This window comes from Pistacia vera, unplaced genomic scaffold (assembly GCF_008641045.1).
Source record: "Pistacia vera cultivar Batoury unplaced genomic scaffold, PisVer_v2 Contig701, whole genome shotgun sequence".
NCBI classification, from domain to species: Eukaryota; Viridiplantae; Streptophyta; class Magnoliopsida; order Sapindales; family Anacardiaceae; genus Pistacia; species Pistacia vera.
In genome coordinates, this window is record NW_022196559.1 from 410598 (window position 1) to 482686 (window position 72089).

The 72089-nt window shown below is 37.6% G+C and overlaps 1 protein-coding gene, 1 long non-coding RNA gene, 2 other non-coding genes and 1 pseudogene across 4 annotated transcripts; 3 read left to right on the forward strand and 2 right to left on the reverse strand.

The window, feature by feature from the left end:
- Window positions 1-5771: 5771 nt before the first annotated feature.
- Window positions 5772-6603, reverse strand: LOC116114156. The gene has a single exon (XM_031400304.1). The coding sequence runs from the start codon at window positions 6515-6517 to the stop codon at window positions 5921-5923; it is 597 nt and encodes a 198-aa protein (XP_031256164.1). The 5' UTR covers window positions 6518-6603; the 3' UTR covers window positions 5772-5920.
- A 3491-nt stretch (window positions 6604-10094) lies between these two features.
- Window positions 10095-22970, forward strand: LOC116114167 (annotated as a pseudogene).
- An 11756-nt stretch (window positions 22971-34726) lies between these two features.
- LOC116114188 lies at window positions 34727-34833 on the forward strand. Its single transcript, XR_004125517.1, has one exon. It is a non-coding gene; the product is annotated as a small nucleolar RNA R71 (small nucleolar RNA).
- Window positions 34834-50904: 16071 nt separating this feature from the next.
- LOC116114189 lies at window positions 50905-51011 on the forward strand. The gene has a single exon (XR_004125518.1). It is a non-coding gene; the product is annotated as a small nucleolar RNA R71 (small nucleolar RNA).
- Window positions 51012-67811: 16800 nt separating this feature from the next.
- On the reverse strand, window positions 67812-70262 carry LOC116114186. The gene is made up of 3 exons (XR_004125515.1): window positions 69579-70262; window positions 68993-69085; window positions 67812-68039 (listed from the first exon to the last, which is right to left on the reverse strand). It is a non-coding gene; the product is annotated as an uncharacterized LOC116114186 (long non-coding RNA).
- Between the last annotated feature and the right edge of the window lie 1827 nt (window positions 70263-72089).

Sequence of the window (72089 nt, forward strand, 5' to 3'; positions counted from 1 at the left end):
CCCTACATAAAAACAATAATGTAAATCATGCATTCACTTGAGAAATTTTTTGTCTATAGAGATGAGAAAGCTGAGACTTGAGAGTAAAATGAGTTGAGAATGCTAAGAGTAAAAAATGAGAACATTGAATTTTTGGAGTAAAATGAGAGATAACCGGATAAGTGAATTGATATAAATTGTCATTTGGATTTGGGAGAGAGAGGAGATTGTGATTGACATTTGAGACTTAAGAGATTGCAGCAAACAAGGTGTCTCAATGGAAAAATTGAGCCAACAATGTGTTTCAAGCTTACAAAGATAGGCGGTAGAAGGTACGATTGATGGGAATTGGGAAATTATAAAGTAAATGACATATACTCACCCAAGGTTTATTGAAATCACAGTTGGTACCCCTGGTTTCCTAAATTGCAGATTCACACCCTAAATGGCTAAATTCCAAACCACCCCATTCCAATTTCCAAACCACTAGTCGACCCTTCTTCTTTCCCAACACCAGCCGACCAAACCACCACCGGTCCACCGTAGCCAAAACCGAAGCACACTAAAAACAGTCAATCAACTCTAGAAATCATCCCAAATGAACAACTCCAATCAACCAATTACCAAAGAGATCACCATTACCATAAAACACAAAACCAAAAATCATTAGCCAACTCAATTGAAAAAATATTTTAAGAGAGGTGGACGGTGACCGGTGGGCTAATAGGGTTAGGTAAGTGAGGGGTTTTGAAGAGAGGGCTGAGGGGAGGAAGATGGCGGTGTCGAAAAAGGTCAATGACGGCAGATACATGTTGGAAATGGTTGTCACACACGGTAGAGAATGGAGATGGGTTGCAAAAATTAGCAAAAATCGGCCAAATTGGGGTTATCAAGGCTGGGAAAACGTTTGGGAAATGATAAAGTGATGATTCTGGTCGATTTTGGTGAGAAAATCGACCGTAATCATCACTTTAATGTTGGCAGTGGCACTATAGCGGTGTATAGAGGTGGAGATACAATGTTTTCGTTATTTTAGGGATTGAATCGGTGTCTTGAAATTTAGACATATAAATTACTATTTTAGCCTTTGTCAATTTAGGGATGTGAATGAAAAATATGAAACATGATTTTTTGTAAATTTATGTAAAAAAATTATAATGAATTTGGACATTTTTGGTATTTTTTTGAGCCCTTTGGACCGATTTGGATAAAAAATTATAGACTTTTTTTAGGCCTAATGGTATTTCTGTAAACCTGTTAAAAAAAAAAATTAAAATAATTTTGGACCCTTTTTTGGGTCTTTTTTGGAGGAGCCTTAGGCAGGTGCCTCACCAGCTAACCCATTGGGCCGACCCTGCCCACTAGCCCCATTTGACTGTTGTTGCATTGTAGGTCAAATTCCACATCCTTCCATGCGAGAAGAGGCCAGTGTCGTGGATTCTAGGCTAGGAAATGACTGTTTACCTAGACAACTAAAATCGAGCATCAACAATAGGTTCATTTAATAGGATTATTGATTTAAAATTATAATGATGCAATTTAATCTGGATAATAATGAATTGCTGAAAGACTTACTCATTTAAAGAATGTTATTTTTTTTAAACAATGTTTTTTCCCTTATTTAACTATTTGATTCATATTCCAATAAGTAGCATGTAAAGGTCACAAACCTCTTTTGGCTTGATAATCTTATCAAATTAGTCGTAAAAAATGCCAGAGATGTAAACGAAGAATTCTTCAAACTTAACAATATAGAAATAGTTATTAAATCTTTCATTATAGACTATTTAGAATATTTAAATAGTCCAGAATGAAACGTCCATTTTTAAGCATAATTATCAGTAATAGTGTTATAAATATTAAAAATATAAATTTTTATATCTGAAGCAATCTTAAGGTGATAAATATAACCTACAACATTCTTCAAACTACTAAATAAATTTAAATTGACATTTAATTTATTAAATAAATAATTTAATATATTTATAAAAAAATTTAGATTCACCATCGCCGCCGGTCAACAGTAGTCAATCAACGGTCAAAACCAAACGTGCCTCCGTCAATCTCATTGAGATCAAAAGGCAACGATCTATCAAAGTTTGGCGATTCTGACACTTTGTTTGGTCGCAAAAGGCAACAAAAGTTTCGATTGCCTTTTGCGGCCAAATGGAATGTTGAAATTTAGTGGATCGATTGGATTTTGATAGATCTTTGCCATCCAGTCCCGATAGGCCTGGTAGTGGTGACAAACACACCACTTCTTACGATGTTGAGTGGTAGTTGACCAGATCATTATTTTTTTATTGAATTAATAAAAAGTTATTTTGTCGTATTTATCTTTTTATGTGATGCTATCTGCTATTGTTCTTAACTTTTTTGTTAATAAAAATTTTTAAGAAATTTTTAAAGTCAAGTAAAAAGCTCTTTTACTTTAGTTTTTTATTTTATAATATTTTTGTAAGGGAAAACGACATTTTTCCATCTAAGGTTTGACAAAATGACACTTTCTCGTCTACCAAGTTTTAAAATGACATTTTCTCACTATATTTTGTTAGGAAAATCTGTTTTTAAGAAGGGCAAGATAGTCAATTTATGTGAGCCTTGACACCAGACTTTGTTGCACTCTCGCTTCAGCTTATTAAATTCTCTGACTCTCTCTGTTTATAAGAAAAAAAGAGTCATAAAAAACAAAAAAAAAAACAAAAAAAACAAAAAAACCCTATTAGCGTTTTTTCTCTGCAACAACTGAAACGATTCCATCTCGGCAATGGCTAACATTAATCTCCCCCAACGAATAATCAAGGTTACGCTCTCTTTCTCTCTATTTCGATCGGTTTCTCTATTTCTCAGATTGTTTTCGTTTAAAAAACCGATTCAATTTCGTCAATTGAAGTCTGTATGGGAAGGATTCCTTGTTCTTTTATTTTGATGCTCTAATTTCCTCCGATTCTCTCTCTTATTGATTGGATTGATTGTGTAATATAGGGAGTTTAATTAATTGAGATCTTTGCTATCGATTGGACGGTGAAATCAGGATTTTGTTGTTGATTATTTTGTGTTGTGTTTTGAATTTTTTTTTTTTTTGTTGATCCAAACAGGAAACTCAACGTTTCGTTAGTGAACCAGGTGAATACTTGATTACCTCTCCGCTTATTTTATTTATTTATTTTTGTTTTTTATTTTTGAGTTATGTGCATTTAGTTTTGTTTGGTTGGGTTTCGGTAGAGTTGATTTTGTGGTTTTTGGATACAGCTCCCGAGATAAGTGCTTCACCGTCGGAGGATAATATGCGATACTTCAATTTGATGACTTTTGGCCCAACACAATCGCCATAAGAAGGTAAATTGCTGAGTGATATATTGCTTTTAATGTCACAGAATTCTTATGGTTGCTTTGGTTATGTAAAGTTGGAATCCCCATTTGGGTTCTAGAGGTTTGTTCAAGAAGACTGTCTATCATAGATTTTAAACATATCTTTCACGACATTCTCTATTAGATTTTACATACTCCGTGTAGTGCTTTTTGGCTGAAGTTGTGTCATGAAAGTGGGTGGTGAATTTCACTTATTACTTCTAGTCATTTATTTGGCGTGTGATGAAAGCCTCAATCAAGCTGATTTTTATGCAATTCTGGATTGTTTCAGGCAACTCCAAAACTCAGTGAAGATAATGTGAAGCAATGCGTTGACGCCAAATTATATGGAGATTAGCCTCCTAAGGCAGTTGCAGAGGTACTAAAGATGGTAACTTTGGCTGAAATAATACATCAAATTCGAGGTTTCTTGGTGGAAGAGCAAAAGATTGTAAAGAAGGTTTTTAAGATCCAAAAAGCAAAGGAAAAAGAAACATCAAGGAGCTAGAAAGTGGGAGGGTGAAAGCAAAACTTTTTGGATTTTAAGAAATGAATGAGCTTTCTGTGATTTGAATTCCCTGTTTTTATTGGGTTTGAATTGACAAAATTTCTTATATATATGCATTGTAAATTTACAGTTTGGATTCTTACTTTAGCAAATCAGTAATGCTAAGTTGCTACTGCCGTGTTGTTGTTATTTTCTTGCTGCCATGTGGGCTGTTGTGGTGGTGTGTGTTGATCTTGCTGGTGTGGGTGTTTTTTTTAGCCTTTTAATGCTGCTGCTGTGAGTGCTCCAGGTGCTAAGTTGTTGCTGGCGCGTGATTGCTCTTGTTTTTGTTGGCATTTTGTGCTTGAGTTTGTGGTCCTGCTCAAAGATTTCGCCTTTGTAAAGGTTTTTCTCCTTGTTAGGGTTTCCTTTATGTTTGGGACACGTTGATGAGAGGTTATCTCCGGATAGCTTATTCTTTATTCTTATAATATTTTCAATTACCCAAAAAAAAAAAAAAAATCAGTAATGCTAACACTTAGATTTATTTGGGTTTAAATTGACAAAATTTAAACATAACTGTCAGTTTAATTGTAGCAACTATAGGGACAAACTAGTAATTTTAAAGGTTTCAAATTTTAAAAATCTAACGTAATTTCATTGATTTAAAATATTACTTTTAATAAAAAATTGGATGAACAAATTTGATATATAGTTGAGGGTATAGTAATAATTTCATATTTAAAGAGGGGTATATTATTATTGACATGACATAAAATAAAATAAAAACTTGTTAAGTCAAATAATAAAGAGTGTTTTCGTCTTTATAGCTAAACAGTAATGGATTTCATAGCCGAACATTACGGTGGGTAGGAAAATGTCATTTTGCCAAACCTTGAGTGGAAAAATATCGTTCTCCCTTATCTTAACTAAGTTTGGGTAATGGGTTGGGTATAGGGTACCTCAAACCCAACCCAAATGAATAGGTTAAGATTGGGACAACCTAATCTTACTGCAATTTTAATTGGGCTGAGTATGGGGCCTCCCAAATAGGTTGAAACCCGCAGACCCCAACCCATTTACCCACATTATCATCGGTACTTCTTCATCCGGTTCCAAAGCTCAGAGGCAATGCATCCAAAGTTGTCAATGCAAGGTGCTGCTTAAGTACAACGGTGTCTATGTAATAAGTATTCACTAAGCAAGTAGTTTCTCATAACAAGTAGCCCAATTGCAACTCGATCGCTTTGAAATCGACTCTTATGTGTGAATTATTTAATCCCTGTAATTATTTAATGAATGGAGTGATCTTTTTTCCTTGTCTATCTTTTTCAGTTTTATATTATTTTTTGTTTTATTCTGTTAACTTTATCACATTGCAGATTTTAACATCTATACACAGTGTTGAAATCTTTAATTCCCTACAGCGTTAGTATGAAGAATATAAATGGCACAGTTGCATACAAATTGCTGTTGTAAAAGTTGATCAAAACAATCTGCATCGTGGAATATATATTTCAGTTATTCGGTTCAAAACCAATATCTACTTAGGATTATCCAAGACCTAATGTAATATAATAACAAATAAATTTCAAATTCTACATCAAGATGATTTCAAGTGAGTTGAATTGGGTTCTCAATTAATTAAAAGGAGAACAACAACAATTAAATGCTAAAGAGAAGAACAGTTTAGTTCAGAAATATGGCAGTGTGGGTTTATGTTTGCTTTCATTACTTAATTACCTGGGCGGCTTTTTTATTTTTATTTTTTTTTATTGTCATTTTAATGCTAGTCAAGTTTAGGAACAGGATTACCACTCTCAGTTTCAAATAGTTCTCTATTTATTATCTGGCCTTATTACTTTGCTTAGATTAAATTCAATTCGGTTTTATTACATAATTGAGACCAAACAAATCAACCAATCCTTTATACATACATTACATAACAGCCCCTTTGATTGACAACAGTGAAATCCTTTGATTCTTCGTATACAATATTGATAAATAAAGTACAAATAAAACAAAAAACGAGGAAAGTATTATACTTGGTAGTATGACCTCAACCCAATATAAAACAAAACTAATATATGTTTACAGTTCTAATCAGTTGAATTGAGAACCCAGCTTTATTCTCCATTTCTTGGATGAATGCTTTAGTTTAATCTTCTTCTTCTTACCTGAAATCTTCCCATCCTTACCAAGCTTCACTTTACCTTCCAACTTGTGATTCTTATGATGCTTACTCTTAATGCCTATAGTCTTAAACCGAATTCCAGTTAGAAACTCCACTTTTAATTCAGCCGTTGCATTTGATAATGCATTGCGAAGAGCTTTCCATACACGCCCATCAACATCCAAATGATTTGCCCTATATTGAGTGGCATCCTTTCGTAATTTGAAAGAAGAAATTCTATCTGTTGCAGCTGTATCCTGGCCATGGAAGAATGTCAGTGAAATAACGTCAAACCAGATAATAGAGTCTTTGTTTGGATTTTTAATTTCAAGGTTATATGCGAGGGAGCCATTCTGTTTTCCATCAGCGGCTGGTGAAGAGCTATTATCTATGGGTGGAACTGAGATTTCCACAACGGCAACAGTTGGGTTCTGGGGACGTAAACCTAGCCATAAACAGAGGACAAGAAGGCCCAAAAGGCTTACAATTTGGAGAAGCCAAAGATAGAAGTTCTTTGTTTCGCACATTATTATTAATATGTTTGTGGAGAGGTTGGGAAGAGATTTTCAAGGATGATAGAAAAATGGTTTCTTAGGGAGGCAATATTTTCAGTAACAAAAGGTGAAAGGCGTAGCACTTGCTTTTGAATGGTGCCAATCGAAAGGAGCATATAACATTTACAAGTCATCAAAGTTCCAAGGATAAGGAACAGATGCTTTTCTTTCGTTTGGAGTGTTCTTTTTGCTTTTATGGGCCACATAAAGTAGCTACATGGAAACTCCGTTCTCTATACCTCGGAATATTTTGCACTTTAAGACTCTCTATTCAGACAGAGAAACACTTTCAACATTTTGATTCGGTGGGTTTGCTGAAACAAGATTTGAGTACTCATTCTTGAACAGTTCTTGAAAGCTTTCTGGTGCGAAGCGAACAAGCAAATTTGGCTCCTTAATAATTAGCCTAAAAATCAAATTTTTATAAGTGAATTTTAACTTATAACTAAACATAAAACTAGGAGAAATTTTCTATATATCAGAACATATATATATAGAGAGAGAGAGAGAGAGAGAGAGAGAGAGATTCCTTTCTTCGAAATTTTCCTATAGTACTTGTTCTGTATTCAATCTTGGTGAGGATTGTTGTGGCGGAGGGTGTAGTTGAAGATTATAAAGTTCTAGTTATAACATAATCTCNTATATAGAGAGAGAGAGAGAGAGAGAGAGAGAGAGAGAGAGAGAGAGAGAGAGATTCCTGTTAGGGCCAAAAAATGTCCTCGGCCCAAATAGGATAACACGTCTGACAATGAGGAAAAGTCCAGGCCCAATCCTGGTGCGGCCCAAGCTGGAACTCCCCGGATAAGGCCCATTTGATACGAGGTATAGTCGGTCCGAACCATCTGGACACAGGCCTCCTAATCCCAGTACACTTCCTGGACCTATGATCTAATTCAGAGCCCACGGTCACCTATGGATCACATTCTTACTCGAACATTGATAAAGCAGTCCATTACCATCCCAACTCCTCTAAGGTCCATGTCAGAGTCATACTTGGACTCCCTTTCACGCTAGGATAATGGGGCCAAAGGATATATCCCTCGAGGAAACGGATTACTATGAGAACTCTCAATCCTACCAGGATTGGGAGACCAGACAACCACTATCTAAACAGAGGCCAGGCCTCTCACAAAGCGGATGACATTACACCTTTAGACCCCGGAGTTCCCGCTTGAGAACTTCCCATTACAGTTGTAGTCACAGTCCCCGACTAGACTTCTGGTAACCTCTCTATTCCTTAGCCCTCACTAAATCAGCCTCTTTCAGCCTTGCTGACTTGAGCTTCGGAGTACCTACGGCAAACATCATGTAACAATTGCTGTAAACTAGTACAATGCATGCATAATTATAATAGAAAATGGGCCCAAAACTTTTCTTTTTATTATATGTAATAAGTCTTTTATACACAAAGAGCATTATTTACAAAATGCCATTTAAAAAGACAAAAACATGGGAAACAGTGTAGCTATTGCTCCTCGCTTGCCGACGCCCCTCCGACTGCATCATCACCTAGATCCTGCATCCACAAAGGAAAATAACGGGGTGAGCACAAAATAATGCTCAGTAAGTAAACCCTCTATTTGTCTATCCCTGTATTTATTTCTCTTAATTCTTTCCTCACTCTTTCTTTCTTTCTATTGTTTTCTACTAAACGTCATGGCCTCATCTTACCGGAGGTACGGCCGGATGGCGTTCACACAACACCATCTCACTCTTCATGACTGTCGGGTGGAGTTCACACAGCACCAACCCGCTCTTAGTGACTACCAAGTGGGGATCACAAAGCACCTACCCAGTTTCATAACTATCGGGTGGAGATCACAAATCACCTACCCGTTTCTCATGACTTTCGGGTGACGATCACAAAGCATCAACCCGTTTTTAATAACTATCGGGTGATGATCACAAAGCATCAACCCGTTTCTAATAACTACCGGGTGACGATCACAAAGCATCAACCCATTTTTAATGCTCTTCTCATTCACTCTACTCTAACATTTCTCATTCTCTCTACCCTTAGAGTAGTTGCATTCACAAAGTTCTCTACTCATAGAGCAAGTGCATATACAAAGTTTTCTACTATTTCTTAAGTCAATTAATGCATATGGATGGTTCATGCTCATTAATGCTCTTAGGAAATGCCAATATGCAATGTTGCAATAATTAAGGTTCATAACTCATTCTCATGCATCTCTTAGGCATTTCATCAAACAACTCATGTGCATATAAAACTCTTCTCTAACTACAACTCTATTTCTTTCTTTAACCATCCAAAATTGGAAGTAAATTCCCTTCCATGGGCATAATTCCTACCATAGAAGAACACTCCCAAAGTACATACTCAATTTCATCTAACTTCATCGCAACCCATCACACATCCACACTTCCTATAAAGGAAAAGTATCCAACAATTCATCATGAATACTTATCTCAATTTAATTTCTCAACAAGTAGACATATATCTCTACTCAATTTCTCAAATACATACATAAAACATGCATACATCATTTCTACTAAATCTCTACTCAAAAGAATTCTTAATTCTCAACTTGGGATGGGATTTACTTACCTTGTGATGGAGAGATCTCACTAGCACTTCCTTTCTCTTGGTTTGCTTGACTTTTCTCTACCCTTAAACAACTAAACAATTCAACCAAAAGACCTCAATATTCAAATATACACAAAATCTCACAAAACTTCACATCCAAAGCAAGAATCCTTACCTTAGGATGCCTTAGATTGATTTTCTACCCCAAATCACTCCAAAAGCCCTCTAAAACTCCTTGAACAAAAGAAAGAGAATTTGAGAGGAAGTAAGAAAAGAGAATGGCGGTGGAGAAGAATGCAATGACTTAATTCCTTTTAATACAATTTATGCACAAGCATTCCCATTTTGCCCTTACTCTTCCCTGGGAATTTCATCTAAATCCTTTGATTCATTACAAACACACTCCCATATTAACCTATTTTCCATGAAAATTCCTTACACTTTACTCCCCACTTTTCCTACTAATTAGGGGTAGAATGGTCAAATTGCCCTTAGGGAAGAAAATATCTAAAACTTAACAAGCATTTTGGTCGGCACGTTGCCGCGGCGAAGAAGCTTCTATCACCGCGGCGAAGTTGTCCAGCAGCTTCCCCGTGGGTTTCAACACCTCTTCGCTGCGGCGAAGATTCTTCTTCGCCCCGGCGAAGCCTGGAACACTAAACTTCTTCTATTTTCAACCAATTTCAAGGCAAGTGTTCAACATATCACTCAATCAAAGGCCAACCAAACAATAATACTAATAAACCGACTCAAAAAAGAGCAAAAGAAGAAACATTAGCTACGTACCTCAAGTGGGGCGTTACACATCATCCCGATGTTTTCCTTCGCTTCACGTTTGTTTCTCTACGTGTGCAGGTACAGTAGATCGCTAGTGGCCTCAACCTCACGGGATCAGTCTCTTCTTCCGTATAGGTAGATTTTTACGTCTACAGTTTGACGCCCACCGTGGGGCCTCTAGCAATCATTCGGTTCAACAAACCCTGCTACCTAAAGGAACTTTCCATGGCTGATAATTCTGACAATGCTAACCCCGCTCTCGAGGCCAAACTGGAAGCTCTGACCACCCTCATGCAACAGAACTCAGATAAGGTGGCCGCATTGGAAGTTGAGAACACTACCATTCAGACCGAAAACACCTCCATCAGGGCTGAAAACCAGTCTCTGAAAGAGAAGGTAAGTCAGTTTTATGATCTTGAGCTCCTGTCATGTTAGGTACCACCCAATTGGTTTCGCGCCTCAGTTCCGTCTATGCAACCTCTCCAAACTCTAGAGCACAGACACGCGGCCTCAGATAAAAGGTCACGTCAATTATGTTCGTCATTGGTCGACGACTTGGTTCTGATTCATGGAGAAAAGGATCTGCCAACGAAACCCCTCTCGGTCGATCTGCCTCAGGCACAAGATCAAGGCGTCCAAGTGATAGAAAGCTCGCTACAACAAGAACTGCCCATCCTCACCATCCCACCTCACCTTCAGTCAACCATCCCTACATAAACTCCATTCGGCTCGGTTCACCCTCGCAGGTCGAGTGGTCACCCACACCAAAACATCCCGCTCAAGTCCATCCATCCCAACGGATCGAGCGAGTACCAAACAACCCCCCTAACCATTCATGTCGGGCGAAACACCCGATCAGTTACAATAGGAGTCACCCAGCCGAAGGGAATGAACGGTGATCCAAGCTACCAAGTGATACACGAAGGAATGATCCACCAGGCTACACCACGCGGAATGACCCAACAAAATGTGCCAAGTGCGAATCCTATGGCCGACCGGGTCAAGCGGGATGACCAACTGGTATCCCCCTCTCCCATGGAATAGATATTGGCTAAGAGATTGGTCGACGTAGAGGCAGTGATGAGGCCCATACCCGGAATGCTAATCCCCACCAAAAAGAGCAAGCCCTACTACTATGCCAATTCGCCCTTCGTGGATTCGATCGCGCTAGCTGACATGCCTCACAAATTCACCATCCCCGGCATGAAGCCCTATGATGGCACAACCGACCTAGATGATTACATAGCCTCGTACAAGTAGCGAATGTTCACCGTCTTGATGTGCCAAACGCTAAAGGAAGCCTGCATGTGTAAGAGTTTTGGTTCAAGCTTATCTGGTCTAACTCTTTAGTGGTACACCAACCTCCCGAACGGTTCCATCGACCCATTTGCACAGCTCACCCACACCTTCGTGGAGCAATTCGCCAGCAGCAAGAAACTTGGAAAACTATCGGCCGACCTATACAGAGTATACCAGAGAAGGGGGGAGCCACTGAGAGAGTACGTCAACAGATTCAACAAAGAAAAAATTTCCATCCCTTCCTATAACCCCGAGACAGCTGTAGACGCCTTCAGGAAGGGTCTTCTCCCGGATGGTGAATTATACAAAGAATTGACGAAGCTTGGTTGCTTCACGATAGAGGACGTCTTGGCCAGAGCAGTGATTCAAATAAGGTGGTAGAAAGATGAGATGAATTGGGCAATTCACGCCAGGTATGACCCAAGGCGGAATGATAGGAGGCTAGAGCTCAGATCGATTGAACCGCGTCACCAACCCCCTTCACGTAACCTGAACAAAGTCAGAAAACCATATGACCGCCAGTCACTTAGAACCGACTCTAGACTCTTGAAGGCAAAGACATCAGCAACAGTTGGAATGCAGTCCACCTCAAACGCTATTACTTTTAAGTGAACTCATTCGTCTATATGTTTGTTTTCTTTTTGTTTTTATTTAAAAGGGATGAGTGGGCCTATCCACCTACTTCACAGACAGTCGGCCTCATGGCCCAAATTCAATGAAGTATTATTTAGCAAATTACACCTTCGGATTGGCCTTGCCCGATTCACAGATTTACACCTTCGGATTAATCCTGCTCGATTCATAGATTTATACCTTTGAATCAACCCTGCTCGATCCACGGATTTAAACCTTCGGATCGACCCTACCTGATGCACGAATTTACACCTTTGGATCGACCCTGCTCGATCCACGAATTTATACCTTCGGATCGGCCTTGGTTAATCCACATATTTACACCTTCGGATCGACCCTGGCCGATCCACGGATTTACACCTTCGGATCGACCCTGCTCGATCCACGGATTTACACCTTCGGATCGGCCTTGCCCAATCCATGGATTTACACCTTCGGATCGACCTTGCTCGATTCACGGATTTACACCTTCGAATAGACCCTGCTCAATCCACGGTCTACACCTTCTATCGAGCCTACCCGGTTCATGAAGCTACACATTCAGTTGGCCATATCGAGTGAAGGGTTCTTACACCTCAAATCGACAAGTTATCGACCTAACCCAACAGAAAGTCTACACGACTCAGCTATTGGGCCACATCAAAATCATAACACAAGCATACGGTTCAACCTCTAGTGCATCTACGAACAAAGAAGCAATTAACAAATGATTCACCCACAAGGAAATGCATCAAAAACAGAATCACAAGTAGCCTCAAGCGGCTAAGTTCAGAGTACAATGAAAGGCATACATGCTAGGAAAGGGCATTGCAGGCCCCAAAATACATGAGTAAAACAAAAATAAAGCTAAGCGTCATCGGTGCGAGTCGTCTCACCCACCTCTGACTCGGTCACCCTATCGCCTGTTGGAGTTGTCGACTACTTCAGCATTAATGGGTAACGGAGACGCACTCGGGGGTTAATGGGTAGGCGGTTTTGGGCTTTTCTATGTATAACCACTGTAGGATTCCTTTTAAGTTATTAATTCCTTTTTGGGTTGGGCTTAGGAATAGGAATTCTTGTAAAACTAGGTTTAATCTCTTAAACCTAGTATATAAACATACTTTTCTCTTGTTATGTGTGGGAGAGCAATTCATTCATTGTAAACGAGAGAGGTGAGGCATATTTCAATAATATTGACTCAGTTGGACGTAGCCCACATTGGGTGAATCAGGGTAAATCGCGCGTATAATTTCTTTGTTTACTGTTTGTTTTGTTTTACTATTATTATTTTTGTTCCTGTTGCTTCTCTATTTCGTTCATCACCAGTGCCAGCACACGTCCCTGCAGCCTGTTCGCTCACATCCTCAGTAATAGATGGCCTCGGCTGGCTAGCAAAATCGAGTACTGATGCGTGTTTCCTACAACATGCAAATGTAGCAAGTATACTAATCGCACAAGTAATATATTGATGAGTAGAGTATCGTTCCCACGAGGATTGTAAGCAAAGCACTGAGTTTCCTAATGTTTTCTAGTTGAAGCAATCGAATTCTTTGGATTGGTGGGAGTAAATTTTAATTTAAAAACAACAAAATGAAATTTACTAAGGTGAAAACTTAATTAAGAAACCAATATGAAAACACGGAATATGAATTCAAGTAAAACGGGTAGGGTTTTGACTTCATTTGGATTTTCATGGGTTAAGCCTATAATTACACTAAACTCATATTCATACGCAATGGTTGTAAATCGAACTCACTAACATGTAGACATACCCTCTCAGGCTATGCCTTCCTATTCTTCCTTATTAACCTTCCGCACCCAACAAATTGAAGATTAATAATTTCAAACTCATTAAGCACGAGAATCCTATAATGATTTCATTAATTCTTGAATCTATCTCTAGCATCCAATACTATAACGGTGATTACCCAAGAAGCCTAACATGATTCATTTCTCAATCTCACCATGTTCATCATATACAACATTAAAAATTAGAGTAACACACAACCAAAGCATACTCATATGAAAATAACACAATCAAACCCTTAACCCATTTAGAATCCAAACTACCATCAAAACCCTAACCCAAAAGAGATTAGTTCATAATTAATTCAATAACACAAAAACGAAAATAGGAAATAAACATGTTCAACATAATGAAAATTGAGAATAAAGATTAGAAATCTCCCCAAAAGATGAATCCTCTAGTTGGAAATCGAATCTTCTTCCTTTTACAACCCAAATTGCTCAAAGTTCTTAGAAAAATGTAAAAGTGGCTAAACCTAAAAACAGAACAAAGATCCAGAGCAAAAAGACTAAGTTTTTCTTTTATACTTCGTCCAAATAACCGAGCCAAAACACGCACAACACGAAACTGTGCGTTTAATAAAACTGGAATAAGTGACTGTTCGCGGCGAAGAATGATCAGATAAGCCATCCCTGCCTGCGAAGACATTTTCTCGCCGGGGCGAAGCTTCTTCCTGAGTTCTAAAATTACAGAACTGCCACTCTGCTTGCTTCTTCGTTTGATTCTTCGATTCTCGGTGCTCTTCCTTGGAAACAAGCTTCATCATGCTTATCCTGCTCCGGAACTCTCCTTCTTCTGTCATCCGCTAAATTCTGAGTCAAAAATATCCAATTTTGTTCTTATTTGCTCAAAATGACCATTTGAACCTGAAATACGAAAAGTAACGAATTAAGGAATAATTCAGGTCAAAATGCACTAGAAAGTATCTGAAATCCGACAAAAGGTATAATGAAAAGTTTATATTCACGGATATCAACTACCCCCAAACTAGAGTATGCTCGTCCCCGAGCATACTGTAAAAAATGACAAAAACACAACAACAACAGAAACAAAAACACAAAACACACACAACAACTAAAAAAAAAAAACAAAAAACCAACAAGACTCAACTCTACAAAGGATTCTAGAATTGCACATGTTCTCAAAAGTTGTTGAAAAATTATTATCAGGAAATATTCAACACTCCAAGAAGTCATAAGTTATATCGACGGTCTTCCTCAATCGGTTCACCAAGCAGGTGATCCCTACTTCAATCCACCCCAACTTCCCAGATTATTTTATGCAAAAATTGTAAAGTTTATCAAATGGTGGCAGACTCCATAGGCCTAAGTATCGAACTACTCTCCACTAATGTGGACTAGACATCGCTAAGGTCAAAAGGTCTTTGCAAGCTTGTAACGTTAGGCTCGGGTATATGTTCGAATCGGAAAGGATATAGGAATAACAAAGTAAGAGAACTCGGTTGTCCTAAAGCAAAACTAAAATCACATCGAAACCCATACCTTCTCAACCACCAATCGACATGTCCACTAATTCACATCCCTCAAACGCGTACCTTTCTTATTTTAGGATACCATAAATGCGGATGAGACTCATTTAAGGCGTACGTGGCGTTGTTATACCTGAGGTCGCCAAATACTGCTAGGCAGTTTTTAAGGCGGGTTCTGGTTTCCAGCCGGTATACCCTTAAACGAGGCAGAATTAGTTGTTTAAATGAGGTGACTACCTTTTTTGTTTTTATTCTCTTCTCTCAACCCCCAAACTATTGTTTTGGCCTCCTCATCATTTTTCTTCTTTCAACCCTCAAACTATTCTTTTGCTCATTCGTACACTCTTCCCGTTCTTTGTTTTGCACTAGGACCGAATTCTCCTAAGGGTACGATAAAGTGTTTAGAGTAAAAGGATTTGATAAATTTGTTGTTTTCCAAAAAAAAAAATTAGCAATAAAATTCATACGGCTCAAAAGGGTGACTAGGGAAAATTTCATTCATAGGTTGGCTAGAAAGGCTCAAACATTCCGAAAAATTGCCTAAATCATCTCCTCAACATGTCTAATCCTAGAATTTCGCCTCAAGCACTTCTCAACTAGGTTCTAAAGTCCACCAACATTATCAAGACTTTACCTAACCACATAAAATGAATCTAAGCATGCCAGAAAAATGAAAATGGTGGTTGAACCACTCAACAAACCTCAATCAAAATCCAATCAATAAACAAAAACTTGAAGCAATGCTTAACATTTCTCAACAATAAAAATTCAACAGCCTTATTCTCATCATTGATTTATACAATTCATCATCGGCAAAAATGAACAAACAAAGTTAACAAAAAAAACACAAAGAAGTTTTCAAGTTAAGGTGTACGTGGCGTTGTTAAACCCGAGGTCGCAAAATACTGCTAGGCAGTTTTTAAGGTGGTTACTGGTTTCCAGCCAATATACCCTTAAATGAAACAAAGAAAGTAAACAATTAACATAAATTTTTTTTTTTTTTTTTTTTCAGTTTAAGGTGTACGTGGCGTTGTTAAACCCGAGGTCGCCAAATACTGCTAGGCAGTTTTTAAGGCGATTACTGGTTTCCAGCCAATATACCCTTAAACTCGGTTTTAATTCTATTCCTTACCCCCAAACTAAACATGACATTGTCCCCAATGTTCCAGTATGCACAAATCAGGAATAGAGAATAATAAAACAATAAAGGTACGAGAATTCTCCCTGGTTAATCCATGAATTGTCGCTCCACAATGAACACCTGGTGTAGAACTTTTCATCATCTAGAATCTGTCAAAACAATCAAACTGTGGTGTCCTTTATGTTAGTACAATTCACAGCTAATCTTGAAAATATTACAACCTAATCTCGTCCTTTTAACAACTACGAATTGAAACAACAACTAAAAACTAACAAAATAAACAAAGTTCAAAACCAAAATAAACTGAGTTTAATGTTTCAACTGAACACAATTAACAAAAACAAAAATAACACAAAACAGGTGCTCTGGTTCAATCTGCTTCGTCATTTGATTCTTCTTCGGAGCCCTCATCTTCCTCGTTCTCCTTGGAGTCCAACCACTCATCCGAGTTCCAGTCTACCCATTAGTATGCTGAAGTGTCAACATTAAGCTCCTTGAAGCTGTTTGTCAGCAATTCATGCATCCTTTCAGTCCGCTCCATCATCCAATCCTGGCGTCTCTTCATGTATTTCATCAGGCCCATCATTTCCTGCATCATCTCTTTTTGTGTACTTGTGGAGCTGGATGATGTGGCAAGGCTTGTTCTCTGCCTTTTCGCCCCTGCTCTTGGTTGGGTAGCTTCCGTTCGGTCTAGGTGTTTCGTGTAATAATCTGAATCTAAAGTTGGAGCAGCATGAATACGCTGCTCGTCATCTTGAACCGCGACCCCAACTTTTAGACATAAGGCTGTGATGAGATGCGGGAAACAGTAGCTTCCTCGCCCCGGGTTTGCTGCCAACTTAATACTATTAAAAATTATATCCCCTACATCCATACTCTTCCCTGTGGCAATCGAATATAGTAGCAATGCTTTCTCGCGAGTCACAGTACTGTAGTGCGATTCCGGCATGAGTCTCACACAGATGAAGTATTGCCACAGCCTAGCCATCGGTGTCAACTGTGTGCCCTTAAGAGTCTTTTTCTGTTTCTTGGACACTGCCCACTCTGTACCCTGTTTTGCAATCACTGGGGGAATCAATCGTCGTTAATTCGTGATCTCTTGAACTGTACGTAGTCATCAATGAGGATTTCCGGCAAATGAAAGAATTCATTGATTTCTTTTCTCGTAAAAGGCACATCCTCCCTTTTTACAAACACCGTCTCTTCCTTACACTCTGGGAGAATGGCATAGAACTCCCTTACCAGCGGCTCGACAGCCAACTGCTCAGGAGCTTCCAGAAACATCTCCCACTGCCTCCCTCTACTCCAATCAAACGCCTGAGTAGCGGTTAAGCCGCGCTCCGAGATAATCCCTTTGTCCTTTCTCTGAATGGCCGCCTCATACCTCTTCCGGGCCTCATCGTTCACAAAACGGTTATCGACACTCTTTCCCTTACTCTTACTCTATCCCTTGTACGGTTGCTTAACCTTCGGAGCCATTTTTCCAACTCAGTTCTAATCCAATATTTTAACCCCAAAAATTCAGTCCTAATTATAAACAATCACAACTCAACCTGCAAAAACAACCCACACTTCCAAAAATTTTCAATCTCACCCCCAAACTACAAATTTTCAATTCCACACAACACTTCAAAATTTCAACACCCACACTCCTAACAATCAAGTACTGCACAATACACTCTTCTTCACACACAATCACAACTCAACTACCACAAAACACTTCTCAATTCAATCGCACAAATATTTTTAGATCTATGCTTAGAAACTTGAAATTGTTCGAATTAAAGTATTGGGTTATTAAGATCTTACCACAATGAAGGAGTGTGCTGTAACAACTGCTGAAAACTAGTACAATGCATGCATAATAACAATAGAAAATTGGGCCCAAAACTTTCTTTTCATTATAAGTCATATGTCTTTTATACACAAAGAGTATTGTTTACAAAAATTCATTTTAAAAGACAAAACAGGGGAAACAGTGTAGCTATTGCTCCTCGCTTGCCGACGCCCCCCCGACTGCATCATCACCTAGATCCTGCATCCACAAAGGAAAATAACGGGGTGAGCACAAATAATGCTCAGTAAGTAAAACCCTTTATCTGTCTATCCCCGTATGTAATACTCTTAATTCTTCCCTTATATATTCTGTTTCTACTAAACGTCATGGCCTCATCTTACGGAGGTACGACCGGATGGCGTTCACATAGTACCATCTCACTCTCCATGACTATGGGTGGAATTCACACAGTACCAACCCATTCTTAGTGACTACCAAGTAGGGATCACGAAGCACCTACTCGGTTTTCGTAACTATCGGGTGGAGACACCTAGCACCTACCGTTTCTCATGACTTTTGGGTAATGATCACCAAGCATTAACCGTCTCTAGTCACTGTCGGGTGATGGTCACAAAGCATCAACCCACTTCTACTAAATGTCGGATGATGTTCACAAAGCATCAACCCCTTCTCTAAGACTAACCGGGTGGGATCACAAAGCATCCACCGTTTCTAATACTTATCGGGTGATTATACAAAGCATCGACCATCTCAATGGCTATTGGGTGGTGATCACAAAGCATCAACCCGATTCCCATAACTATCGGGTGATGATCACAAAGCATCAACCCATCTCTACTACTCTTCTATTCACTATATTCTAGCATTTTTCATTCTCTCTACCCTTAGAGTAGTTGCATCCACCAAGTTCTCTACTCATAGAGTAATTGCATACACAAGGTTTCCTACTCTTTCTTAGGTCACTTCTCAATGCACAATTAATGCCTATGGATGGTTCATCTCCACTAATGCACTTATGAAATGCCAACATGCAATGTTGCAAGAATTAAGGTTCACTACTCAAACTCAAACCTCTATTAGGCATTTCATCAAACAACTCAAGTGCATAATAAAACTCTACTATAACAATAATTCTAAATCTTTCTCTAACCATCCAAAATGGGGAGAAACCCCTTCACATAACTACAAAGCCTGCCAAAGAAAGACACTTCCAAAAAGGGTTCCACAATACCCCTTCAATCCCATCTCAAACTACATTTCCAATCCACAACTCATTTCTTATGTTTGAAAGGTATAAACAATTACAAGCACTAGAAATCTCTATTTAAGCCTCAATAACATGGCATATAACATGTATATCACATACATACATCATTTCTATTAAAACCCTAATCAAGAAAATTCTTAAATCTTAACTTGGGTTGGGATTTACTTACTTTGTTATGGAGAGACTTCACCAACTCTTCCTTTCACTTGGTTTGCTTGACTTTTTCTCTACTCTTAACCAAAAGAACAAAAACCCTCAATATTCAATATATACTAAAACTCACAAAGTTTCACAATCAAAGTAGGAATCCTTACCTTAGGAAGCCTTAGGTTGATTTTCTACCCTAAATCACTTCAAAAACCCTTTAAAACTCCTTGATCAAAAGAAAGAGAAGTTGAGAGGAAACAAGAGAAGAAAGTGGCGTTGAAGAAGAAGAATTAGGGGTTTTGCTAACTCTTAATTCCGTTTACTGAAATTTATACCCAAGCATTCCCATTTTGCCCTTACTCTTCTTTGGGAATTCTATCTATATCCTTTGATTCATTATAAACACAACCCCATAGCAACATATTCTCCATGAAAAATCCTTACAATTAACTCCCCACTTTTCCTGCTAATTAGGGGTAGAATGGTCAAATTGCCCTTAGGGAAGAAAATATCTAAAACTTAACAACATTTTGGTCGGCCTGTCGCCGCGGCGAGGAAACTTCTGTCGCCTCGACGAAACTGTCCAGCAGCTTCCCCGTGGCTTCAACACCTCTTCGCCGCGGCGAATATTCTTCTTCACCCCGGCGAAGCGTGGCACACTGAACTTCTTCTATTTTCAACCAATTTCAGGGCAAGTATTCAACACAACACTCAATCAAACAATATTACCAAAAACCAACTCAAATAAGAGCAAAGGAAGAAACAACAACTACGTACCTCAAGTGGGGTGTTACATGTGCACCACCAATTGAAGCAGAAACGCCCCAGATTGAAAATCCCCAATTTTTTGATCCAAAAATTTTCATGAGATTTTGCGAAAATTGTTGTTGAAAAGGGTTGTTTTGGTGTTTAGGTATGTTGTGGAGCAAGAAATTTTGTTGGAAAAACAATTTGGAAGCCAAAAATGGAAGTTGAAATTTTTTTTCTCTCAACTCAAAATGCAAGGCGGCGTGAAAATGAGAAGAGTAAAGCGAGTATTTATAGAAACGGCTCGTCTTCTTCGCCGCGGCGAAGTTCATCATTCATAAACCCTAATCAACTTTTCCAGGTCTCACCGCGGCGAAGAAGGATCTTTGCCGCGACGAAATCGTCCAGAGGATACAAGGCTTTCTTCGCCTCGGCGAAGAAAACTGCTTCGCCGCGGCGAAATGCCTTAGCCAAAATTTCACAAATCTAGAATACGTTCTTCGCCGCGGCAAAATCGTCCAGGAGCTAACTCAGAAATTCAGTTTGCTTCGCCGCAGCGAAGAAAACTTCTTCGCCCCGACGAAGTCTGGAGCATTTTCATACCTTTCTTTGGCTCATGACTTCACCTGAAACACCCAAAAACAAAAGCATCAAATTTATACAAACTAAAAATGAAATTAAATAAGTTCAAACTACTAAAATGAAAATCACAAAGTTAAAAACACTTGGGTTGCCTCCTAAGAAGCGTTTGTTTATAGTCGGAAGCTTGACTCTCTCCATCCTTTAGGTCGGGATGTCCAGCTGGATTGGGATGGAATTGCATTTCATCACCCATTCAATGTATGGCTTCAATCTCTGTCCATTGACTGTGAAAGTTCTGTCCATTGACTGTGAAAGTGCCTTTCTCTTCATGTGTAACCTCTACTGCTCCGGATTCGTAAATCCTCATAATAGTAAATGGTCTGGACCATCTAGACTTAAGTTTTCCGGGGAAAAGCTTAAGTCTAGAATTGAATAGCAACATCTTCTGTCCAACTTCAAAAGCCTTGGTCCGGATGTGCTTGTCGTGCCACCTTTTTGTCTTCTCTTTATAATTCCGAGCATTTTCATAGGCTTCGAGACGAAACTCATCAAGTTCGTTCAAAGTTAGCATTCTCTTTTCTCCCGCGGCTTTCAAGTCCATATTCAATTGCTTGACAGCCTAGTATGCTCTATGTTCCAGTTCTACCGGCAAGTGGCATGCTTTCCCATAAACCATCCTAAATGGAGACATTCCAATCGGGGTCTTAAATGCGGTTCGGTATGCCCACAGTGCATCATCCAGCTTCCGAGACGAATCTTTCCTAGATGCATTAACTGTCTTTTCCAAAATCCCCTTTAGTTCTCTATTCGACAGTTCCACTTGCCCGCTCGTCTGTGGATGGTAAGGTGTCGTAACTCTATGTGTCACTCCACACTTACTCAATAGTGCATCCAGCTGCCTATTGCAAAAATGAGATCCTCCATCACTAATGATTGCTTGTGGCACCCCAAACCTAGAGAAAATATTTTTCCTCACAAAATTAATCACTACCCTAGCATCATTACTTGGCAATGCAACTGCCTCAACCCACTTCGACACATAATCCACTGCTACCAAGATAAACGTATTCCCAAAAGAACTTGGGAATGGACCCATGAAATCAATCCCATACGTCAAAAATCTCAACCACCAGGATGTTGTTCAACGGTATCTCATCCCTTTTTGAAATATTTCCCATCCGTTGACATTGGTCACACTCTTGAATCATCCGGAAGGCATCCTTAAAGAGGGTTGGCTAATAAAACCCAGATTGTAACACCTTGGCTGCTGTTCTAGCTCCCCCAAAATGGCCACCCACTTCCTTTTTATGACAATGCCTTAAAATGCTCTCCATCTCTTCCTCCGGGACACATCTCCGTATCATTTGATCAGTTAGAAATTATTAATATTTCATAATACCTGTGGGCTAATTAAGAAATAAGAATAATTTCTATTTCATCCCTAATTAATCATAAAAATATAACATTCCCTGTGGGTAAAATGATTATACTAATATGATTAACTACAAAACGATGTTATTAACCTTAATATGATCATAACTAATATCTCTTAATGCATATATATACAATCTCTACTTGGGAACTTTCAGTGAGTAATTAAATTTATTAATTAAATTCCCATGCACTCATTGAATTATAGAAGCTATTTACTTATTTCTAACAATTTAAGGTACGGAGGAGGAAGCTGCAGAAGCATATGACATTGCCGCGATAAAGTTCAGAGGCTTGAACGCAGTCACCAATTTCGAGATGAATCGCTACGATGTAAAAGCCATACTCGAAAGCAACACTCTACCGATCGGAGGAGGCACGGCAAAACGATTAAAAGAGGCTCAAGCTCTTGAATCTTCAAGAAGTCGTGAAGAAATTATCGCTCTCGGTTCAACTTTCCAATACGGAAGCTCCAGCTCCAGCAGGTTACAGGCGTATCCATTAATGCAAACAGTATTATCAGAGTCCTCAACCTTTACTATCCTTGCAAAATCAGGACATTTCTCAGTACACTCAGGACCCTTCGTTTCACCAAAGTTACATTCAAACCCAGCTGCAATTGCACCAGCAATCTGCAGGGTCGATGTATAACTTGCACCCGTCGAGCCAGAGCTCTCATTTTCCGGCTTTGCTTCACGGGCTGGTCAACATGGGTTCTAATTCTTCTTCGGTGCTGGACAACAATGGAAGTTCCAGTGGGAGTTACAATGGAGTATAGCAGGAAGGCTTTAATGGACTATGGAAATGTGAGTAGCAGCAATATTTTTTATGTTATGCATTATGCGAGAGAGGAGTTGAGGAATAAACAAGTGGAAGTGGAAGAATAGGAACACCTATCCATCTAATGTGGACGGCAGTAGGCATCCATCTAGCGTGCTAATTTGGATGGCTGTTCATATTAAAGAGACACTCGTCCTTCGTATTTGCACATTAACGATATTTTAATATTTTCGCCACCCATTAAAATATTTTTTTAATAAGTTTTAACTGATATGGGATTTAGAAAGAATTTTAATAGGCTTAAAAACATTACTAAACAATTTAATAGCCAATCCATCCATCCCCAAGCTTAACCCAAACCAGCCCCGAGCCCGCGAAACCCAATAGCCCGCAACATTATGGTTGAAAAATCCAATTTTTTTTAATAAAATAAATATATTAAGTTTCACAATTTAATTATTTAAAATTGTTTTAAACATGTAAAATATAATATGATATTTGAAGGATAAACATATTAGAATACCGATTTTAAGATATTTACGGTATAATTAAACAAACAACTCAACACCACTTAAGATTAAGTAGGTTTTTGGTTTATAAAGTTAAGTTTATTGGATATCTGGAATATTACATAAACTATTATAAATTTCTATGTACATGATATCAAATCACCATTGTTACACATAATGAAAACATTGCTATCACTCATTAGTCATTTCCATAGCAATGCCCAAACTTTTCCATTGAAACATTTACAAAGGGACATTGACTATGAGATGACTTGGCATTAGCCCAATAAAAAAATTAAGCAAATATTCAATTTCATAATCTTGAGAACATAGATGACATAAATCTATGGTGTCTAGCTAACAAGAAGCAAACTTAAGAACCCTCGTGATCACCTAATTGGTCGAAGGATATTGTCTTTTGGTACGTAAAAGATTAAAAAGATTATAAGAGATTAATTATACATCAAATTTGTAAAGCAAATTCGAGAAAATTTTCAAAAGGACTATGATTGTCAACAATTGCCATGAACAAACAAGAGCAAATTTGTAGGTAATTCAGATTTTGAATTCAAGTTAATAAAACAAATTCAGGAAACATTAACAAAGTGACTATGCCATTGAGATGAATTGGCATGACCCCAAAAGCAAATGAATCAAAATAGTCAATTTCATAAAACTTAAAAATATAGATAACTTAAATCTATGGTGTCTAGCTAGCAAGTAGAATTTTTTTTTTTTGGTTGTTGTTGTTGTGATAGGGAACTCTCCTTTAGGACCTTTACGCCAACTCCTCAGACATGCCCCAGGAAAAGCTAATCAAAACAGGCCACAGGACCAAAGAATGTACAGTCCTCTACAAGAGGCCCAACCAAAAAAACAGCCTTAGCAAAAACAAAAATATCTATACTAGCTCTTATGGCCCAAAAAAAGGACTCAGCACAACCCTAAGGGGAGCCTATAAAAGGAAGAATATATCTAAAAGCCAACAGCCCACACAAAATGTCCAAGCAATTGGCCCAAACAAAAACTGCCCAAGCAAAATGGTCATTGCAGCCTTGCATAGGGAGGCCCAAGAAGAAAAGAACACAACCTGCCGCAGCTGGCCCACGTTTCTCTACACGCAAGCACCCCAGATAAAAGAGTATTTTTTTTCTTTTTTTTATTATTGTTGGACTAGTGCATTTGGGTTTAAGACCACTCATGCAATGTTCTGAAAATCGAATTGGACCTTAACCCGATCAAGGACCCGGTCAAGGGTTTGACACTTATATATTATTTTTTTTCATTTCTTATTTTTAGAAAAGTAAAATAACACTTATATGCTTTTACTATTCCTTCGTAGTAACAATAGATTTTATTTCTTAATTTTTTTTCTAAAATATAATTAGTTAATCTATATGTTAGTTTAAAGAAATTATGATATCTAGTCCTAATACTAATTTGGAGAATAACCAAAAAAAAAAAAAAATCTAGTTACTCTAGTACTACAGTCGCGTGGACTCTAACGTTAGAATCACTTTAAAGCTAGAGTTGCTGGAATGAAGACATGAAAATTGTGAGAGGTAAAAATAGAAAAAAAACAGGTGAAAAGTCTTATTTACTAACCAATTAAAAAAAAATGTAAGATTGTAATTTATAAAAAAATAAAAGGATATATTAAATAGCTTTCCCTTGTTTATAATGAACATGTAATATGAGCCAAAATGGAGAAATTAAAGCTAATAAAACAACATATAATAAACTCAATAAACATGAATTCATAATATAGAAAATAAGACTCATAACATAACATTCATAATAATAATCTATAACAAGTATTAATGTTCGATTGAAACCCAATTTCGCAATCAGGTTTATGAATCATTATGTTTAATATTCAAAGGATCGCCAGCTATACAACAAAAGAAAATTTGTACAATCATGTCTCTTAATCCAATACAGACCAACCTCTAACGATCACATTATCATATACTTCAATTTGTTATCAGGTTAGTAATAAGATTAGCCAGTCCTATGGCTGTCGATACAACCCCGGGTATTATTGACAACATGGAAGCACTAGCAGGAACCGGAGCCCAAGCGGGTGAGGGCTAGTTGGGTACCAGTTGTTATGTAGTTTATGAGCCTCCTACCAAAAAAAAAAAAAAAAAAAAAAAAAAAAAAAAAAAAAAAAAAAAAAAAAAAAAAAAAAAAAAAAGGGCAGAAATATATATACTAACATGTCAAACTCATAATCTAAACTTTGTGCATGAACTAGTATGTATAATAACAAATTTTCAAACAAGTAGTGCTTATTTATATACCTGTGCTAAAATTGCTTGCTTGACACATACTTGGTCTCTTCCTTGAACTGGTCCCACAAATACATACATTCCATGGGTGATTTCAACATATCGCTTGGAGAAACCTAGACATGTTCCATTATAAATGAGAAATGTGATCAAGAAAATGATAATACAATTAGACCAAACACAATACTACCACCTCCCATGTTTTGAGGCTAATGACAACAGTTCCACCATAAGTGAGGAAAACGGGAAGTTTTAACAACCTATCAAGCTTCTACTCAAGCATATAACAGCCAATCTAAGAGTACCCTTAGTGACTGCAGACGCAATGGAAAAAAAACAATTAGGTGTTATCAGTGTAAGGCTAATTTAATCCTTCCCTCTCATTAAAATCCTTGAAAATTACCGTAGACTGTGCATCTTCAAAATAGTTTTAATGTCAACTTCTCTAGTCCAAACCTTTGGCATGAATCATCATATGATTGAAGACCTAAGGAATCTGAAATAAAATTCAAAGTATTACTCGACAAGGATGAAGATTAAGATTGGAAAATATAACAACACCGCAAACCAAGCTCTTTACCCATCCTTCATGTGGATCAGCACTTTGTCGCTTCTTCTCTTGCTTTTTTCTCCACACATTTCTTGCATAGCTCCTTAAAATTTGAACCATTAGTCACTAGTAGCTTTGTCCAACTCAAAACCAACAATTCAATTTAGAAGTCCAATGCAGTAGCCTCAGTCTCACGTTCAAGAAGCATTCTTACTGGAGCCCAAGTATCCTCACAAACCAAATACAAATAGATATTTCGCATGTTCAGTAAGTGCTGCAACAAGTTTCTCCTACAATCAATGAGGTATCAAACTTAGTCATTTAATTAAACATTAATGTAAGGTGTTAGAAAAGAAAAGAAATAATTGATTGTGATTAAAGTAATAAATTGTCCACGGTCAAGAAAAACCATAGTTAGCTTTGATTTAGATAGCTTTGCACGACCGACCATTGATGCATGTTCATTAATATCATGGTGAAGTTCTTCTCGGACTTTTGAAGCATCCTAGTTAGTTTGTCTTAAGCAGCATCTGAGGAAGGGGAAGAACAGAGCCATCGAATTGCAAGTGAACAGACGATAATGAAATAGCACGATTGAAGTTAACAACATATTGTATGAGAAATTATCCCCTATGTTTCTCCTATTACTTCATATTTTTTATTTAAACAATAACTAAAACTAAAGGTGTTAATTGGTCAAATTAATTAACCTGATAAGAAATATTTGGCTAAGTTATGACATATATCTAATAATATTGTTTTAATACAAATCAAAATTATCAGGATATAGCACGAACATAGCACGATATGGACACACAATTAGCTAAGTAATATAGATTGTAAAATTCGAAATATTTTGCATTATTCAGTGATTATGTGTTGCCGGTGTTATTTGCAAACTTGAATGTATCATAATACTATAATTCAATAATTAATATTTTATAATTATGTTTAAGTAAATCAATTAAGATATAATATAATAATAAAGAGAATTTGGAAGATTTTAGATATAATACACATATCTAAAATTTATATTATGAACTTGTAATTTAAAGAATTTAAAAAGAAGTTATAATAGAATTCATAGAAATTTTAGAATATTGATACAAAAAAAACAAAAAAAAAAAAAAAAAACAAAAAAAATCTATTTTTGCATTATTTTACTGTCGGTTAATATTATTTGTCACTTGAAGGGTAGTAGCAAACACTAAAAGATTGGTAAAAGTATTAAGTAACTCACTGAAATTACCGAAACCACTCTTGAAAATTTAGAGACATCATAAAAAAATATCATAAACCCTCTTAAACTATCTACCCCTATACAATTTGTTTATTTTTTGTAAATCGGAAGGTATTTAAGATAATTACCTCAAAATGGTAAATAAAATTAAAATTAACCCTTTTAAAACTATTTATAATCAAAACTCCATAGTCACTAAAAAAAAAATGCCTTGCGCATCAAACAAGAAACTAAAACCATTTAATACAGTGCAGGGTTTTAGTGTTGTCTAGTACTATAAAACAAACATGCCCAATACATATTTTCCTTGACCTCTCGGTAGCAAAGCCGAATAATCCAACAACTACAGGTGCCAATGCCCATAGAGAAGGTAACAAGTGTTATGCGGTTGTGAGCCTCCTTCCATAAACAAACAGCCATATATACTAAAATGTTAATGTAAATATTGTACTCATAACGTACAATTTGTAGCAGAACTTGTACAATGATGTATGATAACCAAAATTTCTAACAAGTAGTGCTAATAATGTACCGTGCTAACATTGTGTTGACCACATAATTGGTTCTTCCTTGAACTAATCCCACAAATCTACACTCATGGGTGATTTAAACATACAGATTGGAGAAACCTATCACATGTTCCATTATAAATGAGAAATATGATCAGGAAAATGATAATACAATTAGACCAAACACAATACTACCTTGTCCCATGTGTTTGAGGCTAGAACGTCAACAATTCCACTCATAAGTGAGGGAAACAGTAGGTCTTAACCCTACGAGCTATCATCAAATCGTATAATAGCAATATCTGACAATACTCTTAGTGACTGCAAGACAATAATGACAAAAAAAAAAAAAAAAAAAACAATTAGGTGGTTTCATGTAAGGCTAATTTAACTATTTCCTCCCATTAAAATCCTTGAAAATTATCGCAGATACGACTCCTTCAAAATAGTTTTAGTCCACTTCTCTATCCAAACCTTTGGCATTGAACATCCTCATGACTGAAGACTCTAAAGAATCTGAAATAAAATTCCAAGGTATATGCAACAAGGATGAAGATTAAGGTTAGAAAATCTAGAACACCACAAACCAAGTTCTTTACTATCCTTCAGTGGATCAGAACTTTATCGGCTCTTATCTTGCTTTTTTCCACCAAAGTTTTTGCATAGCCCCTTAAATTTTGAACCATTGTGTCACTGTAGCTTTGTCCAACTCAAAACTAACAATTGAATTCGAAAGTCCAAGTGCAGCAGCTTCAGTCACCATTCAAGAAGTTCTTACTGAAGCCCAATGTCTTAACAACCAAATACGAATAGATATTTCGCACATTCATAAATGCTACATCTAGTTTCTCCTGCACATCAATGAGGTATCATACTCAGCCATTCAATTAAACATTAATGTAAGGTTTTAGGAAAAAAAAAAAAAAATAATTGATTGCGAGTATAGTAATAAATTGTGCATTAGATAAAAAAATAACCTCATAGTTAGCTTTGATTTTAAAACTTTGCACGGTAGACCATTGATGCATGTTATGAAATCATGGTGAAGTTCTTCCCAGAATTTTGAAGCATCCCAGTTAATCTGTCTTATGCAGCATCCGAGGAAGGAAAGAACACAAGCCATCAAATTGCAAGTGAACAAACGATGACTGAAATATCACCAATTGAAGTTAATAACAATAGCAGTATAAGAAATTATCCCCTATGTTTTCTCCTATTATACTTTAACATTTTTTTTATTTAAACAATAACTAAAACTAGAGGTGTTAATTTGATCAAATCAATTAACATGATAAGAAATTATTTGGCTAAGTTATGACATATAGCTAATAATATTGCTTTTCAATACAAACGCAAAATTATCAGAATATATGCGCAAACATAGCACGATATGGACACACAATTAGCATAAGTAATATAAAATGTAAAATTCAAAATATTATGCATTATTCATATGATTATGTGTTGGCGATGTTATTTTCAAACTTGAGATGTATCATAATACTTATAAATCAATAATTAATATTTTGTGTATAATTATGTTTAGGTAAATCACTTAAGATAATAAAAAAAAAAATAAGTACAATTTGGAAGATTTTAGATATAATACATATATCTAAAATTTATATTATGGACTTGTAATTTAACAAATTTAAAAAAGAAATTATAATAGAATTCATAGAAATTTTAGGATATTGATAAAAAAATTTCTATTATTTCATTTATTTTATTATCAGTTAATGTTATTTGTCACTCGAAGGACAGTAGCAAACACTAAAAGACTGGTGAAAAGTATTTAGTAACTCATTGAAATTACCAAAATCTCTCTTGAAAATTTAGAGACATCATAAAAAATATCATAAACCCTACTATAGTATCTAATCCCTTATACTAATTTGTTTAATATTTTTTGTAAATCGTCAAGGTATTTAAGACTTAATTACCTCTAAATGGTAAATAAAATTAAAATTAACCCTTTTAATACTATATATAAATCAAAACTCCATACTTATTATCCTATAAAAAAAAAAAAATGCCTTCTGCATCAAAGAATAGACTAAAACCATTTAATACAGTGTAAGGTATTAGTGTTGTCCAGTACTATAAAACAATCATGACAACAATTACATATTTTCCTTGGCCTCGTTAGCAGCAAAGCCGAATAATCCAGCAACTACAGGTGCCAATGCCCATGGAGAGGGTAACCGGTTGTTATGCGGTTACTGAGCCTCTTGCCATAAAAAAATAGCCATATATACTAACATGTCAACGTAAATTTTAAAAACTCATAACATAAAATTTGTAGCATGCACTTGTACAATGATGTATAATAAGCAAAATTTTCTAGCAAGTAGTGCATAATAATGTATCTGTGCTGACTTTGCTTGCTTGACCACATAGTTGGTCTCCTCCTTGAACCGATCCCACAAATACATACATTCCATGGGTGATTTTGATGCGTTGTTACTACAACATGCAATATAGCAAGTGCACTAGTTGCACAAAGTAATAAAGTGATGCGTAAGTAGACTGGTTGCTAAGCACTAGGTTTTCTACTGTTTTCAAGTTGGAGTAATCGAATTTGTTTGGATTAATGGGAGAAAATTAAACTTAAAATAAAAATAAAAATTGCTAAATATTCAAAGCTAAATTATGAAAGCAAGATTTAAAAACAAGGTAATATCAATTTAAAGAAACCGGTAGGGTTTTGACTTCATTCGAACTCTATGGATTAAACCAGGGGATTATGCTATTTCCATATTCACATGCATTGATTGTAAATCGAATTCTCTAAATTGTAAAACATACCTTCTTAGGCTATGTTTTCCTACTTTTCCCTATTAAACTTCCGTACCCAACAATTTGAAGATTAATAGTTCCAATCTCCTTTAGTGTATGGAATCCTAGATTGACTTCATTGATTCTCAAATCTATCTCTAGCATTCAATACTACAATGGTGATTACCCAAGAAGCTTAACATGACTCATTTCTCAATCTCATCATGTTCATCAAATAAAAGCAATAAAATCATAATAACCACACAATCCATGCAATAGCATATGAAAATAACAAAACTCAATTACTCAATCTATGGAAATCCGAATTACATCAAAACCCTAGTTTGCAAAATCCGCATACCATGGTGCTTCTTCCACTCTCATCAACTTCTCATCCGGAAATGTTTCTCTAATTGGTATTTCCTCCTTATTTCCCTTGATTGGTCTCTCAATTCTCGACAAGTGATCAGCCACCACATTTTTCGACCCCTTCTTGTCTCGAATATCTAACTCGAACTCTTGAAGTAGTAAAATCCATCTTATCAGCCGAGGTTTTGCTTCTTGCTTTGCCAGTAGGTGCCTGAGTGCTGAATGGTCTGTGTATATGATCACCTTTGTACTTAACAAGTAAGAACGAAACTTGTCAAAAGCAAAAACTACAGCCAATAATTCTTTTTCAGTGGTGGTGTAATTCAATTGTGCATCAACGAGTGTTTTGCTAGCATATTGAATTACATGCAATATTTTATTTTTCCTCTGTTCTAATACTACCCCTAAAGCAAAGTCACTAGCATCACACATTAATTCGAAGGGCAGTCCCCAATCGGGAACTGCAATAATAGGTGCAGATACTAATAAATTTTGTTAGAGTTAGGAAGGCATGCATGCAGTCATCATTAAAGTCAAAAACAACATATTTATTCAATAGATTGCAAAGGGGTTTAGAAATCTTAGAAAAATCCTTGATGAAGCGTCTGTAAAACCCTGCATGCCCCAAGAAACTTCGGACTGCTTTGACATTTAATGGTGGTGGTAACTTCTTAATCACTTCTGTCTTTGCTCGATCAACTTCAATCCCATCCTTGGAAATCCTATGCCCGAGCACTATTCCCTCTTGGACCATGAAGTGACATTTCTCCTAATTCATCACCAATTTTGTTTCCTTACATCGTTGCAAAATAAGAGATATATTTGTTAGACAGTTATTAAATGATGAGCCAAAAACTGAGAAGTCATCCATGAAGACTTCTATAAATCGTTCCACCATATCTCCAAAGATTGACATCATGCATCTTTGAAATGTTGTTGGTGCATTACATAACCCAAAAGGCATCATTCGGTAAGCAAAGGTGCCGTAAGGGCAAGTGAAGATCATTTTCTCTTGATCCTCAAGAGCGATGGCAATTTAGTTATATCCTAAATACCCATCCAGGAAACAATAATAGGCATGTCCTGCCAACCTCTCCACCATCTGATCAATGAAGGGTAATGGAAAATGATCCTTCCTTGTCGCCTCATTTAGTTTACGGTAATCAATGCATACTCTCCAGCCCGTCACCGTCCTTGTTGGTATCAACTCATTACTCTCATTCTTTACTACCGTAATCCCTCCTTTCTTCGGAACCACTTGTACCGGGCTTACCCATGGGCTATCGGAAATAGGATAAATAATCCCCGCATCTAAGAGTTTCACCACCTCCTTTCTCACCACTTCCTTCATCGAAGGATTCAATCTCCGTTGTGGTTACACTCTAGGCTTAAAATCATCCTCCATGAGTATCTTATGCATGCAAAATGAAGGCGAAATACCTCTAATGTCCGAGATGGTCCATCCAATTGCTAGTCTATGTTCCCTCAACACCCTAATCAACCTCTCTTCCTCTAATGCACTCAAATCTGAACTAATAATCACCGAAAAAGTTTCTGAGTCTCCAAGATAGACATATTTGAGGTGGGGCGGTAAAGGTTTCAGTTCAAGCCTTGGAGCTTCTTATTTTTTTCCTTTGCCTTCTCTTTGTCAAAATCAAACTCCTCAAATTCTATATCTTGACTCTCCTCAATCAGTTGAAGTGCTTCTAACATCCTAGCACAATCATTACTTGCTGATTCTTCCACCTCTACTGTTTTTGATTTGGTTATACAAGCTTCTAGAGGTAATTCAGGGGTGTTTTCTTCCATGGATTCCACAACTAGTTTATCCACCACATCGACACTAAAGCATGAATCCGATTCAGACGGAAACTTCATTGCATCAAAAACATTGAAAGTTACTGTTTCATCTTGAACCCTCAACAGTAACTTTCCTTCCTGCACATCAATCAGTGCTCTCCCCGTGGCAAAAAATGGTCGGCCTAAAATGAGAGGAATTTCCTTATCCTCTTCTATGTCCGACACCACAAAGTCTGCTGGAAAAATTATCTTCCCTACCTTCACCAATACATCTTCCACTATCCCTCTCGGGTGCTTTATTGACCTATCCGCTAGTTGCAACGACATGGTCGTTGGCTTTACTTCACCAATTCCCAATCTCCTGAAAACAGAAAAGGGCATCAAATTAATACTAGCTCCTAGATCACATAAAACACGATCAAAAGTAATATCCCCTATAATACAAGGAATAGTAAAACTCCCTGGATCCTTGAGCTTCGGGGGTAATTTTTTTTTGAGGATGGCACTGCACTCTTTCTTGAGCATCACCGTTTCCTCATCTTCTAACTTCCTTTTGTTCGAAAGGATTTCCTTTAGGAACTTCGCATAACTCGGCATTTGCTGCAATGCATCTGCAAAAGGAATGTTAATATGCAATTTTTTAAAAATTTCAATGAACTTTGAAAATTTCTTATCCTGATTCTTTTTCTTCAATCTCTGAGGAAAAGGCACGGGTGGGGTGTGATGTGCCAACTCTGGTGGTATCTCGGGGAATGGCAATTTCTCCTTCTTCTTTTGCCTTTCGTCATTTTTCTTTTTCTCTTCCCCCAGACCACTTGATTTCTCTTCACAAATGATCTCTTCATTAACTTCGTCTTCAGAATCTTCCTTTCCGGGTTGCTCAACCTCTTTGGTAGTTTGTTCTACCTCTTCCAAAACTGTCCCACTTCTCAAAATTATGGCATTTGCTTGTTCACATGGGTTAGTCACTGTATTGCTTGGTAAAGAACCATGCGGTCTATCATTAAGCTTCTCGGCCAATTGGCCCATCTGTACCTCAAGATTCCGAATGGACGCCCCTTGGTTTCTAAAATTTGTCCTCATCTCATTCATGAAACCTATGGTCTCTTGCATGAATTTACCAAACATATCCTCCAACTTCGTCACTCTTTGATCTCCTGGTTGATTTGTCACCCCTGGTTGGTTATTTGGAACTTGCCTCTGGTTCCATTGGTTACTTTGCTGGTTCTGATTTCCCCAAGCCAGATTTGGATGATTTCTCCACCCTGGGTTGCATGTGTTGGAGTACGGGTTGTTTGGTTGCCTCTGATTTCCTGCCAAGTAATTCACTTGCTTCGTTGATGAAGATGTTGAAGCAAATGTGTTCCCAACTTGACACTCGCTGCTCACATGGTTTCCTGCACAAAATTCACATGTTAGTTGAGGTGCTTGTATAGAGTTTACCTGCATAGTTCCCAACTTTTTTTTAAGTGTAGTGAGTTTGGCTGAGATGGCTGTGAAGGCATTAACTTCATGAAGACCCGAAGATTTCCTTGTTGTAACTCTCTCATTTGGTCTTTGATAGTTGTTGCTTGCCAAAACCTCAAGCAACTTATATGCCTCCTCTGGTGTCTTATTCTGCAAGGCTCCTCCTGAAGCTGCATCCACCATGGTTTGCACATTACCCATCAAACCATCGTAGAATGTTTGGACTTGAAGCCAAACTGGCAAACCATGGTGTGGACACTTCCTCATTAACTCCTTGTATCTCTCCCAAGCCTTGTACAATGACTCGGCATCATCTTGTAGAAATGATGTGATATCATTTCTCAATTTCGCTGATTTAGCTGGAGGAAAGAACTTGGTCAGGAATTTCTGTGCTAGATCATTCCACGTTGTTATTGTTCCCGTTGGTAATGCCATTAACCACCCCTTTGCTTTATCTCCCAATGAGAATGGGAATAACCGCAGCCTAATAGCATCATCCGACACTCCATTTGACTTGAAGGTGTCACAAATTTCTGGAAAATTTGCAATGTGCTGATTCGGATCTTCCTTCAAATCACTGTTGAATCTAACCGACTGCTGGATCATCTGGATGATTGCCGGCTTAATCTCGAAGTTGTTTGCTTGTACTGTAGGTCTAGTAATACTTGACCCACTTCCATTCACTGTGGGAATTGAAAATTCCCTCAGTGTCCTGTTTTCTTGTTCAGCCATTTCAACAACTACTTCTTCAGATTCTACAGCAAGATTCTCTCTTTCTCTTCTCTATCTGTTACGTCTTCTCACGGTCCTCTCAAGCTTAAGGTCAACAGGAACAACTGGTTGACGTCTTGCTCTTCGCATAAACTGAACGAACACAAGTGAAGGAAAGTGAGATCACAATTCTACTGAAAATTAAAAACAAAAATTAAAACTTCAATCTAGCTAAACTTAAAGAAAAACTCAATGTTAACTTAAAACATTCCCCGGCAACGGCGCCAAAAACTTGATGCGTGTTTCTTACAACATGCAAAATGTAGCAAGTATAATAGTCGTACAAAGTAATAAAATGATAAGTAGAGTATCGTTCCCACGAGGATTGTTAGCAAAACACTGAGTTTCCTAATGTTATCAAGTTGAAGCAATCGATTACTTTGGATTGATGGGAGCTAATTCTAATTAAACTAACAATGAATTTTAAACTAAAATTCTAATTAAGAAAGCAATATGAAAACACAGAGTATCAATTCAAGAAAAGCGGGTAGGGTTTTGACTTCATTTGGATTTTTATGGGTTAATCCTAAAAATTACACTACATTCACATTCATACGCAATGGTTGTAAATTGAACTCACTAATGTGTTAAACATACCCTCTCGGGCTATGTTTCCTATTCATCCTTATTAACCTTCCGCACCCAACAAATTGAAGATTAATAATTCCAAACTCATTAAGCAAAAGAATCCTATAATGATTTCATTAATTCTTGAATCTATCTCTAGCATCCAATACTATAATGGTGATTTCCCAAGAAGCCTAACATGAATTATTTCTCAATCTCATCATGTTCATCACATACAGCATTAAAACTCAGAGTAAACACACAACCAAAGCATATTCATATGAAAAAAACACAATCAAACACTTAACCCATTTAAAATCCAAACTACCATCAAAACCCTAACCCAAAATAGATTAGTTCATGGCTAACTCAATAATACAAAAACGAAAAACGGAAATAATCAAGTTCAGCATAATGAAACTGAGATAAAAGATAAAAAATCTCCCCAAAAGATGAATCCTTTAGTCAAAATCAAATCTTCTCCCTTTAACAAACCAAATCGCTCAAAGTTTTACTAAGAAAAATGCAAAAGTAGCCAACCCTAAAAAGATGAAGACCCTCGGGCAAAAGGCTAAGTTTTTCTTTTATACTTCGTCCAAATAACCCAGCTAAAACACGCACAAAACGAAATTGTGCGTTTAACAAAACTGAAAATAATGACTGTCACCGCGGCGAAGAAGAATTCTTCGCCGCGGCAAAGAATGAAGCAGACATGCTCGTCCCTGGCTTACTTCGCCGCGACGAAGACAATTCCTTCGCCGGGGCGAAGCTTCTTGAAAAGTTCTGAAATTATAGAACTGCCACTCTGCTTGCTTCTTCGTTTGATTCTTCGATTCTCGGTGCTCTCCCTTGGGAAAAAGCTTCATCGTGCTTTATCCTGCTTCGAAACTCTCCTATCTTCTGAGATCCGCTAATTTCTGAGTCAAAAATATCCAATTTTATCCTTATTTGCTCAAAATGTCCATTTTAACCTAAAACACGAAAAGTAGAGAACTAAGCAACAATTCAAGTCAAAATGCACTAGAAAGTACCTGAAATCCGACAAAAAGGTCTAATGAAAAGTGTATAATCCACGGATTATCAACACCCCAGACCACTGACCCTCAGTCTTTGACAAAAGGCCGCGTCCATTAAGCTCATCGGCAGTCGACAACTTCGTCCTGATTCATGTAGATAAAGATATGCTAATAGAACATCATTCAGCCGATCCATCCCAGCGTCAAGATCAAGATGATCCGATGGCAGAAAGCCCTCATCCACAAGACCAGCCCAATCTAACCATCCCACCTTATCTCCAGTCAACCATCCTAACACATACTCCATTTGGCTTGGCTCATCCTCACGGGATGAACGGCCAAACTAAACAAACCATAGCACCCAAGCCCATCCATCCTGACCAATCGAATGACTATCAGAGGACTCCCTTAACCATTCATGTACGGCGAAACACCAGAACAGTTACCATGAGAGTCATCCAACCAGAAGGAATGAACGAAGGTCTATGCTACCAGGGAACGCACGAAGGAACAACTCGTCAGACTACCCCACAAGGGATGACCCAACGGAATGTACCAAGGGCAAGTGCAATAGCCGACCCAGTCAAACAAGATAACCTAGTGGTATCCCCCTCTTCTATGGGATAGGTACTGACCAAGAGGCTGGCCGATGTAGAGGCAGTGATGAGGCGCATCCCAGGAATACCAGTCTTGACCAAGAAGAGCAGGCCTAACAGTTATGCAGATTCACCCTTTGTGGATGAGATCGCCCTAGCCGACATGCTCCAGAAGTTTACTATCCCCAACATAAAACCATACAATAGCACAACCGATTCGGATGATCACATAGCCTCGTACAAGCAGTGGATGTTCACTGTGTCAATACCTCGAGCACCGAGGGAAGCTTGCATGTGCAAGAGTTTTGGTTCAAGCTTGTCTGGTCCAGCACTACAATGGTTCACGAATCTCCCAAACGGATCCATCGACTCAATCACTCAGTTCACTGACACCTTTGTGGAGTAGTTCGCCAGCAGCAAGAAACTCGAGAAGCTGTCAACCCATCTATACAGTGTATACCAGAGAAGGGGAGAGCCATTGAGGGAGTACGTCAGCAGATTCAACAAAGAGAAGATTTCCATCCCTTCTTGTAACCCTGAGACAGCCGTAGATATCTTCAAAAAGGGTCTCCTCCCAGATGGTGACCTATATAAAGAACTGACAAAGCTAGGTTGCACCATGATGGAAGACACCTTGGCCAAAGCAACGATTCAAATAAGGTGGGAGGAAGATGAGATGAATCGGGCAATTTACGCTAGGTATGACTGAATGTAAGAAGACAGGAGGCCAGAGCTCAGATCGATTGTAGGCCCTACGAGATCACCAAAGAAGCAGGGAAGAGTGCCTACCGGCTCCAAACTCCCAAAGGCAAAGACATTAGCAATAGTCAGAATGTAATCCATCCCACACGCTATTACTTTTAGGTGAAATCAATCTAAATATTTGTTGTCTTTTCATTTTTTATTTAAAAATGATGAGTGGGCCCATTCACCTCCTTCATAGACAGTCGGTCTCATGGCCCGAATTCAATGAAGCATTATTCAGCAACTGACACCTTTAAATCAGCCCTACCCGATTCATGAGTTTTCACACTTCTGATCGGCCCTGCCCGATCCACAGATTGACATTATCGGATCGGCCTTGCCCGATTTACGGAATTACACCTTCGGATTGACTCTGCTCGATCCATGGATTCACATCTTTAGATCGACCCCACTCAATCAAATGTTTGTTACACCTTCGGATCGACCCTACTCGATCCACAGAATTACACCTTCGGATCGATCCTGCTCGATTCATGGATTTACATCTTCAGATCGACCTTGCTCGATCAAATGTTTGTTACACCTTCAAATCGACCCTGCTCGATTCACAGTAACACCCTCTGATCGGCCTTACCCGATCCACTAACTTGCACCTTCGAATTGACCCTACTTGATTCACGATAACACCTTTAGATCGGTCATGCCCGATCCATAAAATTACACCTTCGAATCGGCCTTGCTCGATTCACGATAACACCTTCGGATCGGCCCTCCCTGATTAATGGACTATCACCTTCGAATCGTCCCCGCTCGGTTCACGAAATCACCTTCGATCGGCTCTGCCTGATCAACAAAGTTACACCATCAAATCGGCTCAGCCTGATCTACGACTTATACCTTCGAGTCGGCCCGACCCAAGAATTCACACCTTCGGGTTGACTTTATTCAATCCAGGGGACTATGTACTTGGTCGGCCAGACCGAATGAATGGTCCTTACACCTTCAATAAGCAAAGCGCCAGCCTAGTCCAACATAAGGCCTACATGCCTTAGCCACTAGGCCACACTAAAGAAACAAACACGACATAGTACATCTACAAGTAAAGAAACAATGAACTCACTCACTTATCCATGGAGAAAACATCAAAAGTAAGAACCAAGTATAATACATACAGCCTCAAACGGCTCAATTCAGAGTACAAAAAAGGCATACACGCTAAGAAAAAAGGCATCGCAGGCCCCAAAATATGAAGGAAAACTAAGCTAACTTTCCTCGGTACGAGTCGCCTCTTCCATCTCTGACTCTGTTGTCACATCTGCACCGCCAGCACCCATCCCAGCAACCTGGTCTCTTGCGTCCCCAACACCCAACGACCCTGACTGACTGACAAGGTCAGGCACCTACTCCTCGTCCTGCCCCCCCGAATGACTGTCTCCCTCTTCTAGCAACTCCCGCATGAGCTGAATATCTTCATTCGGATCCCAGTGAGAGGTCCTCCCTTCCTTGAATTAAAGCATGAGTTCACCTTGGGCCTTGATGATAGCATCATCGACAATGGAAATACACTGCTCCCTGAGAGACTTGACCTCTGCACACTCGGCCAACTCACGTCTCAACTTCTCCACCTCATGCTCGCTATCTTTGAGGCATTGTTGACTCTCCTGCTCAGCCTTCCGGGCTGTTGCCTCTCTTTGGCACAAGCTGGTGTTTGCCTTTGATACATCCTGTATCCGTTTCTCTTACGCCACCACAGACTTCCTCAGATAAAGACTGCTAGTGAGTACTTGCACAACAAAACATTGCCATCAAAACGAAATTCAGGAACAAAAATATGGAATATTGCTACCATACCTGAACGGCGTGAGCTACCCCCCAATCAGCCGTAGCAACTGCACCCATCTGGTTCAAACGCGTCTCGTCCGTCGGGAACAAAAAAGAGTCGGCCAGCTTACTCATGGCAGTCGCGTTAGAGTAAGTTGACGCAGTAGCCGAAATCTTAAATGTAATCGTCTCGGCCTCCTCATCCATGACCATGGTTTGGGACGATCTAGCTCCGACTGCAAGCTGCTAACTCGGCGGTGTCGCTAACACATTTTCTGCTCTCCTCTCCTCCCTAGCCAAGGACTCCCTCCTCCTCTTCTCCATTTGCCAGGCGATGGACTCGCTCGCACTTGGAACGGTCAGTTTCTTCATCAGTGACTCTGCAAGCGCAAACTCTCCAACGGTTAGTGGGTTCAGCCCGGACTCACCAAAAATGATATGATTGCAGTATCAACTCGGAAGCACATCCCAAGTCTGCTTCAGCGAGGGGAAAGGAGTACCTCATTGGATCGCCTCAACTCCGGTCCAAAGAATTCTGGTCCTTAAGTTGGACTCTGCTAGCACCGCTAGCTAGTCCCTCTACTCCGACGGGATGGCTAACACCTTCTGGGTTGCAACGTTCAAGCCGTCTTCGCTTTGCCCAGCCCGATTCTACTCAAGCTCTGCAAACAAAAAACACAATCAAGATTTAGTAATCAAAGTGCAAAAGAAACAATTGAGTTCTCTTCATTAGCTCGCCAGCTACTTGGGATCTCGCCCTGTCCCCTCTTTCCCAAGACAGCCTGACCCCTCAAGAAGAAGTATCGGTCCTTCTAATTTTATCACTGGACCGCAGGTTGGTCACTAGGTGAGACCGATCATGCCTCAAGTTCCGCAGATACCGACCCTTTTCCTTATCATTCTCCTTTAGGAAGTACGAGTATAACAGCTTGTGCAGCCCAAACCTCACCTAATTCCAAACACACCGGTCCTCTAGAGCCATTAGTAATCTCCAACCATTCGGCATGAGCTGAGACAAGGCAATCATGAAATGGTTCAACACTTCCCAGATGAGGCGAGGGATAGGTAGCCTCAATCCGTCATGAAACCACTTCTTGTAAACACTAATCTAGCCCTGTGCCTCCCAGTCGACCCGTTCGTACGACTGCGACTTTCGGATATCAACCAAATTTGGGATGTGATACAAGGTCCAGATGCGCCACACATCACTGTCTTTCAGCACGGGCAGATAATCTCTGGTCAAAATCTCACTGCCCTATCGATTCTGCTCTTCCTCAAAGCTACTACTGGACGAGGATAGACTATCGGCCCCTTCGAAGTCTTCCCCACTTCTCTCATGCCTGCCCGAGCCACTTGGGCCAGCCTCACTCGTCCCTGGGGTAGCCACACTAACTCCAGTCGGTACGCCCATCGGAACGCCCCCTTCAAGCATCATCACTATGGTAGGGGCACGCTCATACTCATCCCCTAGGTCTGCCACAATACCGCTCGAACTAGCTGATTTGGAGCTTGACATATTGGCTTGATTGCCCAACCCAACCGACCGACCGACTCAAGCCTTGTCCATGAACTCTCTAAAATTCTAATTGTCAAGCTACCACTCGGCCTGAGCTACCGATCGAACAAGGCCACAAACACCTAGTTATCACTCGCCTCTCAGCACCGGTCGACCTAGCCGACAACAAGTTCACTCTTAAACCCTGGTCGACCCTCTCTACCGACCAACCCGGTTTTAGATTCAAGTCTTTCTTTGCTCGCCCCAAGTGACCGACCCGCCTTCGAATTCAACACTAAGTCTAGTCGCCCTTGCTCACCGATTCACCAACTCAAAATCACCCACTCGGTTTGGATGACCGATCACCTATTCAATCCACTCCGCACGTTCCCTCACTAATCGGTCATATAGACTGACCGAACCAAACAATACTTGACTCGACTTCGTCTTCCCGATTCTGTCCAAAACACTTGGAAACACTAAAAAACCAATGAACTTGCCAAAAACACACCGAAAATCCAAAAGTTCAAGCTTATTCTAGAAAATCAAAACTCCAAACTTCTAAGCACCTCAAAACCAGTCGAAACCACACAAACTTTTCATCCTATTTCTCAAAAACTCAATACAAATGAAGCAAACTGAAAATCAGCCTAAGGAAATAGTACTTACCACAAAACAATCGCGAAAAACTGCAAAAAGAAGCGCCTCCACTGCTCAAGGAAACTGGAACGAAGATGAAGAAAAAGAAAAAATTTCTACAGAAAAACGGGAGGGAAACACAAAATGGAAGATGAACAGTCCGCCCATTCGATTTTATAAAGGGAAACCTGACAGACGAAGACACGTGGAAGCCCACGATTGGCCAACCGTCAAAGCGTCTCTTCGTTTTCCCGCCTTGAAAACCAGAAGCGGACCTCCACCGTACATGTGGCGGGGATCCAAGCCACCTAGAAAACTACAGCACCATACGGAAGCCACGTTCCATCGCCCTACCTTCCCAACCGACCCAACACACGACTGCCAGAATGACCCAATATGCTCCCATGGTTCACAAGTCCAAGAGATCCTTTCGACTGGTCAACCAGCTTGGAACGGCCCGGCCCGAGCTCTCTAGATAAAAAAGATAGGAGGCCTCACCCATTATTCTTCCACGAGCAGAGGACTGGACAGCCAATGAGCTCGCATATTTCTTCCACTCGATCCCTCGAGCACCCCGACTGAGTGAACCTTCAGTTTTAATATAGTCCCTAACTCATTCGACCCGGCATGCCAAGCGGATACCTCGGTCTCTCCAGTCAGTAGGACATATCGAAGCCTCGGTTCTCAATCCCTTTGACCCATCACACCGATCAGGCACGCCATTCTGTGATGATGGCACACTTCAGACCAGTAATGAATATCGAACGTCCCTTGACTACGAATCACCTAACTGTTCAGCTACACTAAACAATCGGTCGTCCAAGAAGGAAGACCGAGCGTACCTCGATCGCTTCCTACTCTTTGACTTAAGAAATTCTTAACTCAGAGAGTGAGGGGCAAATTGTTAGGGCCAAAAATCGTCCTTGGCCCAAATAGGAAAACGGACCTGATAATGAAGAAGAAGCCAAGCCTAATCCCGATGCGGCCCAATCTCGATGCAGCCCAATCTCGATGCAGCCCAATCCGGATTAGGCCCAGTTGATACAAGATTCAGCCGGCCCAAACCATCCGAGTATAAGCCTCTTAATCCTAGTTCATTTCCTGGATCCATGAATGAATTTAGAGCCCACGGCCCCCACATATCACTTTCCTATTCCTGATCAGTCTAATATTCTAGGTCACCTTCCTGTTCAGATCACTTTCCTACTCGTAGTTATTTTCCTGATCGGGATCACCTTCCTATCCGGACACTGGTAAGACAGCTCACCACCACCCTAACTCCTCTAGGGTTGTATCAGAATCACACTAGGAGTCCTACTTCTACCAGGATTGGGAGACCAGACAGTCACTATATAAACAGAGGCTAGCCCTCTCACAAGACACATTACATTACACCTTCACACTCGAAGCTTCTACTTAAGAGCTTCATATCATCGCCGTAGTCACAGTCCCCTACTAGACTTCCGGTAACGTCTCTACTCCCTAGCCCTCACTATACTAGCCTCTTTCAGCCTGGCTGACTTGACCGTCAGAGTGCCTACAGCAAACACCACCCCGGTGTTTTCCGTTCGCTTCACGCTTGTTTCTCTACATGTGCAGGTGCAGCGGATTGCTAGTGGCCTCAACCTTATGGGATCAGACCCTCCTTCCGTACAAGTAGATTTTTATGTCTATAGTGGCCACTATGTTAGAAAAGTTCACTGACTAATGTGAAAGTATTACAACCCTAATCTCGCCTTTTCAACTACTAGGAAACTAAAACAAAAATTAAACAATCCAAAACAAAAAGCAAATTAGTTCATTGTTCGAAATGACAATACAAAAAACAACTAAAATAAACAAAAGTAAAATACAAAAATAGCTGTTCAAGTTCATTCTTCGACATCCTCGCCTCCCTCGACGTTGTCTTCTTCTGAGTCGAAACCCATCCATTCATTTGAATCCCAGTCAACCCATTGGAATTCTGAAGTATCAATATTGAGCTTGGTGAAACAGCTATTTTGCATGTCATACATCATCTTGGTCTGCTCTGCCAGCCAATCCTGACGTTTTGCCATCCGTTTCATCTGACCCATCATCTACTGCATCATTTCCCTCATAGTGGTTGTGGAACTGGATGATGTGGTAGCACCTTGTGTGGTTCTCCGTTGTTTTGTCCCTACGCTGGGTTGCTCACCGTCTGGACGTTCAAGATGCTTGTGATAATAGTCTGAGTCAAGAACTGGGGCAACATAGATAAGTGGCTCATCATCAGCTGCCTCGACGCCTGCTCGAGTGCATAACTCTGTAATGAGATGTGGGAAAGGGTAACTCCCTCGCCCTGGTTTGGCTGCATGCAGAATGTTTTTCAGAATAATTTGTCCCACATCCATTCTCTTTCCTGTGGCAATGGAATAGAGCAATAATGCCTTCTCATAAGTCACCGTACTATAGTACGTCTCCGACATCATCCTCACAGAGATAAAGTACTGCCACAACCGAGCTACCGATGTCAAATTAGTTCCTTTGATGCTCTTCCTGCCTTTTTTTGAAATATCCCAAGCGGTGTTCAGTTTTGTAATGATCGGAAGAATAATGTCATCCTCAAACTGTGTCTTCCTAAAATCCTCATAATCATTACGGTCAATCTTAGGCAGGTTATAAAAATCATTGATGACCTTCGCATTAAATGCCACATCAGTACCCCTCACAAACACAGGACCAGATTCACACTCCAGGAGGTTGGCATAAAACTCTCGCACTATTGGCTCTACGGCCGCATGTGCAGGTGCACTCATAAATAATTCCCAACGTCTCCCTCAACTCCAATCCGCAGTCTGGCTCGTGGTTAATCCACACTCAAGAATAAATCCTTTATCTTTCCTTTGGATTGCCCCTTCATATCGTTTCTGAGCCTTATCATTCACAAATCGGTTGTCCACTTTCTTTCCTTTTCCTTTCCCCTTGGACAACACTTTGAGCGGCATTTTTTTTTTCAAACCACCAATAAACTCAACAATTCAACCCAAAAATTCAACCCTAAACGCCCTATGAACAACTACAATAAAACAACACTTCCAAAATTTTGCAACTAGACCCCCAAACTACGATTCTTCCAAACTCAACCAAACACTCCAAAATTCAAAACCCACACTCTTCAATACCAACAAATGCAAAATCAATACTTCCTCAAACAAAATCAACGCACAATAGCACCAAAAAATCCACAACTCAATCAACAATCAATATTTTCAGATCCACCACTCTAAACTGGAAATTGTACAATTAAAAGCTTAGGGAACTTGAAATCTTACCAAAACTTGGGAGTATTCACCACCAATTTCATCAATTGCGGCTCAAATGGCAAGATCCCCAAATTTTGAAAACCAAGGGTTTCCAAAACTTTCTTCAATTTTCGCAAAAATCGTTGTTAAAAAGAGTTGTTTTGGTGTTTGGGAGAGTTAAGAAATGAGGAAAAGTGATGGGAATTTGCTGAAGAAAACTCTGGATTGAAGTAGGAAAAATTTTCTCTCAATTGTATTTTGAACTTTTGCGTTGAAAATGAAAAAATAGCGTGGGTATTTATAAAAAAACAAACTTCGCCACGGCGAAGTTCTTCACTTTAAAACCCTAGAATCCCAACCCAGTCGATGTCGCGGCAAAGACAAATTCTTCATCGCTGCGAAAAATTACAAAAGCTCATCGCCTCCGTGAAGAACTTTCTTCGCTGTGACGAATTTTCCCTTAGTGATTTTTGCCTAACTTGCTTCGCCGCGGCGGAAAAATACAAAGGCTCATCACCTCAGTGAAGTCTGGGACTTTTTGAATTCCAAATTTTTCAAAATGTGCTTCGCCGCGGCGAAAACTGGAAAAATTCCATTTTCCACCTTGATTCGATAATTCACCTGAAACACCCAAAAATACACAAATTAGATTTCATCTAAAAATCATGAGAAAACTAAACAACTTTAAAATAATAAATAAACAACAACAAATGAAAACACTTGGGTTGCCTCCAGAGGAGCGCTTGTTTATAGTCGGAAAGCTCGACTCTCTCAAGTTCTCATGTCGGAATGTCAAGCCGGAGGGGAATTGACTTGCAACTAATCACTCCGTCAATGTATGGCTTCAACCTCTGGCCATTGACCTTAAATGTGCCTTTCTCTTCATGTGACACCTCCACCGCTCCGAATGGGTAAACTCTTGTAACTATGAAGGGTCCAGACCATCGAGACCTAAGTTTTCCTGGGAAAAGCCTAAGTCTAGAATTAAACAACAACACTTTCTGACCCACTTCAAAGTTCTTCTTCCTGATATGCTTGTCATGCCACTTTTTGGTCTTTTCCTTGTACATCCTAGCATTCTCATAAGCTTCTTGACGGAAATCATCAAGTTCATTTAAAATCAGCATCCTTTCTTCCCCAGCAACTCGTAAATCCATGTTGAGCTACTTCACTGCCCAGTAGGCCTTATGCTCGAGTTCTACCGGCAAATGACATGCCTTCCCATAGACCATCCTAAATGGAGACATACTAATCGGAGTCTTAAATACAGTGCAGTAGGCCCATAATGCATCATCCAACTTCCGTGACCAATCTTTCCTCGATGCACTGATTGTCTTCTCTATAGTTCTCTATTTGAAAATCCCACTTGTCCGCTAGTCTGTGGATGGTAGGGTGTCGCAACTCTATGTTTCACCCCATATTTCCCCAATAGTGTATCCAATTGCCTGTTGCAAAAATGAGATCCTCCATCACTAATGATTGCCTGTGGTACTCCAAATCTTGAGAAAATATTCTTTCTCACAAAATTAACCACCACCCAGGCATCATTGGATGGCAATGCAACTGTTTTCACCCATTTTGATACGTAGTCCACCGCTACCAATATGTACATATTCTCGTAAAAATTTGGGAAAGGACCAATGAAGTCAATTCCCCATACATCGAACAGCTCAACAACAAGAATATTATTCAGTGGCATCTCATCTCGCTTTGAAATATTCCCACTTCGTTAGCATTGGTCACATTTCTGAACCATCCAAAAAGAATCCTTGAAAAGGGTGGGCTAGTAAAACCCAGATTGAAGAACCTTGGTTGCTGTCCTAGCTCCTCCAAAATGGCCACCTACTTCCCTCTCATGACAATGCCTTAGAATACTCTCCATTTCCTCTTTCGGAACACACCTACGTATCATCTGATCAACATAGTGTCTATAAAGAAATGACTCTTCCCAGAAGTAGTATTTTAAATCTGAGAAAAACTTCCTCTTTTGTTGGAAGGTCATGTCGATGGGGAGCACTCTCATTGGCAAGTAGTTTGCAAAATCTGCATACCACGGTGCTTCCTCCACTCTCATCAATTTCTCATCAGGGAAAGTTTCTCTGATTTGGGTTTCTTCTTCATTTCCCTGAATTGGTTGTTCAATCCTTGACAAATGGTCCGCCACCACATTTTTCGACCCTTTCTTATCTCGTATCTCCAACTTAAACTCTTGTAGCAATAGGATCCATCTTATCAGCTAAGGTTTCGCTTCTTGCTTTGCCAATAGGTGCTTGAGTGTTGAATGGTCCGTGTAGACTATCACCTTGGCACCTAGCAAATATGAACGAAATTTATCAAAAGCAAAAACCACAGCCAACAATTCTTTTTTAGTGGTGGTGTAATTCAATTGTGCATCAGTGAGTGTTTTCCTAGCATACTGAATTACATGCAACACTTTTTTTTTTCTTTGTCCTAACACTACTCCTAGTGCAAAATCACTAGCATCACACATCAATTCAAATGGTAGTCCCCAATCGGGAACTGCAATAATAGGTGCAGGCACTAATAACTTTTTTAGAGCTGGAAAGGCATGCATGCATTCATCATTAAATCAAAAGCAACATCTTTAATCAATAAATTGCAAAGGGGTTTACAGATCTTAGAAAAATCCTTGATGAACCGTCTATAAAACCCCGCATGCCCCAAGAAACTTCGAACTGCTTTAAAATTGGAGGGTGGTTGCAGCTTCTAAATCACGTCCATCTTTGCTCGATCCATTTCTATTCCGTCCTTTGAGATTCTATGACCAAGCACTATTTCTTCCTGGACCATGAAGTGGCACTTCTCCCAGTTGAGCACCAAGTTTGTCTCCTGACATCGCTGCAAAACAAAAGAGATATTAGATAAGCAATTATCAAAGGACGAACCAAAAACAGAGAAGTAATCCATGAGAACTTCTATAAACCGCTCCACCATATCTCCAAAGATCAACATCATGCATCTCTGAAATGTGGCTGGTGCATTATACAACCCAAAGGGCATCCTTCAGTAAGCAAAGGTGCCATAGGGACAAGTGAAGGTCGTCTTCTTTTGATCTTTAGGAGCGATGGCAATCTGATTATATCCTGAATAACCATCCAAGAAATAGTAATAAGCATGCCCTGCCAATCTCTCCAACATCTGATTAATGAAAGGAAGTGGAAAATGATCCTTTCATTTAATTTCCGGTAGTCAATGCACACTCTCCAGCCTGTGACCATCCTAGTTGGTATTAATTCATTGCTCTCATTCTTTACCACTATGATGCCTCCCTTTTTCGGAACCACTTGCACCAGACTCACCCATGGACTATCAGAAATGGGATAAATTATTCCCGCATCTAGAAGTTTCACCACCTCCTTTCTCACCACTTCCTTCATCGAAGGGTTCAATCTTCATTGTGGTTGAACTCTAGGCTTGATATCATCCTCCATGAGTATCTTATGCATGCAAAAAGATAGAGAGATGCATCTAATATCCGTAATAGGCCATCCAATTGCCGATTTGTGTTCCCTTAACACCCGAATTAACCGCTCTTCTTCCAAATTGCTCAACCTTGAATTGATTATTATTGGGAAGGTTTCTGATTCCCTAAGATACACATATTTGAGGTGGGAAGGTAAAAGTTTCAGCTCAAGCTTTGGAGGTTCTTCCTTTCTTTCTTTTTCCTTCTCTTTTTCAAAATCAAATTCCTCAAATTCTAGATCTTGGCTCTCATCAATCAGCTAAAGTGCTTCCAACAATCTAGCACATTCATTCCTTGCTGACTCGTCTACCTCTATTGTTCTTGATTGGGCAATACGCGCTTCTAGGGTAGTTGTGGAGTGTTCTCTTTAATGACCTCTGCTACTAGTTTATCCACCACATCAACACTAAAGCACGAATCTGACTCGGATGGAAACTTCATAGCTTCAAACACATTGAACGTTACTGTTTCATCTTGAACTCTTAACAGTAATTTTCCTTCTTGCACATCAATGAGTGCTCTTCCCGTGGCAAAAAATGGTCAGTCCAAAATAAGAGGCATTTCCTTATCCTCCTCCATGTCTAATACAACAAAATCTGCCAGAAAGATAATCTTGTCCACCTTCACCAACACATCTTCGACTATACCCCTTGGATGTTTGATGGATCTATCTGCAAGTTGCAACGACATTGTCATTGGCTTTACTTCACCAATTCCCAATCTCCTGAAAACAGAAAAAGGCATTAAATTGATGCTAGCACCTAAATCACATAAAACTCGATCAAAGGTAATGTCTTCTATAATGCAAGGAATAGTAAAACTCCCTGGATCTTTGAGTTTCGGGGGTAGCTTCTTCTGGAGAATGGTGCTGCACTCCTCCATGAGCATCATTGTTTCCTCATCCTCTAACTTCCTTTTGTTTGATAAAATCTCCTTGAGAAATTTCATGTAGCTCGGCATCTGTTGCAATGCATCTGCAAAATAAATGTTAATATGCAATTTTCTAAATATTTCAATGAATTTGAAAAACTGCTTATCCTGATTCTTTTTCTTCAGTCTCTGAGGAAACGGCATAGGAGGAGTGTGATGTGCCAATTTTGGTGGTATCTTGGGAAATGACAATTTCTCTTTCATTTGTCTTTGCCTCACTTCCCGTCTTTGTTCTTCTTCCCTAGAACTAGATGGTTTCTCTTCAGCAACTATCTCTCCATCAGAGTCTTCCTTTTTCTCTGCCTTTGATAGACTTTCTTCTTCTTTTGATTTTTCCACCTCTTCCAACACTGTCCCACTTCTCAGAGTTATCGCATTTGCTTGCTCACGTGGGTTAGTCACTGTGTTGCTCGATAGTGAGCCCTGTGTTCTCTCATTTAACTTATCAGCCAATTGACCCACTTGTATCTCTAAGTTTCGAATGGACGCCCCTTGATTTCTAAAATTCGTTCTCATCTCATTCATAAAACTTGTGGTCTCTTGCATAAACTTTCCGAACATGTCCTCCAATTTTGTCACTCTTTGCTCTCCTGCTTGATTGTTCACCCCTGTTTGGTTGTTTGGTAATGCTCTTTGGTTCCATTGATTGTTCTGCTGATTGCCCCAAGACAGGTTCGAATGATTCCTCCAACCAAGATTATATGTGTTGGAGTACGGATTGTTCAGTTGCCTTTGATTTCCTGCCAAGTAGTTAACCTGCTCCGATGATGATGCTGAAGCAAACGTGTTCCCTACTTGACAGTCGCTGCTCACGTGATTACATGCACAAAATTCACAAGTTAGTTGAGGTGCTTGAATGGAATTTACCTACATACTTCCCAACTGTTTCTGAAGTGTGGTCAGTTGGGCTGAAATGGCTGTATATGCATCAACTTCATGAAGACCCATAGATTTCTTTGGTTGCACCCTCTCATTAGGTCTCTGATAATTGTTGCTTGCCAGAACCTCAAGCAACTTGTGAGCTTCTTCTGGAGTCTTATTTTGCAGTGCTCCTCCCGATGCTGCATCCACCATAGTTTGTACATTCACCATCAATCCATTATAAAATGTTTGGACTTGCATCCAAACTGGCAACCCATGATATGGACACCTTCTCAGTAATTCTTTGTATTTCTCCCAAGCCTCATACAATGATTCCAACTCTTCTTGTAAAAACGATGTGATATCATTTCTCAGCTTTGCCGACTTTGCTGGAGGAAAGAATTTGGTCAGGAACTTCTGTGCTAAATCATTCCATGTTGTAATTGTTCCTGTTGGTAATGCCATTAACCATCCCTTAGCTTTATCCTTCAATGAAAACGGGAACAGTCTCAATCTGATGGCATCATCTGACACTCCGTTTTGACTTGAAAGTATCACAAATCTCCAAAAAATTGGCAATGTGTAGATTTGGATCTTCCTTCAAATCTCCCCTGAACTATACCGACTGTTAGATCATCTGGATGATTGTCAGCTTTATCTCAAAGTTGTTGTCTTGTATTGCTAGTCTAGTAATACTCGACCCACTGCCATCAATTGAGGGAACTGAAAACTCCCTTGGTGTTCTATTTTCTGCCATCTCAACAATTATAACCTTTGGTTCCACTGTAGCCTCTCTTTCTCTTCTTTCTTTGTTAAGTCTTCTAGTGGTTCTTTCAATCTCAAGATCAACAGGAACCACTGGCTAACATCTTGCTCTTCGCATAAACTACACAGAAAAATAGAAAGAGTGAGATCACAAACCAACCTAAAAAAAAATAACAACAATTAAGCGAAAATAAAGCTTCAATCTAGCTAACACAAGAAAAATTTAATGTTAACACAAAACTCAATCCCCGGCAACGGCACCAAATACTTGATGCATTGTTACTACAACATGCAATATAGCAAGTGCACTAGTCGTACAAAGTAATAAAGTGATGAGTGAGTATCGTTCCCACGAAGATTGGTTGCTAAGCACTAGGTTTTCTACTGTTTTCAAGTTGGAGCAATCAAATTTGTTTGGATTAATGGGAGAAAATTAAACTTAAAACTAAAATAAAAATTGCTAAATATTCAAAGCTAAATTATGAAAGCAAGATTTAAAAACAAGGTAATACAAATTTAAACAAACGGGTAGGGTTTTGAGTTTATTCGGACTCTATGGATTAAACCTGCAGATTATGCTATTTCCATATTCACATGCATTGATTGTAAATCGAATTCTTTAAATTGTAAAACATACCTTCTCAGGCTATGTTTTCCTACTTTTCCCTATTAAACTTCCGTACCCAACAATTTGAAGATTAATAGTTCCAAGCTCATTAAGCGTGTGGAATCCTAGATTGATTTCATTGATTCTCAAATCTATCTCTAGCATTCAATACTACAATGGTGATTACCCAAGAAGCTTAACATGACTCATTTCTCAATCTGATCATGTTCATCAAATAAAAGCAATAAAATCAGAATAACCACACAATCATGCAATAGCATATGAAAATAACAAAACTCAATTACTCAATCCATGGAAATCCAAATTGCATCAAAACCTTAACCCAAAATGGGTTAGTTCATAGCTGAATCACAATACACAGTAAGAAAAACAATAAACACAAGTTCAACATATTGAAATGAGAGAAAAGACAAGAGATCTCCCCTAGTTGATGAATCCACCATATTCAATCCCAAATCTTCTCACTTTTCAACCCAAAATCTGTCAAATCTAAACTTCAAGAAGATGAAAATAAGCTGCTCTAGACTAAAAACGACGACCTTCTCAAAATGGCAAAGTTTTGCTCTTATAGTTTGCCCAAACACCTAAGACTTTACCTAAAATGAAACTGTGCGTTTTAGAGAAAACTGGAATTCGCAGATTTCGCCGCGGCGAGATTCACGAAGTAAAAATTTGACTCTTGTGCGTGATGCCTTTCGCTGTGGCGAAGAACAAACTTAGCCGTGGAAAATCTTCATGAAGAATTCTAAAATTATAGAATTGCCCTCTGCTTGCTTCTTTGCTTGAATCTTCGATCTTTGATGCTCTTCCATGGGAACAAGCTTTATAGTGCTTCACTCTAATTCAGAACTCTCCCAACTTCTGAGATCCGCTTACTTCTAAGTCCAGAAACTCCAATTCGCTCATTATTTGTTCAAAATGTCCATTTTGGCCTGAAACATAAAATGTAAAGAATTAAGTAGCAATTCAGGCATAAATGAACTAAGAAGTATCTAAAATCTGACCTAAAAGCCTAAATAAAACAGTATAATCCTCGGATTATCAAATTTCAACATATCGCTTGGAGAAGCCTAGCACATGTTCCATTATAAATGAGAAATATGATCAAGAAAATGATAATACAATTATACCAAACGCAATACTACCTCCTCCTATGTGTTTGAGGCTAGAACATCAATAGTGCCGCTCATAAGTAAGGAAAAAAGTAAGGTTTTAACCCTATCGGGCTTCTCAATTAATCGTTTAACAACCATATCTGACAGTACCCTTCGTGACTACAAGATAGTAAAGGCAAAAAAACAATTAGGTGTTTTCAGTGTAAGGCTAATTTAACTCCCTCCCTCTCATCAAAATCCTTGAAAATTATTGTGGACTATGCATCCTTCAAAATAGTTTTAATGTCCACTTCTATTCCAAACCTTTAGCACTGAATCATCGTCATGATTGAAGACTCTAAAGAATCTAAAATAAAATTCCAAAGTATTACGCAACAAGGATGAAGATTAAGATTGGAAAATCTACAACGCCGCAAACCAAACTCTCTACCTATCCTTCATGTGGATCAAAACTTTGCCAGCTTCTTCTCTTGCTTTTTTCTCCGTCATAGTTCTTGCATAGCTCCTTAAATTTTGAACCATTGTGTCAATAATAGCTTCGTCCAACTCAAAACCAACAATTGAATTCGAAAGTCCAAGTGCAGCAGCTTCAATCTCACGTTCAAGAAGCCTTCTTACTAAAGCCCAAGTGTCCTCACAACCAAATAAAAATAGATATTTCACATGTTCAGTAAGTGATGAAACAAGTTTCTCCTGCACATCAATGAGGTATCAGGCTCAATCATTCAATTAAACATTAATGTAAGGTTTTAAAAAAGAAAAAATATAATTGATTGCTAGTTAGCTTTGATTTTAGACAACTTTGCACAACAAACCATTAATGCATGTTCATGAATATCATGGTGAAGTTCTTCCTAAACTTTTGAAGCATCCTAGTTAGTCTGTCTTATAGCAACATCCAAGGAAGGCGAAGAAGAGAGTCATCGAATTGCAAGAGAACAAACTATGAATGAAATATCACCAATTGAAGTTAATAACAATAGCCATATAAGAAATTATCCCCTATGTTTTCTCCTATTATACTTTCATGTTTTTTATTTTAAACAATAACTAAAACTAGAGGTGTTAATTTGGTCAAATCAATTAACTTGATAAGAAATTATTTGGCTAAGTTATGACATATATATATAATAATATTGTTTTTCAAAACAAACACAAAATTATCAGGATATATGCACGAACATAGCACGATGTGGACACACAATTAGCATACTGAATTATCGCAATGTGCATAACAAAATTTAATACTTCCATTGATCTTAGAAAAAAGAGACAAAATGACCCATTTAATATCTTAACATAAAAATTGCTTTTGATACATTGAACTAAAATTTAAAAAAAAAAAACAAAATCAAAATTTGCAAACATCATATGTATTACTAAGACAAAACCAAGCTGAAGCTTTTCATACGTTAGAAAAGTTAAATGTGCAACAAAACTTATTGGATAAGGATGCACCCATGATGGATTAACCTAAGATGCGTGTGAAGTGGAAACTGCCAAAGGCAATTTCTCACTAACCGCCACCCATATAAAAGAAAGTTTTTTTCTTCTAGAGAGATAACACCAATATACACAAAGATATACATGCTCTCTCTCTCTAAAAATTGAAAAAGAAAAATACTCTATGTGGTTTTCTTCCAGATTCAATTTTTGCTTCAAAGTTAAGGAGAAGAGGTATTTATGCTGTGTAAATACATTGCAATTCGTTTATATACAAAATGTGATTGCAATTGGTGATTATGAATATGATCTTGGGATTAGTATAGAATATTTGTTATTCTGTATTTTTTCCAACAATGGTATTAGAGTCGTGGTTTATATTGTTTTAAATTCGTACTGTTATGTTAAAGCATGTTACTTGTTGATTAAATGCAGTTCTGAATTTTGAATTTTTTGCTGGTAAAAAGTTGTTTTTTTGGTAATGATAATTAGACTATTAGATTCCTTATGAAATTATGAAGAAAATGGCTTTTGAATCATAAAAAATAGAGTTAAAATGACTTAGATATGCCTCTTTAAAGTTTTGAGTTTCTATACGGGTTAATTTTTGGGTCGGGTACCAAGTTGCAGACCCGAATAGAGGTAGAAGATGACAAAGGACCGACATGTCATTTTAATTCCAGCCTTATATATGACAAGTCGTTTTTTGTTTTACTTCTTTTTAATAAAAACATGCAAACTAAAGCCCAACTCTCCAACCACTGGACTAAATGTTTGATTTGTGTTAGTCATATTTACAAACTAGATATATTCATCTCCGGCCCAACCCAAAAACCAAAATAAAAATGGGTCAAGTTGACCCACAGATTTGACCCAGTTAGTCAAACCCAACCCATATGACCAAATGGATTAGTAAAACCTAGTCAATACTTGACCCATATGACCAAACGGGTTAGTCAAACCCAGTCAACACCCAACCCATATGACCAAACGGGTCAGTCAAACCTGATCAACAGGTCAAATTGGGTCAAAATTGATTGGGTTAAATGTGAAATGGGTCGAATCGACCTGAATTCAGTGATCGGCGCGTGGAGGACCTGATCAACACGTGGAAGCGCATGTCTTCTTCTGCCGACGCGTGAGGGCGAATGACTGCTTCTGGGTGGCGCGTGGGGGCGCGTGAAGTGTTCTAAAATTTTTTTCTTTGCTATAAAGAATAAAATGCATACTTGGTATGTTATCATGAGTCTAATTTTGTTATTAAGCCATAAACACGTATATATATTATTTATCAAATATAGTCAACCTTTATTTGATAAATAAATAGTTTTTTTTGTATTTGTTACAGAAAAATGTTACGTTATAGACGTGCAATGGTTGCTAGAACACCCGCTCAAAAGGAAAGGGTTATGAACATGATTAGAACTCTACAAACTCACACATTAATATTAAGAGACACATAGGATGAGTTGGTGCAACTCGTAAATCATTTCATTCATGTGAATGAAAAGATTCAGGAAATTGCCTGGATAGGGGGATTAAAGGAAGATAAGTTGAAATACGAAGTCCTTAGACTCTTGGTTACCCTAGTCTCGTTGGTCTCCTTGATCTGGTTTGGAACAAGCTGAAAGTTCAAAACCTTAAAGATGATAATAAAGATTATAAACGTTTAGTCAACAACTACATCAAGGAGTACATAGATTGGGGTGCCAAAAAGACAGCTGGTGCATCTATAGGAGTCTCCACTCGTGAAGGACATCACAAGAAACTGGGAGTTCCCTTGCCTAGGGTTAATTATATGTTAGATAAAGACCTTAGGATAAGGATTATTAGATCCTTCCCGGTTTTAGGAATGTGGTAGTACACTTAATTTTTTTTGGAAATTGTTTGTTTTAATTTCACTACATGTTAAATTCTATTTACATAATGGAATTAGTTTTTTTTATTTTTTTATTTTTTTATTAACATTTAAATTTTTATGTGAAATTATGTTGAATTATACTTATATGATTGTGTCTTAATATTATTTTAAAATTGTAATTAATTATATCTATGATAATTGGAAATTGGAATTTTGGATGATGATTGTTGACATTGTTAACTTTTGATTCCAAATCTACTATACAATTATTATTGATATAATTAATTAAATATATATGTATGTTCTGAGCATTGAATAACATGCATTATCCAATGTGTAATTTTTTAGAAATGACATCTGCATCTAAGAACATTGTCGTCGAACTTAATAAAGGAGAAAAATTTAACAGCGACAATTATGAGATATGGAGCATGAAAATCCAATATGTCTTGGAAGAATAAGAGGTTCTTGAAACTCTTACCACGACCATGGAAGAGCCTGAAGAAGGAGTCACGGCTCAACATAGAAGAGACCATGCAGCTTATGACATGTGCAAGAAGAAGAATTCCACAGCCTGCATCACTTTGTTGAGTAGCATGGACAATGATATCATGAAAAAGTACCGGGATTACGAATTAGCAAAGGACATGTGGTCCGCCCTTACTACAAAGTTTGGCAGTACGTCCATTACCAAACTCTGGTCACTCACTATCAAGTTTGACACATATAAGAAAAAGTCTGAACATACTATGAGAGTACACTTACGGCACTTGTCAAACATGATTAGTGAGTTGAGAGATGCAGGTCATGTCCTAACTGATCAACAACGGGTTCAAGCTGTCATAAGATCATTGCCTCAAAATTGGGAACATATGAAAATACACCTTACCCATAATGAGGGCATCAGAAATTTAGAAGATACCATATGTCATTTGGAACTGGAAGAAGATCGCCTTAATGCGAGTAAGGCAAATACTGATGTGTATATGACTGGTTCCAGTTCACATGAAGGGAAGGAATTTAAACATAAATTCCAAGGTGGATCCCAAAGAAAAGGCAATACTAATAAGGCTCAAGGGAAGAAGAGAAAGTTTTTTAAACAAAGAAAAGGAAAGCATCCTGCCAGGAGAGAAACATGGCAAAGGTGAAATGCTATAACTGTGGTAACAAGGGACATTTTGCTCGCGATTGTAGCGAGCCGAAGAAGGTAAATTACTTGTTTGCACAAGTAAGTTATATAAATGTTTCCAATTCTGTTTTTCTAACTGAATCTCATCCTTTGTGGACTGTAGATTCAACAGCAACAGACCACATAGCGAAAGACAAGAGTGCTTTCGTAGAGTTTCAACGAATACCACAGGAAACAAAATGGATATATGTAGGTAACAATTCAAAAGTGGAAGTTCAAGGGATCAACAAATGCAAATTGATCATGCGTGGAGGTCGAATCCTATACCCACATGACGTGTTATATGCACCTGATATTCGTCAAATTTTGATTTCCGTGTTAGAACTTATTAAACGTGGTTTTAATTTAAACTTTTCCAGTACTGGTGTCCATTTATTTTTGGACACAACATACTATGGTTGTGGTTATATTTCTGATGGTTTTATAGTACTTGACATTGCTCATAATTATAGTAATGTTTGTTTTTCCTTTATCACATCTTCCAATAATGATGATGTGAATGTATAGCGTGCAAGGCTTGGCCATATTGGCCAACAACGAATGAATATACTAGCAAGAGAATGCTTGTTAGGATCCTTAACAAAAGTAGACTTGACTACTTGTGAACATTGCCTAGCTAGAAAAACAGCAAGAAAACCATTTGGAAAAGCGATAAGAGCTGAAGTTCCATTACAACTAATTCATTCTAACATATGTGGTCCAATGAATGTGAGGGATAAACATAGGGCTATTTATTTCATCAAATTTATAGATGATTTTACTCGATATGGTTATGTTTTCTTGATTTCTCAAAAATCAGAAGCTTTAGAATGCTTTTAGAAGTTTAAAAACTTAGTTGAGAATCAATTAGATAAAAGGATAAAAGTTCTACAAACTGATCAAGGTCGTGAATATTTATCTGATCAGTTCAGAAATTTTTGTGATAAAATGGGAATAGAACGTCAATTAACTATTCCAAGAACTCTGCAACAAAATGGTGTTGCAGAACAAAGAAACAGAACCCTACTTGAGATGGTGAGGTCTATGATGGCACACGCAAACGTGCCCATCACCGTTTGGGGTGATGCTTTATTGACTGTCACATATATCCTCAATCGAGTACCCTCCAAATCTATTACTACTACACCATATGAGTTATGGACAAATCGGAAACCCGATTTGAGTCTCCTAAAGCTATAGGGATGTGCTGCCTATGTTCATGATCCTTTTCATAAATATGGAAAATTAGATCCAAGGGGGAAGAAATGTATCTTCATAAGATACTCAAAACATTCAAAGGGATACGTCTTCATAGGAGAACAAGAAAGTGGTAGAATCACTAAGTTTAAATCACGAGATGTCACATTCTTAGAAACAGATTTTCCTAAGAAGGGCGAGATAGGTAAAGACTTGTTTCTATATGAAACACAAGACCAAGGCAATTATGTTGCCGACAATCAGTTGGTTATATTACATCCCAGTGGGAGTGATATGGAAGTTAATGAATCAGTTTCAGATCCTCTATCATTCCCTACTGACGATCCAACTATGATAGCTGGTCTAAGTAGGAGTAACACCAATCAATCTCCAATACGTCGATCAAACAGGAAACAAGTTCCACGTCAACGATTTGAGATTGAGGTGGAAATTTTTCTAGTTACTCCACAAGATGAAGAAGAGCCAAGGAATGTAAATGAGGCTCTCAATTGCCCTTCTAAGGAAAAATGGATGAAAGCAATGGAAGAAGAATTGGAGTTTATGAAATCAAACCAAGTATGGGAATTGGTTGATTTACCAAAAGGACGCAAAGCCATTGGGAACAAGTGGGTTCTCAAAATCAAGCGTAAAGTTGATGGCAGTATTGCGATACACAGCTTTTGCTTGGTCGCGAAGGGGTATACACAACAGAGGAATAGATTATGAAGAAACTTTTTCGCCTATTGTGCGGTTTACCTCAATCCACTTATTCTAGCTATAGTTGCTAGCATGGATCTTGAATTGCATCAAATGGATGTAAAGACTGCTTTTCTCAATGGAGAATTACAAGAAGAAATCAATATGGACCAACCAATAGGTTTTATTAGAGAAGGTCAAGAACAACAAGTGGGTAGACTTTTAAAGTCATTTATGGCCTCAAGCAATCCTCAAGACAGTGGCATTTCGATTTCATAATGCGATAATGTCGTATGATTTCAAAATGATAGATGGAGATCACTATGTATATACAAAAAGATCCATAAACAATTTGTTATATTATCATTATATGTTGAGGATATATTTATAGCTGGAAATGATAGGGATTTGTCAATGAATCAAAGGATGGTTATCATCTCATTTTGAGATGAAAGATATGGGTGAAGCTGCATATTTCTTGGAGTCAAGATTTCAAGAGATCGCTCAAGAAATTAGTATCTTTTCGCAAACCATACATTAAGAAAATTCTTGACTGATTTCATATGCAAGATTGTAAACCCATGACAACCCTATCGCAAAAGGCGAGACTTTGAGTCGTAAAATGTATCCAAGACTCCACAAGAAAGGAACAAATGAAGAATGTTCCTTATAAAGTGTTGTTGGAAGTCTCATTATGCCATGATGTGCACTAGAGCCACATCTGTTATGCCATTGGGTTGGTAGTAGATATCAGTCCGACCCAAGACAAGCACATTGGAAAGCAGTGAAGAGAATCTTAGATATCTAAAAGGAACAGCTGATTACTCATTATGTTATCAGAAAATGATTTACACTTGAGAGGCTACACCGATGCTGATTAGGGAGGAGATTATATGAAAGGAAATCTACTTCCAGATATGTTTTCTCACTAAATGTGTGGGCCATATCTTGGAGCAGTAAAACAATCATGTATAGCCTTATCTACAATGGAGGCTGAGTTTGTAGCATTTTCAGCTGCAGTGCAAAAAGCTGTTGTTAAATACCGTCGTTCATGAATCATCTGGGAATAATTAATGTTGCTATTGAACCAGTAAGAATAAACTGTGATAGTCAAGCAGCAATAGCATACACTAAGGATCCCAAATATCATGGTAAAACGAAACACATAGATATCAAATATAATTTTGTGCAAGACTTCGTGGCACAAAAAGAGGTGAACATGAAGTACATATCTATGCATGACATAGTTGCGGATGCATTTACAAAGCCTATACCAAGAGATACTTTCAATAGACATGCTAGATCTCCAGGCTTACGTAGGTGTTAAATGTACTCATACTTAGAGATTTCCCAAAATTGTTCACATTTGTCTTATCAATATTAAATAATAATATTGTCAATGCTCAATTTTGATTATTATGGAACATATATATATATATATTAGTTATGTAAATATTATATATGTCTATTTTGAAAAGCGTGTCAGACAGTTAAAAGATTGGCCTTCTTACACAGTCAATCGCCTCCATTACTTCGTAGGAATGGAGATGAGACGATTTTAAGCTTATTATCTAGGTGATAATAGAGAGTCAAGCTTAAAATGTTTAACGTCGCCTAAAAATAGAATTAAAATAATGTTATAATTAAATGTGACCATAAGTGATAAATGATCACTTTATCTGTCTAATTGCCAGATTAGAGTTTTGATGAATTAAAAGTATGTAAAGTGAACTCAAGTTAGACATTAGGTATGTTTGAACTAAAATCTGTACAGCATTTACAAGAAAAGAGACATGCACTCCATGGGAAAGGAGGAAATGTTGTAGCATGTGATTCATACCACATATGTAAAACATTGACCAAAGGGATAATGAAAGTCAAAATCTCAACTTTAACATTGTGTGAGGCCCTGACTTTTTAAGAATAAAATCTTATAGAATACCCTTAGTACTCTATTCTGTTTCTTGAAAACCTCATTTAATGATTGCTATCTTAGAGTGTTACCAAAGGATTAAGATAAATTTAATCTGCTGGGACATTTCTAGAAAAGCAAATTAAATGAAAGTTGCAAGAATCGTGAAAAGAGGAAGATTACGATTTTGAATTATCACACTATAATCACGTGTATTCATTGGTCGACCAATTATGTTTTACTTTTATGTAAAGATAGAACATAATTATGAATACAACGGATATTTATAATAAATGAGATTGTTAGAAAAAATGTGATAAGTAATCTAGGGTGTTGCATACAACATACAACCTGAGTTTCACAATTCGAGAAGTTATATACTCCTAACAGATATATGACTAATGTGCTCTCGAAGTATGCATGGTCACACGGCATATTTACTAAAGTATGAACCTTAAAGAAGCATAGAGAGAGATAGTCCCATCATGTGTGAGTGTGAGATATTGGATAAGGATGCACCTATGATGGATTAACCCAAGCGGCGTGTGAAGTAGAAACTGCCAAAGGCAGTTTCTCACTAACCACCGCCCAACCGCTGCCCATATAAAAGAAAGTTTTTTTCTTTTAGAGAGATACACACCAATATACACAAAGATATACGCTCTCTCTCTCTCTAAAAATTGAAAAAGAAAAATACTCTACGTGGTTTTCTTCCAGATTCAATTTTTGCTTCAGAGTTAAGGAGAAGATGTATTTATGCTGTGTAAATACATTGTAATTAGTTTATATATAAAATGTGATTGCAATGGTTGACTATGAACATGATCTTGGGATTAGTATAGAATATTTGTTATTCTGTGTTTTTTCCAACAAAACTAAAAGGAACAAGCTTCAGAGGAATGTATACCACTACTTTGTAGGCCCATGATGTCGACAACGGTGTAGTCGAGGCCGCCATTAGGGAGGTTGGTGGCGTAGACAAAGGTGTCGAGACCATCAACATTAAAGTTGCCGTTACTGGCAATGAGTTGGAAGGAGCAAGGAGAGACTTCGGCTATAAGGAAGCCGAATTCTAGGAATCAAATTGAAAAGGAAAGAACTAGAAATTAAGAGTGCAATCGAAGAAAATGAAGTGGATTGGACACAATCAATCAGAGTACAGTTTTCTTAAAAATATTAGGACACAAATATTAGAAAAACAATGAAAGGACATTTTAACGTTATAAAACCGTTAACTTTAACAAAAACAATTTAAATGGTTGAAATATCCATGTATAAATGATTTTATTATTTTAAATATAGATTTGAAGCAAAAAATAAATCACTGAAGTTTAAAAAATAAAATATATAATTATATAAATTAAAAATAAAGCAATATATATTAAAAAAATAAAACTAAAAAATAAAGTATAGTTTAAAAAAATTCCTTAGTTTTCTATTTTTCACTAATATATCCTTGTTTATTTTTATTTTGATATGTCATTTTCTTGTTGATTTCTTTTTCAAATTATTGTAATTAAAAAAATTAATTTTATGTGAAACTATATTACACATAAAATTATCTTAATACCCTTTATAAAGTTCAAGTTAAAGGTTTTAGAGCATCTCCAATGGTGCTCTTTATTTTGAAGAGCATCTTTCATATAAATAAAGAGTATCTTCATTAATTTTTAAATATAAAGAACTCAATTTTTATTCAAATCCAATAGACTCTTTATTTTTAAGAAAGAGACTTAATGAGAGAGAGAATTAATAAATAAAATGCATGTAGTTTATTAATTAAAATTAGGCTAGAGAGTAAAATTTGAGCATCAAACTCACTCTCTACTTTATATTTTAAAGATAAAGAGTATATTGGAATCTTGTTTTTATTAATAGATTCTTTATAATAAAGAGTTTAGGTCATATAAAAAGTCATTTGGCGATGTTCTTAAACCATTAAGTTTCCTATAACTATAAATTTATGATGAAAGTGTCATTTAATTGATAATAACCGCTTATTTTAGCATCTAAAACTTAATGACAAGGGAATTTTTGTTTTTTCCGAAACTCCAAGGGTATTTTTTTATTTTATTATAATTGAGACGAATTAATGTCATTAATCCTATTAATTAATACTTGTAGATGGATGGAAATGGGTTATTTGTATTACTTTCGTCTTTAAGGTTTGAAGCATATTGTACTAACCTTTAGTGCCCATAAGATATGAAAGTTTAATTTAATCATATGTGAGTTTTCAATAAAAAGTCTATAACAGACCTATTATCTTATACATATATTAATAGAAATTAATAAAATATTTAAAAAAAGAGTAAAAAATATACTATACCTAAATGAAAAAATCAATTTTTCATAAGAGTAACACATGTTACAAGGACCATTTTTAGCACAATACTTCATTATATATATATGTGTGTGTGTGTGTGTATTTTCTTCATTTCTTATAACATGTAAATAAGACAATAAGAATAATTTAGACTTTTTATTAAAAAGTTTGACCTAACCAGATTAAACTCTTCATGCATAAAGTATTGGAGGTAAATAATGTACTCAAAACCTTAAGGATGAAAGCATAAATGAACCGATGAAAAGTGGTTCAATATCTATAAAGGGATATAATGAATATTCTTTGGTGTACTAAGAACGAACAATCAGGATTATTCTTTCGTGCATGGCAAGAGTAGCCACTGGTTTTGCAAAATTTAATGGTGTCCAAAGGGAGCCAACGCTGAGTTTGAAGGTGTAAACAACTAGTCACCAAAAGAAGACAGAAAACAAAAAATATTTATTTTCATTTATAAAAGATATTGTTAGAAAACCCCATATGTTTGCCATATTCAGATTGTCATAGGAAAAAAAGTTAATTACACATAACCCCCCATTTTGTCAACAACCGTCAATAAAAAAGGAAAAGAAAATATTCAGGATTTTGTGAAAGTATATCAAAAAGTTAAAAATACCCTTTATATGTTTATTGAATATTAAAAATACCTTATTGATAATTAAAGTTAACAGAAAACTAGGGAAGATTAACTTTTTTTTCTTTATGCTATCTACTAAAGCGGCAAAAATACAAAGGTTATAACCAGTGTTTTCAAAACCAACTCGATCAATGACCTGGTTAGGTGATCGGGTCATAGGTTGACCGGTTGAACCGATTGAACTGGTGATTTGACCATCATATCAAGCAGGTTTAAAATCTAGCATACACACCCTTGAGAAATCACGCATCAGTCCCTATAGGTTTGACATCCAGCAAACACACCCTTGCGATCTGGGCAAAAAACCACTAAGAAAACAGGTGACGACAACGATGATTGGTAGTCAATCAAACTTTGGGATAATGGGGGTTTAGTGGGAAGATGCCGGTGAGGCAAATGGATAGGTGGAGGGTATTTTTGGCATTGGGAACGATAAAAAAAAAAAAAAAGCAAAGATCATGAAACCCTAGGGGGTGGCTGGTGGCGATCGACAAGCGACAAAGGTCGGGGGTGTTGGGGGTTTTGGTAAGGAGATGTCAGTTAGGCAAATGGAGGGGTTATGGTGATTTTCAACATTGAGAATGACCCAAAAAAAGCAAAGATTGCTAAACCCTAAGGAGTGGCTGATAGTGATCAGTACAGTCAGAGGTGTTGGGGGTTTTGGTAGAGAGATGTTGGTGAGGCAAATGGAGGGGTCGGGGTGATTTTCGGTGTTGGGAACGACCAAAAGAAAGCAAAGATCTCGAAACCCTAAAGGATGGCTGACAGAGATTGGCGAGCAACCAAGGTCGAGGGTGTTAGGAGTTTTGGTAGAGAGATGCCGGTGAGGCAAATGAAGGGTCGAGGTGATTTTCGACATCGAAATTTGCTGAAATCAAGGAGGAAGTTGGAATCAGGGTTTTGGTGACCCAGTTTTAGCACAAAACCAGTTGTACTAATGGTTAGCTATGATAACCCTAGTCCAACAGCAGGTCATAACGGGTTAATTGTATATTTTGGTTTTCAGCCCTTTAAAACCCGACCAAGCCTCCGACCAGTCAGGTCTGAAAACATTGGCTATAACTTTCGCAAATGATTTTTTTTTTTTTTTTTTTTTTGGGTTATAGAAAATATGAATAAATCTAAATGAAGCAAAAATAGGAAATTTAGCTTAATTTTGGTATAGAAAATACAATTATCATGCATTTGAGTAAAACTCAGAAAAATATTTTTAGGAATAAAAAATGAAAATATCTTAATGACAGGCATAAACTAACTCCATGTTGAATTCATTTATCATATAAGACTTTGTGAAACATCAAGGAGTAAACAACTTTTTCCCACCCAAATAATGGCCTAATGACCCTTTTCCACCCAAAAAGTTTCAAAATACAACTTTACTACCCAAACATTATATTTTGTTGATAATTTCCTTTAAATACAGTGATAATCTTTGTGATGACAAATATACCATTCTCGTCAGATTTGCCAATTTTATTGATCAAAACCCCATTTTCTCAACTACTGGCCAAAGCCAAATATGTTGGTTTCTAGTTTGCTCCCCTTGGCTTCCTCTACAAAACCCTTCCCACCACACATATGTTTAGCTCGCCGTTCGCCGTCCCCGCCACTCATCCAATTTGGTGCGCCTGTAGCTATTCTGGTCAATTTTGTCACTAGAAATTCCTCCTATCATCGCCAACCGCACCACTAGCTCACCCTCTTCAAAACCTCTCTCATTCTTGGCCTCCATAATTAGCCACTGTTCGCTGCCTCCATCTCCCTAGGGTTTTCGATTGAATGATGAATTGGTTTTGCTAATTTGATTAAATTGGTCTTAATCGGAGCTTGATTATTGGAATTGATAGTTGTTGAGTTGCATTGTCATGATTTGTGTGTTTTTCTGGTCGCTGATCATCCCAATTGCACCATTACTGCATTTTCAAAAGTTGGCATACCAATTGTTCAAAGAAAGATCCCAACGAACTACCCCAAACATGCCCAACCTACGTGCCTAACGCCTGCCTGCTTGCCCACCGTTTGCCAATCGCCAAGTTAGGGTTTCACTGTTTTTGCACCCATGCTGCCTATTGCAGCGAGCAAAATCCAATCTTCCACCATCCTTTCAACCTCGACCTCCCCTCTTCAAAACTCCTCAAACCTTGACACTTTGTTACTTTTCGTTCGTCGATTGTGAATCACCACTCTCCGTTGCCGTTCGTTTTTTGGAATTTTAAATTTTGATTTTTGATGCAAAATGTTAACTGATCATTCTGCTCTTACTTATAATGAACTTTTGACCATCATGCCCTTCTTCAGAACAAAATTTACTAACTGAGATGTGCTTTGAGTAGTAAAGTTGTATTTTAAAACTTTTTGGGTAAGAAAGTGTCATTAGACCATTATTTGGGTGGGGAAAAGTCGTTTACTAAAGATTAGGCATTGAAAATATTAAATCTTTTTAACTAAAATCTAGAGCAATTTCTAATTTTAAGGCTTTTGTAATTAAAACTTGCTCAATGGGAGTTGTATCATGCATGAAAATATATATAGAGAGCAAGCAGATTTCAAATAAACCAAATATATATTATATATATACATATAATATATATATATATATATATATATATATAAAACTTTTCCCATTAAGCAAATATTCATTTTCATAAACTTGAAAACATAGATGACATAAATCTGATTTGAAATTAAAATACCCTATAATCTTTTTAGGTAACTAAAAATAATAGCCTTCAACCAATTAGGTGGTCACGAGAGTTCTCAAACCCAAAGGCACTCTTCCATCAATAAAAAAAACAATTTCAAAAGGTCTACTAATGTCAACGGATTGCCATGATAAAACAGAGCAAATTTGCAAGGGATTCCAATTTCAAATGCGGGTTAATAAAGGAAATTCGGAAAACATTTAGATGAATTGGCGTGAACCCAAAAGCAAATTAATCAATAGCCAATTTCATAAAACTTAAGAACGTAGATGATTTAAATCTAAGGTGTCCAGCTAGCAAAAAGTAAAATTGTTATTTTCATTATTGATGGAAGAGTGCATTTGGGATTTAGAACCCCTCATGATCACCTACACACTACCAGAGAAACCCCCTTTCTTGATGAGTAATAACTGTCAAGAAAGAGGTTTCTTAATAGTTCTTCACCCATCATTGAAGCCAATGTCAAGAAAGGGTGCCGGCCATTTTTGAGCTATCAAGAATTTCTTGACAGATCTCAAAAAAGTTTAACGAAAAAAATAAATAAATTTAATAATAATCAAATTTTATTAATAATAATTTTTCATCCTTGATGGTCGTAAAACTGTCAAGGATTTTTTTTGTAAATATATTTTTTTAAATATTTTTATTTTGTAATTTATAACCAATTAAATAATAGAATAATACAATGAAATTCTTCATAATATTCCTCAACCAATAACAATTATCACAATTCAACCATAAATTTCAACATTCAACAAATCTGTCAGGGAAACAGATGAATGGGATTTTCGTAATATTGTCAAAGTATATACATAATCATTCCAACACTCATATCGACACAAAAAGATAACTCCAATCATCAAACATTGCTATAAAGACCACTAAATTTTACCCAAAATTTATAAACAAATCCCACCAGCCTATGGCAGCAACATCACCTGCATGTGGTTAATAATAAATTAGAAAGAGAAAGATAATCCACCGTAAGGATAAGCTTCACATAAGTCAACCAGTAGTCCAGTACCAAATGATATCGCGAAAAAATATGTTGGCCAAATAAATACATGCACTTAAAAAGTGTTACTAAGATAAAATTTAAAGAACAAGATGTTAATGGGAATTTGAGAGCAATAATGCAGTGTAAAATTATGGTGGCAATACACATATAATATTATGAAATAAATACAGTATCTCATGTTTTATGACATGCAATCAAGGCACAGGACTTGGTGATACAAGTTTTTGACTTAAATTGAGATAGAAATCCTTGACCACTCATCTATCTTCATCCAAGAACTTAGAAAGTTATAAAGTTAGAAACATCAAATGCAACTTTTGACTTCAAATCTTAAGTCTTGGATTAAAATAAATGATTAATTCAGAGTTTATGTCTTGTTTTAACTGAAAAGTTTTAGGTCACTCGCAGCCTATGTAATTAAGCACTTGAAAAGCAAAATATATATCCCAAATTTTAAAATCGCACAAACTAAAAAGTCTATGATGAAATTTAAAAGTGCTCAAAATGCAAAAATCACTACTACAAAAGCCTCTGATGTATAATATATATGGTTTTGCATTCGAATTCACTAGGAGCTCTTGAATAAGAGCATCCACAGAAACAAGAGACCAATGTGACAAGCATGTAGTTTCTCATGTTTTCCAATGGCCATCGGATCTAGTAGCATAGGCCTCCACACATTTGTGGACTGTCTAAAGTCCTGGATTTCGAATCCAGGCAAAATGGAGGAGTTTAAAACTACAGGTTCATATTGTCATTTGATTGCTCCTATCATTTATTGATCCGCATGAATGTCTCCATACTTCCATCAGCAATTCTAACCAAGTGTTTATTGGAACACACAAAATCAGATGAAAAATAAAAACTCAATACCTTTCCATCATATTCCTTTCGTGACAGGACCTCCAAAGCAATATATGCTAGAGTTCCAATAGTTGATTTAGGTTGTGAGTGCAACAATCCTGACTGCAAGATGTAAAGCAAAAACAATAATGAAAGTTAAAACTAAGGACTATAATGTAAGATATAATTTATAACTTACAACCCCTTAGTACTAAGTTTTTTTCTTTTGGGGGGAAAAAAAGGAGAGAGTTGCTAAGAAAGCAGCAGAGTTGTGCTGCTATTCAACTAAAAACATAAGCCTTAGAGTAACCAAAGTCACATATTTTAACACTTGGTGTTGGACTTCCATCCAATAGCGTGTTTTCCAACTTCAGATCCATGTGACAAATTTCTTGCAGTAAAAGAAATAAGTATATAAGGTAGAGATCATAACATAAGATGTAAAATTACATTTTGGATATCATCATACCATGGCATGACAATAGCTAACACCAGATATTAGCTGCTGGAAGAAAAACCTTGCCAGTTGTGAAAAGGATTTTGCCAACAAACAAATCATTAAGAAAATCAATTTGCATCACAACAATACACATTAAACCAGAGATAAGTGACCTACGATGTAATTTAAAGAAGCAAGCTTCATAATAAAACCTCGTCTTCACTAAACCGACCAGCACTGCATATTCTGGCAAAGAGTTCGCTACCAGTCGCATATTCCATGACAATAGCTAGATGAGTAGGAGTCAACAAGACCTGTAGGTAAAACACTAACAGTGATTTCTACCTCTGTTTATGCAATTCAAAAACCCTCATCTAAACTCCACCTATGAGTATAAATATTCAATCACCATCTAAGCATAATTTCTATATATGTAGAAATTAGTTGAGAGGAAGATAATCTATACTTATATATTAAAGAATTTATATGTAAAATACAAGACACGAAATCATAACTATGAGATAAGTGTAAGTTATTCAACCAAAGACTAGTTTGTAGCTATAGCTAATGAAGAAAATATTAACACCATATAAATAACATCTCAGATTATATTACACTGATCCATAATGAGAGCCAATGGATCATGAATCATAACTATGATTTCCTGTAAAATGCTAGTGTGTACAACCTTTCTTGCTTATTTTGTAGTCAGAAAATTCTTAGTAAAATTGTCAAACCAAAATGTTTATTCTAGATAGTGACCGTCCTAGACTTTGACACTTGAACATAACATACTTCCCCCTCAAGTGCGATTTTTTCTCAAGAAGTGATTAGTGGAGCCTATACTTTTCTTGTCTCATCTCATTTGTTTCTGTTAGCTTTATGGATTCTTTCTATTATATTAATTTTTAAAGTCCTTTACTTCCTAACCAGAACTCCACTAGCATTCTTTCTAACAAAACCAAAATCTACAAAATTTTAACCCTTAATCAAAACACAAAGAACAATAGTCCATATTGTATCCCAATAAGAAAGTTATGCACTAACATTAACTATGCCCTCAGCTGCCCCATAAACATGGTTACTTTTCTTAAATTTCACAACTCCATAACCAGATATGAAGTCCTAAATTAAGTTCCATAACTGAAAGTACAAGAGTTCGTTACTATGGCATCAATATATGATGATGAAGAGAAGACCACATCAAGTTCTCTCATTGAAGGCAGCCATTTATGGAAGATATGATAACTCACCGCATTGTGCAATACGAACCAGAACTTGCCAAATCACATGATATCAATCAAATTTCCATTTATCACTACAGAACTTGAACAAATCCCAAATCGCCAAACTTGAGATCAACCCAAGAAGAGCCAGTGGCACCTGGTACCTGGAATCACCAAGACAAAGAAAGTCTAACTAAACGAATAAAAAAAACAAAAATCACATAAATTAACATAAAAAGGAGAGAAAGATACCATATTAACATTAAATTTCAATCTTCACATTCTAATACCCAAGATAGAAATGATAAAATTACCAAAAAAAAATAAAATTTTACTCATGAAGACACACAATTTCGAAACTTTCACCACTTTCCTCAACGACCACAAGGAACTAAACAAGAACCTATATGTATACAAACACAAACAAAGAGAAAGAGAATAAATATTCTTACAAGAAGTAGGCAAAGAAGTGAATAAATAAAGTAGCATAATTTCTGGCATATCGTTTGACGTTCTCTTGAACCTTTAATTCGAGAGTGTCCGGCAACAAGGGGAAGGAGTAAGAGCCGACAAAGCCAAGAAACTCGCGCATCCAAGAGGGGGTGCGAGCGGAGAAATCATAGGTGGTCAACTTGGCAAAGAGGTTGACTTTGAGGAGAGAAAAAAAGGTCCATAAATAATGAAAGAGGTTGTCGGTAATGGTGGCACTCGTGGTGGTTGCGGTGGTGGAGGAAGTGGTGGATAAGGCGGCGGAGTTGGTATCGAGAAGTACGTTACGGTAAAATTCGTCTAGTGAAAAAAGTTCTGGTTTGTTCAGAGATTCTACAAGAGCTTGGTAATTTAAATTTAATTTGCCAACTGAGTGATAAGAGTTGAAGGACTGTCGCAGAAGTATTGAAGTCTGAAAACAAAATAAAATGTAAATCAATCAATGAATGAAGCAGTGAGAACAAATATAAAAAAGAAGATGTGCAATTTACAGGTACAATTGCAAGAAGCACAAAGATTTTGGTAAAAGAAGATCCAGTCAAATTGCTGACGAATTTGAAAAGAAGAGAATAAAAGAAGAAAAATTGAGATGAAATGGTGAAAGAGTTGGAGAATTAATTGCTAGAGACAGGGTGTGTGCTGTTCTTTGAGTTGCTTGTTGAGATTGTGAGACAGCATGAACGCAAATCAAATGACAGCATTCTATTAAGCAGCCGAGAATCAACACTTCCACAAACAAATTAAAGAAGCAAATAGGTAGAAACAAATTGAAGAAGACTGAAATACCTTTTATAGAGGACTGACAAAGAGTGGTTGCTGGCTATTGTAAGAGCGTTTGGCATAGAAGCCGGCCATGAAAAGATTGAGAACAGATGAGGTTCGACGAACGACAGTCAAACTGACAAGGACAACTGGAGAAGAACATATTTCAGGGAAACAATGAAGAAGAAGATGCGAACGGAGTGGAGAGTGC

Coding starts and splice junctions, on each gene's coding strand:
- LOC116114156 (XM_031400304.1), bottom strand. CDS start 6,517: ATGTGCGAAACAAAGAACTTCTATCTTTGGCTTCTCCAAATTGTAAGC.